This window comes from Vespula vulgaris, chromosome 2, assembly GCF_905475345.1.
Source record: "Vespula vulgaris chromosome 2, iyVesVulg1.1, whole genome shotgun sequence".
NCBI classification, from domain to species: Eukaryota; Metazoa; Arthropoda; class Insecta; order Hymenoptera; family Vespidae; genus Vespula; species Vespula vulgaris.
Genome location: NC_066587.1, coordinates 8,700,353 through 8,763,400, shown reverse-complemented (window position 1 = coordinate 8,763,400; position 63,048 = coordinate 8,700,353). Strand labels below are relative to the sequence as shown.

At 34.1% G+C, this 63,048-nt stretch overlaps 4 protein-coding genes and 1 long non-coding RNA gene across 5 annotated transcripts; 3 read left to right on the top strand and 2 right to left on the bottom strand.

Moving 5' to 3' along the window:
* Positions 1–9,166: 9,166 nt before the first annotated feature.
* LOC127073009 (inducible metalloproteinase inhibitor protein-like) lies at positions 9,167–10,066 on the bottom strand. The gene is made up of 3 exons (XM_051013982.1): positions 9,924–10,066; positions 9,478–9,602; positions 9,167–9,352 (listed from the first exon to the last, which is right to left on the bottom strand). Exons 1-3 carry the CDS (start codon positions 9,973–9,975, stop codon positions 9,254–9,256), a joined length of 276 nt encoding a protein of 91 aa, XP_050869939.1. The 5' UTR covers positions 9,976–10,066; the 3' UTR covers positions 9,167–9,253.
* Positions 10,067–13,099: 3,033 nt separating this feature from the next.
* Positions 13,100–14,158, top strand: LOC127073013 (chymotrypsin inhibitor-like). The gene is made up of 3 exons (XM_051013987.1): positions 13,100–13,259; positions 13,492–13,592; positions 13,888–14,158. Exons 1-3 carry the CDS (start codon positions 13,208–13,210, stop codon positions 13,966–13,968), a joined length of 234 nt encoding a protein of 77 aa, XP_050869944.1. The 5' UTR covers positions 13,100–13,207; the 3' UTR covers positions 13,969–14,158.
* A 14,536-nt stretch (positions 14,159–28,694) lies between these two features.
* Positions 28,695–30,005, top strand: LOC127073012 (venom peptide SjAPI-2-like). The gene is made up of 3 exons (XM_051013986.1): positions 28,695–28,835; positions 28,899–29,008; positions 29,107–30,005. The coding sequence occupies exons 1-3, from the start codon at positions 28,787–28,789 to the stop codon at positions 29,188–29,190; spliced, it is 243 nt and encodes an 80-aa protein (XP_050869943.1). The 5' UTR covers positions 28,695–28,786; the 3' UTR covers positions 29,191–30,005.
* Positions 30,006–33,691: 3,686 nt separating this feature from the next.
* Positions 33,692–34,745, bottom strand: LOC127073011 (chymotrypsin inhibitor-like). The gene is made up of 3 exons (XM_051013984.1): positions 34,609–34,745; positions 34,357–34,463; positions 33,692–33,927 (listed from the first exon to the last, which is right to left on the bottom strand). The coding sequence occupies exons 1-3, from the start codon at positions 34,661–34,663 to the stop codon at positions 33,844–33,846; spliced, it is 246 nt and encodes an 81-aa protein (XP_050869941.1). The 5' UTR covers positions 34,664–34,745; the 3' UTR covers positions 33,692–33,843.
* A 16,916-nt stretch (positions 34,746–51,661) lies between these two features.
* LOC127073014 (uncharacterized) lies at positions 51,662–52,981 on the top strand. The gene is made up of 2 exons (XR_007785642.1): positions 51,662–51,942; positions 52,067–52,981. It is a non-coding gene; the product is annotated as an uncharacterized LOC127073014 (long non-coding RNA).
* The last annotated feature ends 10,067 nt before the right edge of the window (positions 52,982–63,048 follow it).

Below are 63,048 nucleotides of genomic sequence, written 5' to 3'. Positions count from 1 at the left end.
AAGATGAAGGGTATGGGCTCGGATCGAATACCCGGATGCGTTTCGTACATCGAACGGGAGCCAGCTATATTGAAGCTGCTTTCTTTCTTTCGCTTTTCCGTTATACACTGGCAATCACTATGAAACTTCAATAGCTAATTGGCTGTCGACCATTCGTTAAATAATACCCTGAAAAGTAGACGATCATTGTCGGGACAATATGGATAAAGTTTCCTTTTCAAAAATACGTAAGAGAATTGAGTGACTTTGACTAAACTGTCTTTGGAGCGGAATTCATCATGAGTGTTTAATTAATTAAAATTCTATTCTAATGAATTTTCAATGTAGTCTTCATTTTCGAGAGAAGAAATTAAGAATCGTATGCTGCATACGATTGTACTGCGTAACTATAAATCCGGTCTGGATATTAATGGAACGTCGTTAGCGTGACAAATCACTTGTCAGAACGATGTGTCACTCGGTTCGAAACTTGTTACGAGATCTTCGATGGCATATCGATATGCGTAGTATCGATCCAAATGATCGATATGCTCTTCGCGAAGGGGAATTCGTTCGGATTTGCCTGGTAAATAACGTATCGATATCGATCCGTTGTATCTGACGATGTAGGTATTTTAATTCGGCATTCTTTCAGTAATCCTGCCTTGTCTCAATTGTAACGACTTAACGTCTATATTCAGAGATAAAAATACATATCGATAAGACATTTTTTTTAAATAATAAATATATCGATACTTTGCATATCAGTACAAGTCTCTTTCCTATAATTCCTCTATACTAGTCAACTTATATTGTCTTCGAAAAAAATAAAATGACCGCGTCGGATCCTTCCGGTTTATACCGTGCAATAACATGAGGAGAAGTTAATGGTTTCTTTTGTCTTCCTTTGTTCCAACTGAAGACGACTCTGAGGAAGTCATTTTTCATCGAACACCATCGGGAGACGCCGGAATCGCTCATTTCGTCAGGTTAATCATTTTTAAAGGACCGACCGCAGGTGACAGCGGTCTCGTCATATTCCTCACGGTCTTCTATTAATGCCGTCGGAGGCATGCGAGCGACGACTCACTTTGGAAATTAAATTTTCTACAGTTGGCCAGAAGAAGAGAAAGATAGAGAGTAAAAGAGAAAGAAACAGAGAGAGACAGACAGAGAGAGAGAGAGAGAGAGAGAGAGAGAGAGAGAGAGAGAGAGAGAGAGCTCGTGATGGCAGAGGGATAATGAAAAGGCTGTGCACAATTTGTTTTGCATATAACTCACATTTTTCACTGTGACCCTTCTTTCTTCGTCTCTTTGCTCTCTCTCTCTCTCTCTCTCTCTCTCTCTCTCTCTCTCTCTCTCTCCTTCTCTCTTTCTGTCTCTTTCTTATGTCAAATATATTTAGTACTTGATGTCGCATCGTTTCAAAATCAAAGAGTATAACGAACGTCGCATAAGCGTAGATCTGACAAGTAAATACGATGTGATAATTAACACTTCCATAGGAAGATATGAAACATACCTATATCTTGTCTTTTCTGAATAAGTAAATCTTTTCTGAATAATTTTCGAGTAACGCTGTAAAAGAAGTGTTTTCTTTCAAAGAAGTCATTTGATTTTTTCTTTGAGATAAAACTTGCCGAATATTTGTATGAATTGTAAAAAATAAATGGAATATAGATATTCCTGTAGAAACAAGCCAGGTATCTAACGTGTCCGAGTAACGGCACGTGTTCGCAATAATTCTCTATTCCTACCCTCTCTGAATTCTCTCGGCTAATGCTGTGCCAACAGCATGAGCTTCCTTTTTTGTCGGCTCATGCCGACAAATTCGACCCCACCTTCTGGCCGCTTTGTCTTCGACCACCCTCGTAGAACTAGAGAAAGAAAGACAGAAGAAAGCAACTCGCGCGTGTTGCCCTTAAATACCCTACCAGTGGATTTGGGACTCCAAAACTTTGATTCAACTTACACGTATCTTTTTTTCTCTCTCGAGAATATCAACCAAGTATATATACTAAGCGAACCGTGTTAATCTCTAAATGAATTTATTTTCGAAAATACAAAGGATAAATAAAATCGAAAATGAAAGTATTAGACATCATTTTCAATGTGTTCTAATCTTCACATTCAGTTCAATCCAATATATTTTTCAAAATACATTCATTTATGAATTAAAACGATTGTTTCTTTTTCACCGATAATAAAGGATGAAAGATAAAAGATGAAGAATTTTTGATTAAAATGAATTCAAGCGGTAGTAGTTACCGACTTGTCCTGTACATTTGCGTTCTTTCGCATGTGTCACCATCACAATCATTCGAGCGTGAACTCTGATATTCAAGGCAGTAATGAAGTTCGAAATCGCGACGGATGCGTAGGTTCTTCAAAGTAAGGCAGAGATGTTGAGAGAATTAATTAAACAGCCACAGCGCGGAAAGGGCGGAAGCGAAGTAGGAAGATAGGGTGACTCGGAAACTGGAAGAGAAAGAGAAAGAGAGAGAGAGAGAGAGAGAGAAACCTTTGAGCGGCAAGTCTGTAAACCAATCAGTGACGCCTCGCCTATAGTGGGACTAAGGTCGAGCTAGCTAAATCGCTCGACTGAACTGCTTACTTGATTACGATATAACTTGAACCGTTCTGTCGATTCTTCTCACGTAGTTCCGCAATTTTTGCTTGCTCCTGCAAGATATGTCAGAAAACTTGACGGCCTACGCAGCACTTTGATTTAGCGTAAAAAACTTCCTTCAATTCTTCTAAACGTCTCGTATAATCAATGATGTTGAACGATCATTAAAACGAACGATGGAAGATTTTCGAAAATTTAAGATATTCAAACTTTTCGAATTTTTTGACAACGTTATGAAACACATGCGACTTGTTAAGTTCACGCAGAATTTAAAACAGTATCCTTTTATAAATACTAGACGATTGTACGCGAATTTACATTTTGTAATTTTTAAAATTGAGACGTAGAAAGAAGCATATGTGTCAGCGATATTTACATTACCGTAACGCAGAGATAGAGAGAAAATAGCTTCTCGATACTTCTAGAAGTAATAAACGTATATAACTATACGTATAATTATATACAATACAAACAATTACACACATTCATATTTATTGCTAAATGTCTGCACACAAAATAATGAAAGCTATGATTCGTTCGATCATATACTCATTCTCCTTTTTCATCTGGCAGTGTTTAATCGTTATCGACTAATATCGCACAAAAGAATAACATAGCTTGTATAAAAAAGGGAAAGAAAATAGTCCTAGCAACAGGGTGAAAATATAAGAAGTATACGGGTGGTATTCAGCAGAATCCTTATACAACCATTCGTTGGGAAAATGCAAGAAAAAGTCGAGAAAGACAACGAGGCATCTGCCTGAACACACGGTATACGTGAGTCGACACCAGATATCCTACTCCCTTAGCGAGTATTCTCGCGGGACACGACAGAGAAGAGATATTCGATAGGCTCGAGCTTCGTCAAACAGCGCTCTGAGTCGATCGTATATTCTCTCTCTCTCTCTCTCTCTCTCTCTCTCTCTCTCTCTCTCACTTTTCCTTTCTGCGGACTCATCGTTCTATCTCTCTCTCTCTCTTTTTCTCTCCCACTAATTTAGCGAGTATCAACGGCCGAACTTCAGTTGTCCTAATTAGCGTGTTTCTCTCGATGATAAGAGGGACAACGTTTTTGCACCTCGTACTCGACGCTACGTATTGTTTGAACATCAGCCTCCGAATGCCGTGAATTCGACGCTATCGTTTGCTGTACTAGCCGAGTCACGACAATAAAGAGAATAACTTGCGTGTTTGTCGACACCTAATTATTTTACGTTTTCACGTCTGCGTTGCCAACGGATTTGCGGCTTCGTTCGTTTCACAAAGGTGCTTTTTGAAAGGGCTGTTACATGGGGATGATCCTACTTAAAATTTTCTATTCTTTAATTTAATTTATGTTTTAACAACAAAAAAATCGATTGCAAAAACAATACATTGAGATATATAGACCAACGTAATTGAATGAAATTGAATTGAATTAATCTGACGTTTCATGTTTTTCAAAGTATTCGAAATAGATTTGGAAGATCTAAAAAAGATGACGAGACGAAGAGAAATTCACTTTACGAAAGTCTCGTGCGTGTTTATCGTCTTAACAGATGCTGTTGAGGTTCTCTTATCGGCACTCCTTTCACTATGTACTTTCCAGCTCGAGGGTGAACTTGAGAATTTCCTCGCGGGAGAAAGAGAGAGAGAGAGAGTGAAAGAGATAGAGATAGAGAGAGAAAGAGAGAGAAAGAAAAAGAAAGAAGGTTCGGCGCGGACCTAACATTTAGAGAGAAAATATTCTAAGATAATATTTGTCCTAATATTTCTCGCTCTCTATCGTTCATTCCCTTCAGCAACTCTCATGCCACCGACTACCGTATTAATGCGATTAAATCGATACGTGATTCGAACCAAAAGATTTAACGAAATATTACGATAATATTTATTTTTATCTATGTTTCTCATATATAATTTATTTATTTTCATGATTTCTTTTGTGAATGAAAGAATAAATATCTAGTTTACGTTCAAAGTATCAAAAAAGAATCTTTTCGTTTGAGGAGAAAGTTTCCATTAAATACTATTTCTAATTGGATGAATACGGAGAGAAAGTCGAAGAATGAATCCAAAAGATACCCTCGTACTTGGTAAAACATTAAATCCGTTTCGTAGGACAACAATCAGGAGCAATTTGCAGACACAATGGCAACGGAACAACATGATTCTCTCGGCTGGCTGCTTCTCCACGTCCTCGAACAATTTTACATTATCTTGAAACGTACAACACATAAGAGTTACGGTCGCGATTTACACGCTTAGCAAGCCGACGATAATTGGAAAATTATTATCACTTAGTTTTCGACCTTCAAACATTGTCCTTTTAATTTGTAAACGCTTTTTAGACTTCTGTTGAATATTTAAATAAGAAGAAAAGAGAAACAAAGAAGATAAAGATTTTACAGACTGTAGTTACTTCTCATAGACTTTTTATAGGAATAATTGCACATGCATCGAGACGTCAAAATATTTTTTTTTATACCACGTGATGTTTACTCGCTTTCTCTCTTTCTCTTTTTCTTTTTTCTACACTTTTTAATCTTCGATGTTTCGAGCTTACACGCTTCAAATAGTACGGCTTTATCGCGAACGTCGAGACAAAGCTGACTCCGATTAAAAATTTCACCGATGGTCCATTGAAAAGCATCCCCGATCGGCAACCCTTCCTGCTACGAAAGCGTTATCGCGTTCCTGACAGAGAAAGCGTCACATCATGGAGTCCCATGGATTATACGCTCTCAGCTGTGGTACGCTCGTTCCCGTCGACGAGACCGAAAGCGAAACAATACGTGGATTACAGTTGGCACGATGTGCCTCGATTTCTCTTCTTTCTCATTCCTCTTCGATCTCGTCCATCTCTGCTTTTTCTTCTTTCTTCCGCGAAACACAACTACGTAATGTTGTCTTCTTTTTCTTTTTTTTACTTTCTCTTTTTGTTGGCCTTCTGATTTTCCATTTTCTCTTATCGTATGCAAAACGATCGGAGAGAACGAAGACTAGAAAGAAAGATTTCTTCCCAGAAAGAAAACATCTTAATTTTTTTCTTTTTGCTTCTTTCTCACAAGTTGGAATGTAGAATTCGTTTTTATATTTCAATTTATTTTCCGTAGCGATATTTTTTCAACAAACGCTATAAATCTCACAACTCAAAGAAACCCGTCGAGCGCAAAAAAATATTTGAACTTTAAACAACACTCGCAAGAACGCAATAATTCTTGAAAATAATTCTTATCTGGAAACGTGCATCCTATTGAAAATATTCACTCGGTACATATGAATGTATTATAAATTAATTTCATTTAAACAAACTGCGCTTATCGGTTATGCTAATGGACAAATGCGGATGTTAGATGAAAAAAAGTCTTCCTCGACGAATAAGATTAGCTGTTAATCGTCTTTTCGCAGAAGTGAGCGTTGAACGATACGTACAGTCATGTACTTTTTTCCATAATCTCTAAGAGATAAATGATTGCTTCGCCGGCATCGTAAATCTTTCTGCAATAAAAACATATTTTTCTTTCTTCGTTACTTTCCAAAATTATTTTAAATGTTAGTCATAAAAGTAAAAGTAAAATTGCTTTTTTATCTTTATCTTTCGTTCAAATGATATTATTATAGCTGTTATGCGTTGTTAATATCGATGATAGAGAACAGTGTAAACGGCAATCGTCTATATATCTCGATCATATGACGAGAAATTCAATTTAAATGATGCATCGAACACTGAGAGAGTGGGAGAGAGAGAAAGAGAAAGGAAAAGAGAGAGAGAAAGGAAAAGAGAGAGAGAAGAAGAGAAAGAGAGAGAGAGAAAGGATTGTTAACATCGTTTGCATGAAATCGCAGGTCTGTCGTTCTCCCCTCGTATACCTATTCTGCAATGTATACACACTCCTTGTTCCGATGTATCCTACCTGCAGGTCTCTGATGTATTTATGTCAAACGGACGTAGAACGTGCCTCCCTGCAATTGCCAGCTGACTGGCCGGCTGAGTCATTAAGGGTTGTACTGTACTGATCGCAAGAAGGTACGAGCTAACCGTTATATTCTACTGATCCTACAGGTAACAGGTACGCGATCGTAAACGTCTTTTCCTAGTGCAAATCCGCTCACGCAAATATTTGATCAGTATCTATATTAACGTCATTTAAAAATTTAATGATAATATTTTGTATCATACGTTACAATTTACTATAACTGTATTGGGTATTGTATATTATGTTTGTTTAGAAACCATTTTGGAGAAGGGAATCAAAAAAGTGAATCACAGGATTTTGATCTTGATTCTAATTGATCTAGGTTATTTGATACGATCATATTACAAAATCGCTTGCAGGATTTGTACATATCGAAATTCAATGTCAGCTGATGCTTTATCTAACGATCTCGTTGAAAATAAATTGAATGGTACGATAACAGTACCTTTGAACAGATCTGTTCATCTCGTATTCTATTTCTAAGAGACTCTCGAACGGTCAAGCTTTCTGTTTCCTCGGCAGAGAATACACGAGCTGTCCAGTCAGTTTTCCGATCGATTTGTCGAAAGGAGTTTATCTTTTTCCTCTCCTTCTTGTCTCAAGGTTGGTCTATAACGAGCCACTTGTGAGACGAAAGAAAATTCTCTTCTGCTCCTCGACTCCAGTCCGTACTCCAATTCTTGTTTCTCTCTTTGAGATATTTTATCGATCCGTAACGAAAACATTGCCAATTTGTCCTTGCCAATTGTTCAACGTAGCAGGTGAAATAACGAGAATACAGTGAGGCACTCGATAAAGCCGATTTCTCTTTCCGAGAAAGAAAGTCTTGTTTATTTAGATTGATCGTTGTACTTATCTCTCGAGTATGACGAAGAGTCCATGGAAGAGTCAAGCAAACAAGATAGAAGAGAAAATTCGGCGAAGTACAGCTTGCTGGTTTTTCCAAAAATGCGTATAAGCTTTAAAAATGAAATTACTCGTTTTTCATCGGCAATACGTCAATCTATTTATCTTACAAGAGAGAGAGAGAGAGAGGGGGAGGGAGAAAAAGAGAAAAGGAGAGAGAGAGAGAAAGAGGGAGAGAGAAGGAAGAAAGAAACAGAGGGAGAGAGAGAGGAAGAGAGGAGGAGAGAGAAAGAGACAAGAAAGAAGAAAAAAGCAAATTATCATTGAGGATAAGATCGGAGCGTGACGACCAAACGAAAGACGGTTCACTAGTTATGTATTACGCAACGCATACATTATCGTCTAAGTAACTGTCAAATGTGAAAATAAATGCTTGTCGATTGAATATTCAGTTTTTGGAATGTCGATACATATTTACATTTTAACAAATTATCATAAGTTCGTGTCTTAAAGTATTTTCTATAGTATCTTTTTTATTATTTTCTTAGACATGTCTAAGTACCTTTCATCGGTTTGATAGGTATATACAGTATGATAAAAATATAAATTAAGAATATAAAGAATAACATGTATGATAAACAAGGAAAAGAATAAAATGGAATCCACAGTTTTGAGAAACGATGAATGTAACGTTGACGATGATCATGCAGATGGAAGAGTCGATCTCGACAAGGGTGTTTCGCCGGCCATGTCGGTTCTCAATTAAACAAATGCCTGCTAGGGGCAGAACGACCCTCAGGCATCGTTTTCTACCCTCTCTCTCTCTTCGACCTTAGATCGCCCTATCTCTTTTTCGCTTGCAGGAAACGGGGGAAACGCACGTGTCGAGCAGCATGTGAAAGCCGAGCTAAACGCATTGTAGACCTTTTGCGTGTGTTTGCGCATATGTACGTAGCTCGTTTCATCTATGGTGTTCTCAAGGCCATTCTGCTATACCATGTTCGTGTTCGTAAACTTCACCAAATTATGTATGCATCTACGAACAAGAAGTCACGCATGTGCGCGTGTACGCGTTCATGGAATATATAATTAGTTCGTCGAGCCTCGTCCAATTGAACTACCGATCCGATGACAACTTCGAAATTCTCTTGACCATGTCTTCCTGTAATTTTTATTCTTTATTATCGTTATTAAAGTGACCCCTTTCTCTCTCTCTCTCTCTCTCTCTCTCTCTTTCTTTTTCTCTGTCTGTCTCTGTATAAGTATGTGTGTGTGTGTGTGTGTGTGTGTGTGTATATCTTGGTGAAAAGATCATCGAAGCGTTCACTTTCTCGTAGTTTTTGCATTCGTATGCTTGAAAATCTATAAATTACGAACAGGAGAATCGAAAATGAAGAGAAGTGGAAAAAGGAAACGGTCGGCAAGTTGGAGGATGTTCCACGAAGCACTTTCGACTTCTTGCTGGATTACATTACGGAGCCAAATATTGAAACACCCCTTGAAGGCTGTGGTCAAGCCTCTTTGACTTTCCGCCGGCAGACGACTTCGTCAGCAATCGGCTAGTTGGTGAAAGCTCTTATTAATCCTCGAAAATAGTTCAGAACGTATGAGAATACGCACATTTATCCTATTTTTCCCGTGAATTCTATTTCAAACGATCATAATCGTTGATCTGAATTCACATAAATTGTAAAATTATTAATTTGCTGTACACACGATTGTTATTTCTTTGAAAAAATGTAAGATATATAAATAACTATAATAGTTTGAATATATTTAACCATCTTTTATATTAGACATGATTTCAATTATTATACATAACACGTTATGTAATTATTCATTACTGATTATTCTTAGGAGGGCAATCACAAATAGGTATACAGTTTCCTTTGTCGTCTCTAGCGTAGTTTTCTTTACAATAACAAGCATCGTTACATTTCTGAAATGAAAAGAAAAACAACAAAGATAGTAAATATCGTTCTTCATCGATTATTATGTTTACTTCGAAATTCTCGAACAATAGTAGCTAATAGATTATTATATTATAGATATTAATATATTTACAATATTAACTATAGGACAAGCCTCTCCAAGAGTTTTGCACTCCGTCTGACAAGCTGAACCACATGCGTAGATTTCATTGGGTCGATTACAGACTAGATTCTTACTATATGTAATGTTTACTATACCTATAAACAATTAAATTTAATATTTAATATCTATTATTAATTCTATATATTTAAGTTGTAACATAGATAAATTCGGTTACAAATATAAACATATAAAATTCTAATGATAAATGAATATAACCAAACTCATTTATATTACGATCTAATAGTATACCAAACAACATTTACGTTATCATTTATCGAGAGATTATTCTTTTCCATTTCTAGTTTTTCTTTGAACGAATAAATACAAAAGAAAATGTTAATAAAATTCTGGTAATTACCAAACACTCGCAATCATGCATCCTTATATTAGTTTATATTATCATGAATTTTACTCACCAAACAGAGTCATCGTCAAAATGACGAATGAAATTGATAAAATGCGCGACATTTTCCACCAAGTAGTTGTTTCCTTCTAATATACTAGCAATCGATTCCGATCCAAAGGTGCAATGTATTTATATATTAACCGATAAGTTTCCTGCTTAGATAAGAAACCATATGTGATGATGCAAAATTTGTTAACATTAAGAACGAAGTATCGATAATTGACAATTATTGCTTATCTAGACAATGTTTTTAACAAATTTTTAACATAATTTTACATATGTACATTCTGTTTTTATTATATACATATTTTCTATTTCTTTTATATTTACGCAAACATATATAAATACAACAATTACATTGATGCTATTATTATTGCATATGTTGTTAGTTTGAAAGATATTTTTCCTCGGTAAAACATCCACAGGTATATGCTTTTTAATTCGGGATTTCCCTATGATCGTTTATTCTTACGTTCGACCTTCAGATTTTAACTCGAACTAACTGAACAGTCTCTATCTCTGTTTCTATCTTGCTAATTCCTAAGATAGCATGTTATGCTATATAAACATGTGACGTCAAAGAGTGACTCAGAGTGAACAAAAATTTTCTCACATAATTCCGATATCTGGTAATTGCCAATATGATTAAAATGGCAGAAGGAGAAGGTCAAGACTTTTAGAAAAAAATTTGGATTACTCGAAAGGGCTAACCAGAATTACTAAATCAAATTTTATATACTAGACACGCTAAAATATTTTTTGTATGCATCCCGTGTTAAATTTTATATTAATTTTGATTACTTTTGATAATGTATAAAAATAGAAATTTAAAAAATTACTTATAAAAATTGTATTTTTCATTTTAGGTAAATGTTTACTTTGGAATAATTAATTAAGTTAATTGTGAAAATGAAAAAGAAAGAGTTACTTGATTTACAATTAAATATTTCGTTTTATAAGAAAATGTAATTGCGTTCATTGTATTTACGATAACATTTCTTGAAGCTATTCATGACTTCGTAAAGAAAATAAAATTATTATCTATAAACGAAGGTAAATATTTTTTGTTGACGAATACTTTGTTTTCGTGTATTAATTCCAGGAAGTCTTACTAAAGTAATTTATGATGTAAACAAAATGTGAGAAATTTCAACGATATATTTACGCACATGTGGAATTATATTTTGAAATAAATTAATAAAACATTTAAAAATTTCGGGTGGTTCAAAAATTAAGGGGATAAGATATAACTCTCATCAGTTTCGTAATTTAGGATGTTGTTTTTATTGCCAAATGCGTATCAATGGCCTAATTTATACCTCCGTAATTTTTGCTTTCATTTCAATTTTTATTTTATTTTCAACTCTATTTAAAACTCTTAAGTTTGAAATATGTGTAAACTTTTTCTCTAATTTTAGACATCTTTTAATATTTTCAAAACATTTTTTTAATTATAAATGATTTTGTGAAAAATTAACAAAATGATCAAAGTGATTCAATCAAAATTGTGCGGATAATTTCTCTTGAGTATGAAGAATTATTATTTATAATTATCTGATTAGTTATATATGTATGACTGAGTAGTAATACGTGGTATCCATTTCAGTATAAACATTTTAATATCAAAATATAATGTAATAGTGGTAGTGTCAAATACGTAGAAGCGAAACGAGGAAAAAGGAATATTATTTATATAATTTCTATGTGTTGTGTACATAGATTAATGATATGCAGAAATATAAATGATATGCATATCATATCATTCGATAGTCATATGATCAATAAGGGAAATCTGAGACAGCTGAGTATAATAATTTCATAAAAATAATTTCACGTATCAATTCGCTGTAAATTAAATTAGACCTTAAATTAAACCTGTATCCAGAAAAAAGAAATTGTTGGTACAAGTGATTAAAGCAGACCTTTTACACTATATTATAAGCAAATTTATAACAAATTAATCCTTTCTTGCAAATAATGTACATGTAATAATAATCTATAAACATCAAGCTACAATTTCCAATATAAACTTATGTAAAAATTTATAGGAAATAAAAAATATAAAATGAAATTTCAAATGGTACAATTTTTAGCAATTCTTTTTCAATTGTCGCCGAATAATATATCCTCTTTTGATAGTGATAGTTAATATTATTAACCTCTTTGTTGTTGCAAGACTTATCTTTTCTTCTTGAAACAAAAAATCCGATATAATTAATCATGTTTTAATCCAGCTGATAAAAAAATCCAGCTGATATCATGAAGATATGTCGTTACTACTGTTTTTTTTTCTAATTTATTATATCATTATGTTATTATACTTATATCTTATTTGAACTTAACGCAATCCACGGACACAACCATTTCAAAATTCAACGACACTATTTATCTTATCCGACTTATATGATTTACTAAAACAGAGATTCAAATTTCGTTATCGTTTATCGTCTTACGAGAATTTAATGTTGAAATATTATTTATTCTTTGAAATCATTAATCCTTCTAAACATTCAGAAAATAATGAATCAATTAAATGCAATCAAGTTAATAATTATCATATTAATGAAGTTTAATTCGATCATAGAATTCACAGACAACGTATAAAATTTAATGGATGATATAAATGAAGACACGAAAAAGCACCACAATAAATGCTGATTAGTATTTAAAAGATAAAATTGCATATGTGTTTATATCAGTAATAACTTTTATATATATATTACTAACCAATTTATGTTGTATTTAAGAAAAGTATAGAATTAAGTATTATAAACGATATTGCACGATTATATAGAATTATATATTTTTTCATAGTTAATTTCCGATACGTTATAAAAAAGAACATGTAAAAAGAAAAAAAATTTCAACGGTTCTTTACCTATTATAAATGAAGAACTAGTCAGTGATTTATTTCTCAAATGAAACTGACAGGTAGACGTATATTTTGATGGAATCTATTAGGCTCAAGGACTGGTTATTATACGAGTATGTACGAGTATGCTTTTAGTCGTTGTACGATATGCTAAAGAATACGTGTAAACATGATACGTATATGTATGTATGAATGTGTATGTATGTAGGTACATGTATGTGCAAGAGCGAGCGAGCGAGCGAGCGACCAAAGAAGAGAGAAAAAAGAGGAAAAGAACAAATTTAAGAAAAAAAACAAACTTAGCGTGAGTCGAGATGTGGAGAGGAAACTACGAAAGATGAACGATGTCAAGAGTATATAAGCTGGCGGAGATCGAATACTGCATATCAGTCTTGTTTTGATAGAGCATAAAGAAAGCAATCATGTCTCGCGTCATTTTCGCTCTCCTTGTTCTTGTGGCTATTGCTTCTGCCAGTAAGTTGTCCTTCAATGTTCGTGGAAAATATATCTATTGTTTTTTATACTGTTTTCTTATTTATTTTATTTCATGTAATAGTTATGAATGATACAACAAATACTTCTACTTCAAAAATTTAAATTCTTATTCGTAGTTCGGTCGAAAAGTCGTTAAGAATGGAACGAGTGAAAGTGATATACTCAGAAATCTTTCTAATATTTAGTTAATAAAAACAATCTTTTTTCATAGACCCATTACAGCGAACCAATTGTGGGGAAAATGAGGAATTTGTGACCTGTGGTTCAGCTTGTGAACCTTCTTGTGGTGTTACAAAAGATATTTGTACTTTGGTAAATATTTCTTGAAACACTTTATTAAGTTTTTTAGTTTTTACTTTTTCTCAGTTTTAACGAGTAACGTATAACATCGCGGATAAAGTTTTCTAAACTTAACTGCGATTATAGTATGATCTAATCTCTCGTTTGCTATGAACTCATCTTTGGAAATAAAATCCTTAGTTGAAATCTTTCATTATATGACTAATAACAACAGATCTAATCTAGTCAAGTACACACCAAATTTCTAAATAAAAATTTCAACGATTTTGGAACAATCTTTCTAATCATGTACTTCGTCGAATTTCAGCAATGCATAATAGGCTGTCAATGTAAAGAAGGATACCTTAGATCTGGTAACGGCGCATGCGTTTCTCCCAATACCTGTTAAAAAATATTAAACGATTTTATTAAATTAAAAGAAGTACTATTTACGCTAATAACTACAAAAAATTAGTTAATATTATACTCAAACGTTTGCCGCTTTTATGACATTTTATATACTTAAAATTTTACTTGTTTCTTCGATTTTATATGATTATTACATTATTATAAATAAAATATGTTGTTTTATTATGTAATTATTTCTTTTTCTACAATGATGCATTTTTAATGCTTCATACAAATATTGCGAAATAAGAATGATTTGGAAAAGACGCGTAATCGAAGCATCTTTTAACTCCAATGAATTTTCAATCTTTTCCATGTTTATTTTAATAAACCTCTATGAAATACAATAAATCTGTGAAAAATAATAATACTTCATTTATGAATAGAAATATAGTATTATCGATCGAAGGTGTATAGTTTTTTTTGGTAAAACTCAAATACATTTGTTATTATATATTAAAAGAATAAACGAATATAAGTACTGATGATGTAAGTACTGATGATGATAAGTATTGATTAATGACTATACAGTACGGATTTCCCAACTATAAAAAGTGACAACAATAATTGATTACCGCGGAGTTTTTATCAAAAATTGTTTCAATCGTTGAAGAGATCGTTTAATTCTCTGAGTAATTTTCTTATCTAATTTCAAAACGTCCCATAAGATACTAACTTTTCTCTTGATCTTTGTTTTGAATAGGTATTATCAATGTGTAATATAATTTCGGATTCCTTTATTCATTTATAAAATTTGCTACAAATTCTTTTATCGTCAATTCTTTTAATTCCAAAGGATGAAATAAAATTTAGAAGTATGTAAACTAGAAGTAAAATATATGAAAAAAATAAAACGAAAATAAAAAAAAATGAGATAAAATAAATTATACATATAAACAGCCGTTATAGATGTACTGCTGAAACCGAGTTTCAATTGCAGCGATTATAATTTCAACGAACGTTCATTACAATTTGTATAGTTTATTTAGCTGTAGATAATGTCATTTGTCTAAGCAATAAAGTATTTTAAATATACACATAACATAGGTTTCTGCTTCCAATGATTTTTTCAAATTTATTATACTTACTAAATCATTTTATATTTATTAAAGAAGCTAAACTTTTTTGATTTTCTAATCTTTTAATTTGTTCATCATATAATGAATATCTGCATAGGAAATATAGAAAAACAAGCATGATAAGCGATATACATAGATAAAAACTGTTTGCAAACATAAAAGTAGAATACAAGTGACATTATTACCAATTTCACTTTTAAATTTTGAATTGTTTTAAATTTGTCATATTTCGCGTTACTACGATTCTTTTAGTTCTGCTTCTACATCACAAGGAAGTTCTAAAACATATGGATTAACAAGAAATATTAATAATTATGCAATAATTCTTGCAGACCAAATGCAATTTTTTCTAAGTGTACATGCGGACATTCGATAACTTGTAAAAACTACTATAATATACTTACATTCTGTCCTCATTCAATTAGATTTTTTCCAATTGGAAGTCGAATTTCTTGAGATAAATTAAATTATTTACTTTGACTAATTTATTTATTTAGTTATTTTTATAATGTCTATTTACAACGGTGTAAATGCATAAACAGATATATATTACATAGCAAAAGAGAATATGTTTTACTTAATGAATGTTAATGTTCCACAATTGTGAAAAATGGACACGAAAAGTTTCGTAGAAATATCAAATCCAACCGTGTTGAAAAACACATATATATAATTAAAAAAATATATAATTATAATATATTTCTTGAATCGTTTCTTTTTTTTAAATAAACTTTTTTTTTAAATAAATTTAAAGTTTATTTTTATTGATGTTTATCTATATATCAATTGCACATTACAACAATATCCTATCTCCAATGAACCTGGATTCACATTTCTTTTACATAATTTCTTATTTTACATTATATTTATTAAAGTGAGTTATACATATTTTAATTGTATAATCTCTTAACCTCTTCGTTATACAAAATGAATAATTTGTAAAGGTCGTAGAAAAGAAACTATAAGCAACCTTTTTATGACTCATTCCAGAGATATGTCGCATTATAAAAATCATGTTATACGAGACTCATATATTAATAAATAGTGGGATACATTTTGAAAACGATTTTTTTAAAGATAATAATGTATTTATTTAGTCAACAAAAGATATATATTTTTATTTATTTCTATCATTTGCATGTACCAAAATATGTTTTATAAAATAACAGTATTAATAAAATTAAAAATTATACATAATGCTGCATGCTCATTGTCAACCAGTCGCAGACAATCAGATCAATGAACGATTAAAAAATTTAGTAACCAAACGAGTCGTTCATGTATCTCTGTTGTGTTCTCGTGGTCGTCGACGACTTGCTGATCGCGACAATACATCGAATCAAGAGCACTTGTACGACAAGCAACTTTTTTATAAACCAGACATAATGAAGTTCTATACATTCAAAGTTTAACTGTTTGATGGTCTCTACATACTGACAACTTTCGTTTCGTTGAGTTTGGTTGCTTGGTTTTTGATATTTCGTCGACCAGTCGCTGACGACTAGACATAAAATTTTAATATCTAGTCTTAGTAGCGATTTAACACACAGGTAATAAAGGCGGTCGTCTCATGCCCTTTGAAGGTTACATTTAAAGACATACAAAGTTGTTCGTAGTACGAAATTTACATAATATTCAAAGCTTTATTTTTATATATGAAATAACAAAGAAACAACATATTTTTACAAGATTCATTATAAAAATAATAAAACATTTTCAAAAATTCGTAAAAATCATTTCCTTGTTTAAAACTTCATCTTTAAAATGAGATCTTGTTCATAAAAATTGGCTAAGAATTTTGTTTGAATTCATTATAAATCATTATAAAAACAGAGATGATGAACGACCTTAACAGAAATATTTCAAGTAAGACTAACGTGTACAGACATTGTTACCTAAAAGTAAAATAATTTGAATAATCTCAGAGTAGTTCTAAAATTTTTTAACCTATCATTAATATTATTAAGGATTATTATACCATCTTTCTATTAATATCAATAAAGCAACTACATTACTAACATTTTTTACAATAAAAAAGTCGTAATTAATTATATATGATAATTATCAAGAAATAAGATTGCTCAAGGTAAATACACACTTATGATTTAAATGACTCATATTTTTTTATAATAAAAAAAGACTTATGTATAATACTTACCAGGAAATAAAGTTTTGATCAAGATAAATACACACTTATGATTTAATTGATTCGTCTGTTCCATACAGATTATCTGTTTAAATGTAATTCTCCAGAACGTAATTATTATAAATAGTTGAAGCAAACAAAAAAATCCTAAAGGAGAAATCCTAATATAAAAATTCGCTAATATAATAGCATATATATGCACAGAAAAGAAATGTTTGTAATCAATGCAGTAGAGGAAGGAACATGACTAAAAATTAATAATAATTCTATCTTGCACGCAACGTAAGGATGGGATGGAATGATTTAATAATAAAATAAAAAGATATAACAGGTTAAAAGTATTCTAAAAAGTATGAATAGAACATATTTCTATTCTTTGAGACAGTTAGACAAGACACTGACAGTTCATATTTATGTGAATATGTATGAATATTCCGAGTTATATAAAACTGTAAAGTACGTTATATAAGTGCTTGGTACAATTTATGAAACCTGTTATATCGAAACCGTATTTATAAGTATCGCGTTATACGAGAGTTATATATAAAATAAACGTCATAAATCATTCGTAGAAATAAAGATAGTTCGCGAGTATAAATTATATTGCACGAGCGATATCGAGTCTTATTGTCAATTTTAAATTTAAAGTACTTAGTTCCAAATCGTCATGTCTCGCGTTTCGATGATTATTTTTGTACTAGCTCTTTGCCTCGCATGTAAGTTTTATAATACATAAATGTAACGATAAAAAATAAACAAATAGGCGTGAACAATAAAAGATATACAATAATTCATATGATATAGCCATCGTCTACACATCCGCTTGTGGATCCAATGCGATTTATACTGATTGTGCGAGTCCCTGTGCGCTAACTTGTGAAAACTACCAGAATCCACCTAAACTCTGTCCTCTTGTAAGTAAATTTGTTTGAATTTATCCAACGATGTTTTCGAAACGAATTAAGTTATATTTCGTAACTAACTTATTTATTTAATTATTTTCATTATAGATTTGTATAAAAGGATGTAAATGCATAAATGAATACATATTTAACAACAACAGTGATTGTGTTTTACCTAGTGAATGTTAATATTTCATAGAAATGTTTAATTTAATCGAATTGAAAGACAGGCATATGTGCTTCACATACACACAATAATAAAATATGATTACAGCATATTTCTTGAATTGTTTCTTTCTCTCACATAGCCAATAAGAATTTATTATTTTACAGTATGTATAAAATTAATATCTTTATAAATAATACAAATCTAGTCATTATCAAAAGAATCGTATTTACATCATAAGTTTAACGGGAACGTAACATTTACATCTGATGTAAGATTAACTAAAAATACAAATATTTAATATGTGAGTCAGTAATTATTTTTACGAATACCATGTCCTCAAACATAACAATGATTAAAGTTAAAAATAAAAACAAATTGAAACGCATGATAACTAGAGTTTTAAAACCTTAAAAATCGATTGTTAGTTAGTATGCTATATTTACTGAAGACATATTTATCTCCTTATATTTGTCACTTCTAAATGTGCTATCATTTTCACACGAATTTGAAAAATAATAAATTTTAGCGAAAAACAATAAATTTTAGCTTTATTCCTATTCCTTTTAACTTTCTTTATATCAAATTGAGCATAATTATACCTATTTTATTTTGATTAAAATTAGACAAACTTCGGATTAATTTATATTGAAAAAACCAATAATTTAAATGAATTCTTGATTAGAAGTTATATATTTGTGATCATTCTAAGTCGCTGTATACCATGCTAGACTGATCCTTTCTATCCTAACTCTATGTATCGCACATAAGTTTTAAAAGATAACAATTGAACGATGTACAATAATAATTACACAATAATTCATATGATATAGTCATTATTTGTATATCCTTATGTAAATCGATTATAGACCTTTGTAGAATGCAATTTTTCCCATGCGTTGTGAGTGCTCATTCACTATGTTGTGAAAACTGTAATGATTCAGTTAAAAGTTGTTAGATAAAGTAAAATTTCTTTAATGTATTCATAAATATATGCACTTTTAAAACGAATTGAATTAGTTTTCGTAACTAATTAATGTATTTTATTGTTTATATCGAAAGTCTGTTCAGGAAGTTGGAAATATATAAAATAATAAAGGAGTATGTGTTTTATAAAATAATCGTTGATGTCTTATGATAAGAAAAAATATATACAAAAATACGAATTGAAGGATCCACATATATACAATAATTATAAAATATGTTTATAGTATATCTCTTCGTCATTTTCTCATATCTACTATATTGTAATAAAGGAAACTAGTGCTAGAGAAATTCTGATTTTAATAAAACAAGAAATGATGGAAAAATAATGTAATTATTCCTTTCCTTATACATTAAATTATTATTAAATTTATTATAATTTATTAAATCTCTTATATTTAATATTTTGTGATAAGTTTTTCATAGAAAGTCGTTTATTTATGGCTGGTAGAACTTTTTACCCCTTTTTGAAGCAAGTTGTTATGGCGTTGAGGCAAGTTTTTATTAAAATATAAGAAATGCCTTTTAATAAAATAAAGTACAATTTTATAAATAATATTTGTTCTATAAAATTCAGATTAGCAAAAATATATTATCTTTAAAAGAAAACCAAAACAATATAATAATCATAAATATTATTTTTGGTATAAAAACAGTAATTTACTAATCAACTGTTCGACTATTATCAAATTTATATTTTTTACATTTTGAATGAAACCAGTTCTTACAAAATATACACTCGATTTCTTCTTCTCTAGATCGTTATTTCAAATATGCATCGCAATAAATAATACAATAATATTCCAAGTTGTCTTTCTCATCATCATTTTCATATTTATCTTGGAGAATCTTCCATTTAGCTTAATTTTTACCTTTCGTTTTACCATTTTCTTTTCTTTCGTTTGTAGTCTTTGAATTAAATCCTTCTTTTTTCCTTTGTTTATTCGACTACATTTTTTTCTGAAATATTAGTCAAGATAATTTTCTAACGCAGTGATGTATAAATTTCTCTTGTCCCAATATCGTTTTTAGTAGAAACCAAACTATTTCAGATTAAATTTTCATTCCTGGAGAGATCAGGAATAGAATTTTCAACGACGTTAGTAAGAATCGATTATCCTGTTATAAAAATTGAAGAATCCTGATTGAGGTTCATTTTCCTTTTCTACGTTCTGATGCATTATGGAATGAATAGAATACGTGTTTATGTTTCGCTACGAAGCAGAGGGACAAGTTGTTATGGTAACAACTTACCCCAAGTCGCGATAACAACTACCCCTCATCGACACATATGCCTATCTGTGAACATATTCTACTTATATATTGAAATAGTTTAATAAACACTTACAATATGGTATCAAATATCATTTAATCCATAAGAACGAAACGGCGTTAAATAATTTAGATAAACCAAAAAGTATTTACTTGCCTGGCATGTTCTTGCTTCGATCTTGTGGACCATAGATTCAACGTTGTGAATCCTATTAAAACGGATAAGAAAGTAACTCAATTGATTCACGCAAAAAACGATAAAAAGAATAACGCTATCTCTTTTCATTTTCAAGTACCGGAAAAATTTAACCCTGAAAATTACAGGAATATATACATAAGGTGATTATATAATTATCTAACAAAATTCTGCATAAATTAAAAACTATATCGAAAGTAATATATCTTGATACATACTTTTATCGCAACCAACGATCTTTATTCTGACATACATTCATTTATACTTGCTTCTATAAATTAGATATACCTAACTTAAAAAAGAAACCAATAATTTGCATAATATGACGAAGTATCAGATATTACTACATCATTATCTTATCTTTTCTTATCGACAGTTCGATCTCAATATTAATAGATAAAAATACAACTTATAATACTATTATGCATGTTACAATTTTAGCAAACAGTTTTATTATATTTTAAAGTATGATTCTTAAAAAAAAGAAATTTATCAGGTTCTATTATGTAAAGCATTGAATTAGAATTAGTTTTCAATTTATTGAATAGAAAAAAATTAGTTTACGGAACATTTCGCATATTTTATTTACTTTATTTGTCGTTTTAATGATAGGTTTGAAGAGTAAACTTATATAATACTAGAACGCATGATAACGAGTATTTTCAAAAATATTAGAATTTTATCAATATTTTTTCTGTTTATTCGTTACAAAAAGAATAAAAAATATAGAAGGCGTACATAGATAGTCATGCTAATAAATACGTATGAATATAGCGGGTTGCGTCTGGATTGTGGCAATAACTGTTAAAGAGAATCAAAAAATCCTGTTAAATTAGGAGAAATATCATCTACGCTGGTAATTACAAAAATCTTAATAATATACTTAAATGTATTAATAATATACTCAAATATTGTACTTAAATGCTTGCTTAGAATATTTTGTATTCTTAAAATTTTACTCGTTTCTTTGATTTTATATAACTCTTGCATAATTATAAATAAAATATATTTTACTGTAATTACTTTTTTTTCTATAACGATTCATTTTTAAAATATCATATAAAAATACTAAAATGATCTGAAATAATGGCGTCTTTTGATTCTACCGAATCTTCAATCTTTTCGATATTTATTTGAATTAAATGGTATGAAAGATGCAGACGAACAATAATAATTATCCATTTATGAATAAAAATACAAACTTTTATCGATTGAAGATGAACAGTTTATTTTAGTACTAATGCATATGTACAATTCATATGACTATCTTTCAAAAACTGTATATCACTATACAACATATTTGCCCTTGAGAATTCATTGAACACTCACTAAGGACAGACAGTAACATAAAAAAACATATTGTCAACGCTATCCAAGTCTTAAGTATTTTTAGTTCAGTTCGTAGTTTTCATGAATCCACTAAACCGAACAAAAAAAACAACAGGTAGGTTCGTAGACCAAATGCGCCATGTGTTTGTCAGAAGCGTACCCTTAAAAACAACTATTTTTCAATCATAAAACAGCACGGTCACTTCGCACAAGGGACCGCAGGTGCAATAGTTCAAACATTTCAGACGAACTATTCAGACACGGCTACAACCAATAAACGATCACCCTTTCCCTTTCCATGTACTTTACACGGAAATTCCTCCCTTCCCCTTCCTTTCCCTAATTCCAACAATCGTCGTTCTTCGTCAACAGCACTCAAATATTTGATCAAAAACATTCAGACACAACGAAACACATAGCATGAATATCTCTCTAAGATTCAATCCTACAGCACATAACGCGATACATTTCTGAATCGCATATCATAACATATAATGTGATTACATTTAAAATTTCGCTTCCAACGCGATTACATTTATAATTTTAAGCGTAAATAATACATTTATTATTGCTAAAGAACAGAGTTTAATAGCGATCAATTAAACATGCAACACGAAATAAGATGAGACGCGTGTAACATGTTCTCATCGACATATTTTATTAATCCTTCGAATCGGATACTGGTACCACCATGGCCCTGAAAAGGTATCCAATCACAAAAAAAGTTGAAGCAGCCATCAAATGACACAGCTGATCCTGTATATCACGATGACTAGACATTCTACGAGCTATAGAAAACCGCAGCTACGAAAACCTGCACTCATCGAACGCGAAGCGGATATATCAATCGAAGACAATCTTAATACCAACCAAGTAAGTCGCTTGTTATTTTGGGCTCTCCTTTTTTTTTACAATAAAAGTTTCTATCAAGCAAATTGTGACTAACTTAATACTGAAATGCAAATTTTCAAAATGTAAAGAATCGAATAACGCGATTTCACTTATTGAAATGAAAGGATATTGAAAAAATTAAAAATAAAAACTGACTTTATAAAAAAAACGTTCACGAAATTCAATGATATATAATTGACATCGTATAATTATCAAGTTCCTTCTCAAATACGGACTCGTACATGACCGAAAAACTTGATATTGAGGATGAATATTTGTAAATATTAATAAATGTATTATCATATTGAATATATTAAATGTACTGAAGTTTCAATTTGTAATCCGCGTACAATTAGAGATGGAATTAATAACGCAACGATCTTCGTTGAATCAAATTGAAGATTCGACAACGTATTTGTCGCAAATCATATTGCTAAATTTCAATGATCAATACCAAAATTATTTTGATTTCGTGAAATCGCAATATAAATTGTCAATTTACAATATTTACTTTTTAGATAACTGTAAACGTTTGAACTTGTTAAAATTCTGCTTATAAAGGACAAGGTTGTGTTAAACACAGCATCCTTGGCAAACTGCGTGTTTAATTATGCAGTCGCTTGAACGATTCTAGAAAGCCGTTATAATTACTCTGATAGAGGAGTACTATTTGAATACAATATTTAATATTCAATAGATGTAAATGGCATGTTATATACAGAGATCAATTCTTTAAACTTGTCGAATCTCACTCTCTCATTCGAAATTGCTCGACGCAGTAAATTAATCGTTGTGTGATACATTCTTCATTTACATATCAACCTCGCGCCTATATAGTGATACTCAAATTAAATGAAAAGAGGATCCTTTATCATGAAGATACCATCCTATAAAAAATTTTTCAAATTTCTCTACTTATTAGTCGAATTTATCAATATTTAAAGTCCAAAAACACGATAATGCAATCACGAAAAATAATCACGCACACAATTCGCGAGCAACTCATTCCTACGAAATATTCAAATAAGCCATCAAAACCTCCTAAGTCAGCGTATCCGAGTGCATTTCCTATAATCACACACGTACATTGCAATCGAGCAACGTTACTAGATTGTTAAAAAGATGAAACTTTGTCTAAATTGCCTTCGTGCTAACCACAGCCCAGACGCATACTAAACTGGAAGCTCTAAATGATGTAAAGTGAAACAGCATACTTTATTTATCGAAAAAACGCTTTTTACGACTCCCGTATAATTGAACATCACGACATTCATTTCAATGTTATTAAATTATGACTTTCTACCTATGATTATAATTCAATTATGAAACGGTGAATACACGTATCAATGCCAGTACCAATGAACGGTGATACAGCTAGTTCACAATTTGTAATAGATAAAATCGCACGAACTAAAATTCGATCATCATTCATTGCTATCCATCAATGCAATCAATGAATTATTAATTAAGCAAAATGATAAGATAATAAAATAAATTAATTAAATTAATTAAACATTTATGATAAAATAATAAAGTATTCCGTGCAGGTCTGTCCCGAGTCCTTAAGACCATTAACCATCCACTAATTGTTTAATTTGTCAGAATTGCAGCAAGCATTATCTTTTCGGTTTGTAAATAACGAGAAGTTCAAGATTTCTCTGAAAATTCAACTGGCAAATCCGCAGTCTTATAAACAAGCTTTAATAGACGTTATCACTGACACCTTTCTACAATACATCACAAACTGATGTGTTCGAACAAAATATCTTCTCATACTTGGGGATTCTGTTGCTGTTTTAAAAATCAAGCTCAGGTCAAGAGAAAACACGACTCACGAAACGAGCAGGTAGATCGTCCAATTATCGTTCAAGGACGATAAAACGTACATGGGAACATTCAATCGTTTTCGTTTCTTAGAACGAACCCTCCGTGGAAATTCGAACTTAAAGACGTAGTATTTAATATTTATGCGAGAATACGGATATCCACGTCCCGTAAATATAAGGGCAAGGATCATACTGCAATGTTTGTACTTGAGTAAAATTAGTTGGGACCAATCGATGCCCTTTAGAAAACTTATCACGTTTTGGAAAACTTAACGAAATCATCTACGTCTTAAACGGATTGTGTACACTACAATGGTGCTTACTAATTACATCTTCCTATAATTTTTTGGATTCTGTGACACAAGTGAGCGCAATTACGAGTGCGTATCTTTATTACGAATAGCACTGATCAAATAATACAAAAATAAAACATTATCGATGAGAATATTATCGAAATATTATCGAAATATTATCAAAAATTGGAATTGTGCGACGCAGTACTGTTCACAGAACTATATAAAGCAAAAGCTTATCAGACATAACGATGGTTAAGCCAGACTTAACGATTTATTTAGGTTGGATTGATACTTCACCATACCTACTTAAAACTTTCATAGTTTCATAGTTATAATGGATTTACGGCAATCCAGGCATAATAGTGACTCACCAATAGCAGCACGTTGAATCACACGATAATCCGGCTGTGTTAATTTTCTGCGGATTGTTACCGATTGATATCATTAATAACACGTTATGATATAATGTACCGATATGAATAAACAATCTACGATATGGACCAAACTTGAGAACATATTTGAAAATCTTTTAGCTACATTCCTCGTGACGATTACCAAAAAATTAACCATCATAAATAGATTCTAATCAATCATAAAATTGAAACAACTAATCTCGTATTGTTTACAGTTTGTACGAAATATCAAAAATAAACACAACGACAAACCTTAATTAAGCTTAATAAAAATTTTCTACAAATTAGAAAACGCGATATATGTATATATTCAAAAGACTATATGTATTTTATCAGAAGTCCCATGTGAGACATTTGCTTACCTAATAACTTGTAAAAATTATTGTAATCCGAATTAGTTTACTGTAAGTTAATTTTCGTGAATGTATCGTCATCAATGATTTTTTAATTTATTTTAATTAATTATTTTTCGTAATTGATTTGTTAATTTGATTATTTTCATTTGTTGGCAAAACAAAACTATTAACCAAAGACGCGGCGATCAGAATTAAAGGTCCACTATCCAACCTGCCTTCGTTTGTCAACTTGAACGGTTTGATACACGTCAACGGTAAAATACTGCGATCCAATCTGATTTAAATCAAGAATATTCGATAGTCTTATCTCACAGCCATTTTATAACATTATTATTTGGTACGCACACCTTAACGTTTATCATATGGTTTATCATATGACTACTCCGACACATGTAAAATGAAACTATTGATCGATGAATGAAAGACGTAATAGAAAAACATAATGAAAGACGTAATGGAAGTGTAAAGATAGTAATACACATTGCGTGTCGTCGTACGAAACAGTCTATACCGAATATAATGATAAGATCTTTCGCTACATCGAATTACTAGAATATCGAATATCATATCTTAACAAGTCTCCAACAAATATTTTTTCTTCTTTTTTCTTGTTTTGCACGAGTCCGTTCAAAGAAGGCAATATGTTGACGTACACGCGCGCTCTCTTGGTAGTTCATAGAATTTCTTCTCAAAGGCCATGTATCAATATACGAAATATTTAGCCTTGAGAACTCGTTAAACGCTCGTTAAGGACAAGCGGTAACATAAAAAACATATTACCACTGTTGTCCGAGTCTTAAGCATTTTCAGTTAAGCTCGAAATCTTCGGGAATGTGCTAAGCAATAAAAACAAAAGAAGCAATAAAAACACGGCATATATTTATTTAAATTGTTTCAAAATTTAAATTGTTTCTCACTTATAAAATAGTACGATCACTTCGCTTAAGAGGCTGCACGTACAATTGTTTAAACATTCCAAATGAACTATCCAAACACACTTACGAGTAATAAACAATTACTTCTTTCTTTTCGATGTAGTTTACACGGAAACTTTGTCTTTTTCCTCTTATTTCCCACATTTCACAATCGTCTTCCCGAATAATTCGTCGAAAGCACTTCAAATATTCGATCAAAGATATTCGGTTAAATAAGTTCGGTCAAAAACATTCAGTCACGAAAGATACAGTAGTAAATATATCTTTAGGATTCAGCCATGCAACACATAACGCGGAACACTTCTAAATCACGCGATGTCATAATACACAACGGGCGATACATCATCGTTAACACTTGATAAAACTTCAATACATTTATTAATATGTATAAAACTAATAAAGAAATGAAGAAAAAAAACGAATTTCTCGAATCGATAAGAAGCGATTAGAAAAAGTGCAGATATACAAATAATTACAAAAATCATTTGATATTACACTCAAATAATTGTCATTCTTATAACACTTTGTCTTAAAATTTTATTTGTTTCTTGATTAGATCTTGATAGATTTAATATGACTGTTACACTATTATAATTAAATAAAATATGTTATTTTACTATATAATTATTCTTTTTTCTACAATGATTCATTTTTAAGACATCATATAAGTATTGTACAATCAAGAAGATTTGAAAAAGATACGAAATCGAAGCATTCTTGCCAACAATTAATAATAACTCATTTATGAATAGAAATATAGTTTTATCGATTAAAAGTGTATAATTTATTTTCTTAATACAAAATACATTTGCTAGTGTATAATAAATACAACTCGATAACAACGCGAAGTTTTTATCTAACGCGAAGATTATTCGAATCGTTTTGAAGAAATCATTTAATTCTCTAACAAACTTACATAATTTCAAAATATCATGCAAATGTGCTGGCTCTTCTCTTAATCCTTGATATTTTTATTATGAGTAGACATCAGTTTACAATATAATTCCATAGTTTCGTATTTCTTTATTCAATTTTCAAAATTTATCATAAATTCTTTTAATACCAAATGATGAAATAAAATTAAAAAATATACATATTATTAAAAAAATAAAGCAAATATAAAAAGAAGCGAAAAAAATTCTATTTATACACACCCGAAATGGCTGTTGATTCTAACTCCGATGATGACTACTACTCCAAAGTCGAACAAATTCAATAAAAATAAGGATTGCACGGCACTTTCTCCTCCAAACCGTTAATTATCTACTCAAGCGTGTCCGCTTAATGAATAATGGAACAATTTCTCATCAAATTGCAAATAAACACGCAAAAAAACAAATCCACGTCCTTGTATTTAGATAAGTGTATAACATTCTTAAAAGTAGTCAATTAACACAGTGACTGGTATGATAATATCTATTTTATTTCAATTAATCTATTTTATTTCAAACGTAATCACGAATATAAGAAGTGACTCCTTAGGAATAAATTATACAAATATGTCGAACCTTGCTATTGTTGAAACAGTTTTTCAAATACCTTCGAACATTCACTACAATTTATATAGTTTATGTACCTTTGGATAATGTCATTTGTCTAAGTATTATTTTATATCTGGTATACATTTGTTTAAAATTGTTTTAAACATACATCGTAACAATGCTCTGCCTCTAATAGTATTTTTTCAAATTTATTATGCTTATTAAATTATATTATCTTTACGAAAAAAATCCCCTCTCTTGATTTTCTAATCTCTTAATCTTTTTATTATATAAAATAAAAAATTTACAAAGATTATAAAGAATGTAGAAAAACAAACATGATAAGTTTGTATATATATATAAACTTATCATATATAATATGTGTGTGTGTGTGTATGTACATATAAATATATATATAGATAGATAGATAGATAGGTAGATAGATAGATAAATAGATAGATAAAAACTGTTTGCGGATATAAAAGCTAGTATAAGAGTGACGTTCTAATCAATTTCACTTTTAAATTTCGAGTCGTTTTAAATTGCCATGCCTCGTGTTACGACAATCCTTATCGTTCTGGCTCTTTGCGTCGCAAGTAAGTTATAAAATGTATAGATTAATAATAAGCATCAATAATTACATAATAATCATAATATAGCTGTCGTCTGCACGCCCACTTGCGGACCAAATGCGATTTTTTCTAACTGTGCGAGCGCCTGCCCCATAACTTGCAAAAATTATCTTAATCCACCAAAATATTGTATTCAAGTAAGTCAATATTCCTGGATATATCTTTCTTGACATTTTTGAAATTGACTCAATTACTTTTTGTAACTAATTTATTAATTTGATTATTTTCATTTCAGGTCTGTGTAAAACGGTGTAAATGTTTAAACGAACGTATATTAAACAATAAAGGAGAATGTGTCTTACCCAATGAATGCTACTAATTATTCATGATGGCGAGAAATGTTCACGTAAAGTTCCGTAAAAATGTCTAATTTAACCAAATCGAAAGACCCGAATACACGCTTCTATAATAAAATATGATAATATTATATTTTATGAATCGTATCTTTCTTTTACCTGACGTTAACTCGAATGTTTGTTACAATGTTTATCGACTACTCTAATTTGTTTATACACATAATCAATAATTGTTATTGCACATTATAACAATGCATTATTTCCTATGACCTTTAATTCACACTTCTCTTATACAATTTACTATCTTATATTATAATGTATTTACTAAAGTAGATATAATAGATATTTTAATTTTCTAGTCTCTTAATCTTTTTATATAGCGCAAAATATAAAGGAATATGAACTTGAGCCTACTATTCGTAACATTAACCGTACTAAGCCTAGTCAAATGATCGGTTCAAAATTTAATTATGAATTTATACATTTATATTATTTTTTTCCATTGATCATTAACTATCTGTAAATTCTTAGATTCTCTAATTAATCAATTTCTCACCTTTGCATTTTCTTTCTTTCGTTTCTATTGAAGAAATGTATTGCCTAGCTTATTTACCGTGACCAATCATTTGATCGGTGTACAAATTTTATATCATTTTCAAAATTTTTCTACCTGACACCTTATTTCTGGACTTAAATATCATAATTATAGATAATTGCATACATCTTAACACAATTTGCTTCTAATTTCACATGTACGGAACAGATTTATTGAGAATAGTCAAAATAGTTACAAGTCCGATATGAATCTGACTATTCATAAAGGAAAATATAGAAAGAACATCAAGTGGCCGATGTAATATATCACATTCGCGAAAAACATTCGCCAGGCACGATTTTTCAAGAAAAAGAAAACAACTAAATCTTGTATAATCTGTAAAAAATATGTTTGAGATAAATCTATGAAGGAGAATTCTATCATTTGCAAAAAATGCAATTAAAAAATTAAAACTATCCTTCATTTGTTTCTAAGTAAGATAAACACTTTCCCTATGATCTCCTGTTTATATTATTTATGATATATATAAAAATGAAAATATATGAGTGGTTATTTTATTATTATTTAAAAGTTACGTTGTAAGCATTACTTCTTACAATAAGTTAACAATTCCAGCCGAAAAAAAACAACATTTATTCAGTAAAACTTGTACACCGGTCAAATGACCGATTACGATAAGAATAGATATATATGAAACGCTGATACGGTTAGTGCTAATCTTCGAATCAAATAATCGGATTTCATTCTTTTTTTTGAAATTTTTCTTTCTTTTTGACCATTACTATCAGGACTACCTGGTTTAAAGGAAAAAAAGCATTTAAAGCTTTTGCCAAAAAAATCTACGGTAAGAAATGGGACTCGTCCTTGTAATCCGATGAGAGAAGAAAATGTATTCTCATAGAACAATTGATTCTGAATTAGACCTCGTGACCGAGCCGGCCTTCGCTGATTATTTCATAGTGAGCGAAATAGGATATCGTTAAGACAGAATTCAATTAATGGTCATGAGATGAAAGAAATTGGATAAATTTTAAACGAAAAATATAATAATTCAAATACGGAAAATGAAGAGCTTGTTTCTGCCGAATACTCACTGAGTATTTTAAAACAATAAAATCAGGTATCTATCGAAAAGAGGTCAGAGACACCAATGTGAAAAATTAAGAATAAATGAAGCAAAGTAGATTTCCGAAAATCAAAATTCCGGGGTCAAACTGCTTCCCCAAAGAATGATGCTTCTTTTCGATATCGCTGATTTCTGTAGATTTTTAAGTCATAATTTTTCCCAGAGCTGTGTACGAGCCACTCTAAGTAAATATGGAGCCGATAGTTAATTAGAAAATAGTGCATAACTGATCTACTCAAAAGTATTCACCAAAACCAAATTTGAAGGATAAAATCCGATGAAAAAAATAAGAAAAGCATTACGAGAAAAGTAGAAACTTCTAAAGGAAGGAGTATGAAATTTAGCATCATTTCAATTTCACATTAACAAAAGAAACAAATAGAGCGTCTAATAATAGTATCTATGTATTAGAAAAAAGTCTCTAGCAAATATCAGACGACCTTAGACATGCGACCATTAACCTTAAAATAAATCGTTATTTTTATTAGTCTTTAAGTTCTGATTATGCGATGAAATATCTACTTTCACGCGCGCGTGGCTCGCAACAATATATTAAGTAATAGAAAAGAATGTGTTTTACCAAATAAGTGTTAATGTCTTATTATTATTAGTATTAGTTTCATAGAAATTTTTGTATACGTTTATAGAACCCAGATTGAAGGATTCACAAATTTGCTTCAATAACATTGTTTAATTTTTATTGTCAAATTGTTTATTGTATATTTCTTGACTCGTTTCTATCTTATATCTAATATTATAAATAAATTGTAAAGATGTAAAGTATAAATTATGAACTATAAAAAACTATAAACATATTATTCTCAAGTATTTAAATAGTCTATATCAAATACTGACTATTCTAATACAAATACTTCATTATTATAATTACATCTACATCTAAATCTATTTTTACTTTGTATTTCTCAATAAAGTGTGTTCTATAATATTTCGCTATATAAAGGTACCTGTTTTGAACGATATCATTTACTGTCGTATTATAAGTCAAAAATATTCTACATATATGATATTATAAATGTAAATTATTACTTTTTTCCTTTGCAATATTAAAACATTATATTATTATACGATGATATTAATAAATTCAAACTGTTGATAATATCGAATATAATTTAAACAATTTCATTAAATTCTTTTGTGAATTTTATTGACGTAAAATATACTTCGTCGAATTATTTAAAATATCTCGTAGTGGGAAGAATATAAGATGAAAATTTGTATGTATTCGTCATTCGAAGAATTTTATTTACATTTAATAATTCAACGAAAATATAAAAATCACGTTTGATACACAAAAAAAAACTTTTTGGCACGTCCTAACAGACCGTTCACACATTTTGGTTTTTTAACTGTATCATTAATTTTGCCGAATCGGCGTCAACACTGAATTTGCCGATAAAAAACTGATTCGGCGAAATTACCGAACAGTCAAAACACCCACAACATATAAACGATCCATAAAGTCAGTAATAATAATGCTTATTGCGATTGTCACGTATTTAAACAAAAAATAAATAAAACCAAAGATAAAAAAGAAATCGAAAACGTGATGTTTTTATGTACAAAAGTAAATCTCGCGTTATAATGTAAACATTTTCGGACGAAGAATCACAATGATTTGTATAATCATATTTTTGATTTTTAACTCAATATACGATAAAAAAATTTGTAATAAGTGGAAATGTTTTCTACGTTGTTTGTCCAACTGATTTTATTTTCCTACGTAACGTCATTTTACGAAGAAACTCGCTCGTCTCATTAACGGATTCTAATCAATCCGATGTTAAAGTGCATGGCCTAAACATCGTATCGTTAACTAGTGGGTGAACCCACTGTTTAAAGTAGAGCGTAGCGACACGAGATAACAAAATTATCTCGTGATGACTTTGAGGAACTTTGTATTAATAAAAACGTTCCTTCTTTGATACTTACTTCTTCGTAGATGAAAAAGATAAAATCGATAGATAAAGCGGATTAATCTTTCACAATATCAAATAACGGTTCGATTTATAATTTCTTTCTTGCGGAAATATACGAAAAATTATCGGATATCGTTTAAAATTATCGATAATGAAAAAGACAGACAACATATTTGGAAAGATCATATTTTTTGTTTGAACATTTACATGAAGAAAACTGTAAGCAATTATAATAGATAATTTTAAATATTAGATAAGTAATTTAAAATATTAAAATAGTAAATCATATAATTTTTATTTGTTTTTCAGATACAAATTTTAAACGTTATTAATTAATATTTTTCCACTTGCATGTCTTAATAACTTAATAAAGACTTAGTAACTGTGTAAGTATAGTAAAAATATATGCTTATATATGCTTCTTTTCAAAACTTCTGTAATTTTCTTGAGATTTCAAATCAAGTACATCTCATAATGTACGCAGCGAGCGAGCAAATACTATTCGGTAAATCACATATCTTTTAGTCTAAACGTTCTTCTGCAAACAAGAATAACGAAGGTAAACGTGGTGGATTCTGCGAAATTCGCTGCATCATCTATTCGCTTCGTTATTACCGCCATAAATCCATTACTTAATCGTCTAATCATAAGATCGCAAAATTTGTGTTATGAGAAGGTAAAATAACATATATCAATTATGCATACCTGATCATGCCTGATGACACATTTGCGACGCATTTTTAGATAAGAGACGATTCATTTTCTATATATAGAACAAGAATTAATTCAACTGTATGATTCACTAATGTAAATCAAGCATGTATATATAATAAAAGAGATAATCTTTTGTATCTAAAAAATTTTTTTTTATTTAATAAAAATGACCCAATCTAGACTTCCATAAATAATGTAATATATAATAAATCTTGTAATTTATTTAGTACATATCACTAAAAAATAAATACATTGAAATTATCTTTGAGAAAATATCTTCATCTATCTTTTCCAAAGTTGCAATAAAATTTCTCCATTTCAATAAAAAATTTCCATTTCAGTTCTAACTGCAATCTTGGGTCAAAACGCAATTTCCGTCAGTATTTTTGATGAATCCTTCTTCGCATCGACATCCGATAATACATTTCTATAGAAATAACAAATTAGCTTTAAAAAATCAGAAGCAAATTAGAATCTTATTCGAAATGAATTGATAGCAATGGAACATAAAGTTTCATCCTTATGTTTTTCCTTTAAATTTAAAAATAGAAAAAAAAAATTGATTTAACAATAATTACTTAGTATTAAAAGAAAAATATGAGAAGAATAAGCAAGATTCCAAAACTTTGTGATACACGGATGAACTCGTTTCATTCTCGCCTGCATAAATATGCTACAAAGGAACATTGATCTTAATAATTTCAAAAATAATAATTTAAAAAAAAAGAGATATTTTAAAAATATCTACGTTGTTGAATCTTCAAGTTTAAAAAGATGAAAGGATACATTCTGTTTCTCGTATCTCGTTCTTTACACAACGTGTTTAAAGTGAACGAGGAAGAAAAGCAACACTCACCAAAACGCAGACATCTGGAGAAGGATTTTTGCAGCTTGGCTGGCAGGCCGATCCGCAGGTGTCAAATATTTGGTTAGGACCGCACGCGGATCCCTGGGGAAAAGCGGCTAAACAGAACAACAGAAATGACAGGTCGTTTCGCGAGTCCTCTCGTTAAAATATACATACACCGATATATCATTGGATATGCTTCGTCTCTAGTTTTCACTCAATTGTATCAAAAACACTGACTAAACCAATAGAAAAACTTACAGGTGTAGTAAATTATGACGACAAAGAGAGCTAAGATGATCAGTTTCTTCGACATTTTGAAAATCGATCGGAGCGTCTTCTTTTTTCACTTGTTGTCACTCAACTGTTAACGATATTTTCTGATACTGATAACGCTTCAATTGGCTGCTTATATAGTAATAATTTATCGGCATATCGCGATTCACTTTTTCGATTCTTTTCTATGATTTATTCTATCATTAAAATCATATCATTATCTATATCAAATGTTACTATAAAACATATTTATTTTTCTTTTTTTCGTTCGGAAACATTTTTGCCAAAATCTCTCTTTTACGTCGATTGTCTCAAATAACATACGTAAAAAAATTACTACATATACATATATACATAGCAATCGTAGCTCGTCAGCTTCTTTTTTTTTAATTATTACCGAATATAAATAATATCTAATAATAAATATATAAAATAACTGACAAGAGCACGATAGATAAATGAAACATATATAAATTTTATTTTATTTCGTATACGTTATAAATATTTTAAGAAAGCAAATCAAGTCCATGTAATGTTGATGTTGAATCATATTCTCAAAATAATACATATACGAAAATTAATAATAGAACTGGAGAAAGTAATTGTCTCTAATATATGGAAAAGCCTGTGGATAACCGCGTCACGTTCGAACCCTTTTGAAATCTTGTTCGATTAAGGCATCGAAGCCAAAACCGGATTAAACGCATGGCCAAACATCTTTATTAATTAAGGATACGGTTAATAACTCGGCGGAATCATACCCTCGTTACGATGGGGATCCCCATTCGCAAAAGAGGGACTTCAAAAAACGGAACCCTATCGTAAAGCGATTTGTCACCGACAGAATTTAACAAGACATTAAAAGGCTCGCCGCGTATGAACCCATCGAAAATAAATTTAATACGATTAGCGATGTTAATTAGTAGTCTGAGAAAAATGACGAGATCGAGTAAATGATCAAAGCAAAGACTTTGTCAATGACAATGAATTTTTCGAAAATTATAAACAGACGATCATTACAACGTAAAATATTTTACGAGATAAATTAATAAAAAAATATCGAATGAATAACAATGAATTATCTTGTGAACGTTATTAGATAGATATTAAATTTCTATTTTTTCTTATACCAAATAAATCGTTCTTTCAAAGGAAGCAACCTATCACTCCTACCCTCTTTCCAAGTTGGAATAATTTTCACATAAATAAGGTGCTTTCGAATGATTCGCTCTTGTTTCCGAGATTGCAGAAACGTTGAACGTGCACGAGAGTTCTCAGACTGAATATCGCATAAAAGAATGAGAAAAAGAGAAAAAAAAAAAGGCTGGAGCTTTTATATTCGACTCGAAGGAAAGAACTTGGGGGAAGGTAGAATATCGTCCAAATAAACAGAAATAGCCGTAATACGAGGGAATATATCGTCGAAATGTCGACCCTATCGACAAGCTGTTGCGCCGCTATTTTCCCGAATTCGCAAGTATTATAATTTGCAATAAGACGGAAAAAGAAAGAGATACGGATAATATATAGCGAGCAAATAGAAATTAAAACGCAAAAAAGATAGTTAACGCGTTCCTTTTAACGCTAAAAAATACATGAAAAAGGCATATTAGATTCTGACGGGTCATTTGTTCGTGCGAGAATTTAATTTAACGAGAGACATCGTTTCCAGAACGTAAAATGCAACTCATGAAAAAAAAAGTACTTCTCCTTAATGGAATTCATAAATCTTTGCAGATCGATTAAACATTTAGTTATCCTAGAAAAAACTTATCGACCGATATCGGTGATTAAGCACTGATATTAAAGCAAAAATTGCGCGATTATCGCCAATCTCAATAAAAAAAAAAAAAACAAGATAGTGTTAATAGTCTCTCAAAAGACTAAGATCGATCGATATCATTAAAAAATATGCTATTTAATCGATTAAAAACAAAATAAGCTGGACGAAATTCTTTCCGTAGAAATCTACCGATTTTGAGAAGAAGCTGATTTAAAGTATGCGAAACGAGCGAAAGAAATGAGAGTAATTAAACGTTTCTAGCAACCATGTTAGATTATTTGGATGATAAGAACTTCAGGAGAGTGGAGTTATGCACGCGGAGTGAGAAGAACGTTATATCCTCCTGGTTTAATTACTCGATGCTTCCGTTTTAATCGTCCGTCGTTTGGACGCGTAAAGCGTAGGAAGAAATATTATAATTATAACAGCCCCTTCCAAGACGCAACCCGTCGAGCGTACTCGCGGAACATTCGAGCGGTTTGCAGGTGCAGATCTGAAAGCGCCTCAAGGACGCGACACAATGTCGACTCCTCTCTTCGTTCTCTCGTAAATTTTCCTAAATTATCGCCTTCTTCTTCAACGGAGGTAGAGAAAGTACTTACCAAATCTACGATATTCGCATTTCCTTTGCTAATGACAAATTCTCTCAATTTAATTTCTAATTAATGTAGGTGTAATACGACAATATGATTCATTCCAGATCTTTCGACGAGAGATTCTTAACGAAGATTGATTCCAATCGTTCTTTAATTCACAGCTAATGAAATTATCTCAAGGAACTATCATTTTAAAATACGATCTTATCGAATAAATTATTCATATATGACAAATTTTCACTATATATCGACGAAACTAATGAAATAAACACAATTTCTACAACATTTTTCGTTTCCTTAAAACATAATCATTCTAGAATCGTATCGCGTTGAACTCTAAGAAGATTTCGATGGTCGAACGATACTCCGTCATCCGATTTATCGTCCAAAACGTTTTCAGTAACTTACGACACTTACGAGAGTTTCCTGCTTCCATTAGGTAGATTGAAAAGCTCTGGGCAAAAGCTTCCGAGGTGTCGAACACCGACGATAAAACGTTTTAGTACTATTTCGTGGAAAATCATGAAGTACATAAAAAGTAGAGGATTAAAATAAACTCGTCCGTTCGATGAGAGATTTAAAAAGAAGAAAAAGAAAAAGAAAAATCGAAAAGGCAGAGAGTTATTCCGAGCATTATCTGTAGTTTCGCCGGAGAGAGAAAAAAAGGGTTGAACAAGATCCCGAGTCGCGTACATCCTCGTGGATCGTAAAAAGGGCTGTGCCGCTCGACAAGGTCCACCTGCGATACGAGGAACACGGTGATAAAATTTCAGGGAGCGCCTGTTTACGGTTACCAAGGAAACCTACCAACCGGTAGCCATATGCGCGCGTGCGACGCGTTACGAGGGTGTTCGACCGACTACAACGATTCTTCTCTTTTTCCTCGCAACCCTTTACGATAGGGGATGATCAACGTACCGACTTACGTAAACAGCTAGGTGTATTCTAACACAATATATTTTAACGAGATAAAACGAAACTTAAAAAATTCAGATATATCAACGTGCGATTTCAAAGTTACATAACGTTACGAAGAGTTAAACGAGCAAAATAACCTGAATATGTGAATAAGTTTTTAAAAAATCGATGAAATGAATAATGTTTTTGTTTAACAAACAATTTCTATAATAATACGATGTTTTTTCAAGTTACTATAGTCTTCGCAGCAATCTCGAACGATCCATTCGTTATGTACACTCGCATACGAACGTACCGGCACGTACGTATCCTTGAACTGGTTCGAGGTTCGCGAACCTGCCGTTTTCTCACGACTACGTGCACGCAAATCGAGCCTAAGCAAGATTAACCGACGACACTTTCCACGGTGAATCGACTTAAACAAAGCTGTTTCTATCGCGATCTATCCACTTTGAATATAAAAATACGAATTATCTTGATCTTCAATTTCGTTTTTTCGTATTCTGTTTTAAACATAGTTACCTAGCTTGTTACACAGCTTTAATTTCACAAAGTTATAACTTTTAAAAACCATATTATTCGTAATTCATACGACGTACATACATAGACAATAAGCACGACGAGAATTAACTCGTTAACCGGTAAAAATAAATGAACTCGTCGCAATAATTTAATTCAACTTGTTATTAAAAAAAAAAGAAATAAATTATTATTTTCTCATCGCTATTAAAAAAATGCTACCTATGCTTGCTAATTCTTCTTTTTCCGATTGACTGATTTATCCGAAGTTTCTGTCTTCAACGAAGTATCACTTTATTTTTAATAAAATAAAATAAATTTCATACATACACGCTTACCTATCAAAAATCTTCTTGGCCAAAAGGTTAGGAAGCACTGCCTATAGTGGACTTTATTATCGGAAAAGAGTTTCACGCTAAAGAAGGAAGTCACAGATGGATCTTGGTGGACTCGATTCGCTTCGCAGCGCCATTATCGCAGCCTTTCACTGAGATCGTTCAAAGGAGTAAGAGGATCGTCGAAAGAACACGACGACCGTCTCTCCGTCATCCAGAATGGAGTCCAAGGACTCTGCTTCGATGTCCGATTGTGCAACAGCTATCTTTTTACCGTGTCGGTCAACGATCCGTCGAACGCACTTTGTCCCATTGCCTCTCGAACTCGCATCAGAAATAGAAGAACGAACTCGATCTTCTCGAATTCGCGTTGTACGCCTTTCTACCGTTGCATGGCTCGCAGCTGCTGTGGTTTCCGGGCACGAAGCGACCAGTTGGCCCAAGCGTTGCCAAATTGTTTCTTTCCTTTGTTCTTTCTTCGACTATGCGTATCACGAATGTTTCATTTTTCTTTTTTAGAACGAACTATCGGATCGTTGAATAACGACGAACAAGAGAAAACAACACAAGAGTATCATTATTACGATAGAACTCATTCGAATTTGTAAACGATCGACATACCTTTGCTCGTCCCGTTGGAAAATCCGCTTTCTCTGTCTTCTTTTTTTTTTGTCCGCATAGACCGAACTCCCCTCCAGCGAAGAACTGGCGAAAATGCCCGGTGAGTCTCTGTCACTCGATAAAGCGACGAATCCGCGAAGGATAGAGGCAAAATCATCCCTCGTTAATGCCGGAGTAATGACTGGGGTGGTAACGTTTTTGAGAACCCTCGATGAGCCACGTTTTATGCTACCCCTCCCATTTTCCTTTCCTCCCGCCTTTTTGCATGTTTCGCGACCCTCGATCACGGCCAGCGGGGGTGCTCCGATTCATCGTTCCGGTTCTCTCCCTAACGGAGAAGGGCCGGAAAATAAAATCACCCGCCAAAATTCGGCGCAATTTGCATGCGTACTTTTTGGTGAAAACTTTTTTTTTCAATCTCATCCGGAACACTCGGTATCGGTTGGTTCGCACGATCTCCATAAAATGGGGTCTCCAGCTTACGAACTAGAATACGTTCGCTTTGATACAGAATTTCATCTAAAACTTGTAAAATCGAGTCAAAGGACATTTCAGTTTATTTTAAAATGTTTTAAGGGGACAGGAAGCTAATCGCAAATAAGAATATTACCAGACGCTATTGAGCCGAATACGAGGGAAAGAAGAAGAAAGGATCCTGTTTACATTAGATGCGCCTAAATCCCTCGTAGGCTCGAGTATTTCGCCCGAAAGGATAAGGGCACGCGAAGCAGGTGCCACGAAATGAGTTCCGTCGGCGTATCGCGTTTGATCGACGTGCTCCGGACGGAGGTATTAATCGTGAAAAAAACCGGCTAATAGATTGTGCCCAACGACGAGGGAGGACCTGTCCTTCGCAGGGAAAGAGCTTCGCGAAAGAGACTTTGAGGAAGGGTAGATGCTAGTCGACGATAAGACGATACGGGTAGTCGTTTACGAGTTCTAGAAAAATGACGCTGTCGAGAAGCTAAATGGAAAAAGTTTCTATTCATTTACGAATATAGCTATGTATATATACTTTTATTAATAATAATAAGTCGGAACGTTTTTAAAAGTCGCTCGAATAGAACTTTGTAGTTGTATAAGCATCGTGTTTTTCATTTCTCTTCAACGATAACTGATATTCGATATTTGGCTTTCTTGTAATTGTCCGTAAGTGTAATGGGTGGTTTCGAGGAATCGCTTGTCACGAAAATGTACGAATCGAACGAGTCGAGAAGAAAAAAGGAAATGAGACTCATGTCGAGCGGCAGTCAGGGGGCGTAATAAAAATTCGTCGGCACGCAAAAAGCCTGTAATTACGGCGAGTCAGGCGTCCCGATAATGACGCCTCGCAGAACCAACGAAATCCCGTCGTCGCAAAGTGGTAATACGAAAATAAGAAGGGTGCCTTCACGAAGGGTTCCACTTTGAATCCTCGTCCAAAGAAACGAGACTAGGGCAGCTGGGGAATAGGTCGCTAAAACAAAGCCTAGATATTATTGTCATTGTTATAAATACCGAGAAGCTGATATCGTAATAATCTTTTTCGATTTTTACGAGATAATATACGAAAAAAACACGTCTCATCTTGATGACACCAAGCGTCATAGAGCTATCGCGAAAGTAGTCTCGATTTTTCTCCTTGACAATTTTAAATCCACCCACCTGACATCAATCTCGAGGGCGCAGAGAAGCCAAAGTCAAGAACTTTACGTCGACATCGTCGTCGGCTTTTTAACGTCTTCTCCTAGAATCTTCCGCGCAAGAAACGTTTCCACCTTACGACTTTCCATCTGGGAATTTAAAGAAAAACTCATAACTCACCTGTACGTATGCATACTATTTCGACGTGTGTGTACACACTTGTTTACATTACTTATCCCATGCTTCAAGTCGTAACACCGAAATATCGTTATAGGGAGACACCTACTTCAAGAGATAACTTCAAGAAGAAAGAGAGAGAGAGAGAGAAAAAGAGATTTTTCAGTACGCTGCAGTAGATTATCGGATTTTGTGAATATTATCTTTTAATTCTGTGGTAAGAAACGTAATCGCCGTATATACGATGTCTATAAGAATACGTAAAGCCGTAACAATTTGAGGTCAAAATAAAAGCAAGCCAATGGACCACGTGTATTTTTCTTCGACAAATATAAAATCATGTGTGAATTAAAGGGCACGAATCTTTAATCGAGAGTGGGTGTGGCTTTATCGCGTGCTGACCGACAGGAGGACTCCTTGTACGATGTAAAAAGAGAAGAATAAAGGTATCTTGCCACGGTAGCATGAAAGTGCAGGAACGTTACGGGGAAATCAACGTGACCGGTACGCCGAACGTATAATTTCGACCAATAATTCCTATCCACGGACGATTTGAGGTGAATCGACGCGTGCTTCCGATTGGCCGAAACCCTCGATTCCATTATAGTACGGTAGATAGCACGTACGATTTGATGCTCTCTCTCTCTCTTTCTTTCTTTTCCTTTCTTTCTTATAACACACACATGTTTAGAATCTTTATGTGAAAACGCTGTTAGAAAGAGAATATCCATAAAGTCGAATAGATAAAATAAATCATCAGAAGAAATGGACTCGAATAAGCTTCGCTGTTTCGATTTGTCGAAATGTGATTCAACGTGAAAGAGTGCTCGTAAAAGTAAGTTTGTTATTTTTAAAATGATCGATCCGTTAAAGTCAAGTTTATCTTTCGAGTTAAATTGAATCACATAGTACGTACGAATATATAGATTTTTAATTTTACAAAGATAAGAGAAAGAGAACGGAAAATAATCGTTACAAAAAGAAATGTCAATAAGATCGTGCACACTTTTTTTAGAAAACTATCGCGATTGGCGATCTGAAAATAAAGAGAAACCGAGGTCGTAAGGGTTACTTTAATATTTACATAATTACTTTTCCTCGAAGACACACGTAAGCGCAACTCGTTTCACTTCATAGAGAAAAAAGGATCGGCTCGCCGAAGCTCGCTTCGCATTCCCAGACGGCGGAATAGCTTTTCAATCTCGACGGAGGAGCTTTTTTACGTGGCGCGCAGCGCGATGAAAAATCGTGGGCGCAACGATGATCGATGCGTTCTTGGATAAAGCGAGAATCGGTAGGGGTGAACGTGTGTTCTCGATACGCTATCGAATCGACAGACGGACGAATCTACATCAGGGTAATCACGGCGATACGTCATATGGAAAAAGGTTATACATCCATCGACAAGTCTCTCTCTCTTTATCTCTCTCTCTTTTCCTTCTTTCTCACGTGGAGCTCACGCGTTTCACCCTCCGGCGAAGCGTTAGGGCGCGAGCAAAAATCACGGCTGGTAAATTAGGCATCCTCCTACGCGTGACGGACCCTAACATTTGTCAGAAGGAAAACGAAGAATATGCGAGAGAAGGATAAAGAGATACATACGTACCTACTATGTATTCCATCTCTCTCTCTCTCTCTCTCTCTCTCTCTCTGTTTCTTGTTCTCTTTTTCTCTCTCTCTCTCTCTCCCTTTCGTTCTCTCATGGAGAGCGAGTATAGACTATGCACAACGTGGATTTTTACGAATTGGATACCGGTGAGAAAAAGGCGTCCCATCGAATGCTACCCTGGAGACCCACGGCAGGCTTTCGCTATGAAATTTTCGATCGTCCCGCCGGAAAATCAAGAAAAATGATCTCGTTTTAATAACGGAGTACCCGGGAAATGAAATCGGTCCGGACGAGGAGAGATGGGAAAACGTACTTGCAATTTTTCACAAGCTTCCGAGATATACTATTCTACCTGACGTGCTACTAAACGTAAAAGAGAAAGAGAACAAAATTTTTCCTGCCGAAATCAAGAATCGACTACCGCCGTATTCATTCTTTTCTTTCTTTCTTTTCTTTTTTTTTTTTTTTTTTTTTGAAAGAAACATTAAGTCTCAATTACGTTAAGAGAAAAGAAAAAGAGGAAAAGAAAGTAAAAAAAATATTTAATCCTGAAACAAAGGTAAAGTAAAGCTTCTATCGACTACCAAAAACAAATTGAATATGGGCCCAACGTGCTCGTAAAGATTCACCGACAAAGAAAGAAGAACCGAGGAAGAAAAAAGAAACAAAAAGAGAGAGGAGAGAGAAAGAGAGATCAAGGTTACGACTGTGGGAAGGAAGAAGAAACGTCATCGTTCAAGCACGATACTTAACTTCTTTATGGTCTTTGCAAAAATAAAAAGAGGTCGAACACGTGCTGGTGCCGTTGCTGCTACGTCGTCGAATTCCCTGGCGCTACCTATCGCGTTTCTTCTATTCCGAGGGTACCAAAAATAGAGAAGAAGGCGAAGAAAAAAAAAAGAAAGGAAAGGACGTACTACTCGCTTCGTCTTCTTCGTCCTCCACGCGCTCGAAAGAGCTGCGTAGTTTGACCCATATACTATACGCTCTATCACACACGCGTGTTTTCGCGCACGTGTTGTTCGAATTTGCGTGAAGGTCGAACCGGGGACCGTCCTCCCTTCTTCATCCAACAGGATCTCTTATATAAATGCTACTATTGATGTGTGTGTGTGTTCACTCGTGTATTCGCATGGTCACGTAATAGGGGCCCTTGGGAGAAAGACCTTGGGCCCCGCATGCCTGCTCGACCGCTTTTGCCTGCCTTCCAGCTGCCTCTTGCGCACACACAACAGTCTCCCGTGTTTTCTCCTCCTATATATATCCCCTCTTTTGCGAATTATCGCGACCTTGAATTCCGTCCATGCTCGCACGGACGCAGGAAGAAGCAACGGCGAAACATGCGATGCACTTCTCGCGTTCCCTCGATTTTCTCTCTCTCTCTCTCTCTCTCTCTTTCTCTTTCTTGTTTTTTATCGTTTCGATTCTATTGCATGTAAAAGAAAAAGAGAGAAAGAAATGGTCGAATAATGACAAAGAGTAAAACTTTCGTTATACAGTTTTCGATTAGAGCTACAGTCTGTCAAAAAAAGAGTATAAAAAGCAATCCTATCGAAAGTTTCATCGTTATTCAAAGAGTCGTCGAGTACTCAATGGGAAGCTTCGAGAGATAGACAGGCTTCTTTCCTACGTATACACGTAAGAGGGATTAGTCGAACGAGAGCTCCATCGAACGAAAGAATGCGTTTCCCCGGCTTATCATTAACGAGGCCGACGACAAAGTCCACGGAGAAAACTCTCATTGTTCGTTCGCGAAAATCGATGCTCTGAACGAAACGATCGAAGAAGTGTTCTCGATACGTTTCCAGTCGGTACCCTTCCTGTATAAGGAAACAACAACGACGAAGATATCGAGGGTAGTGCAATTATGGCAGGACGTGGTGGTCTTCGAAAAAGAAAGCCGAAGGGCGTCGTGTCGTTCGCGTCATTATTTTCACGGCACCCGACTGCTCAATGGCCCGCGATCCCTCGTGCAGCCACACGAACAACGATATTACGAATCGGCCCTTAATCGGAGAACCTATGCCGTTTACCTTTTCGATCGAGGAAGAAGAGACCGATTTGGAATGCCCTAAGACCTTACTCCTAGCTTTTTCCCCGAATCGATATTTAATAGTCTCGGAGAGCGAGTATACGATAGAAGTAAAATCGTTGGCTTATTTCAGGCTCAGATATCCCCTAAGAGGTCCTTCGGCGAATTAATTCTCACGCGATTCTCCAACTCGACCATTCTGTGTCACCGACATAAAAGGGAGGACCACACGAGAAAGAAGAGAAATTTATTGTATCGGGAAAAGCTCTATCGATACAACGGATATCTTCTATTACAATGAGATAAAAATTAGGGTCAAATTCGGAATAAGTAGAATGATAAAGAAACATGTAAATGGATTAAAAAAATGTTTCCATTTTATAGAAAATTTTGCATTCCGTAAATATCACGAGTAGCTATTATTAAACAGAATGACGATATTTCAGGATCAGGAGTCGAGAGATCATCGAAGAGAGAAAGAAACGAATGTAGACGTAGGCATATTTGAAATTCAGATAGCCGGATTGTTTCGCGCAAATCAAGAGAAATGTGACCCTGGTGAGTTTCCGTAGGAAATATCGCGCCCTACCATTCGACTCGTCCTTCCATTCAGAGCCCTCGTCTCTACGACTCACGAGTCTCTCTGTTTACAGTTAAATCACTTTTGTTCTCGACGCTTGTCACTCCTCATGGACCACTCCCATCACCTTCTACTTTCTTTTTTCCTATGTTTCCTTCATCTCGAAAGACGCGCGATGTAGGGCGTTGATTTAATCGTATATATGTATAAATAATATACATCGAGGGCAAGTTCAAAACTATAGTTTATTTCTCGTCTTTCAAATAGTTCACCTACTCTACTAACATTTGCATTTATGTATTTACATTTGAATCGTACTTTCCAATTCATTCACGCTCTAATTTGATTACAAAGCTCTTTTAAGCTTTTACCCGAAATTTGTACGCACGATGAACACATTTTCTCTCTTTTCCCATCCCCATTCAGTATCTCCATTTTGCCCCTCTTAGAAAATCATCGTTTTCCTTTGTTGACCTACCACGGAAATGCAAGCGTTGATTTACGACGAGCAAAATTTACTCGACGAGCCGAACTCGGTGACAAAGAAAATCGTCGAAAAAAAATGAGATTGGAAAGTGGACGCTTACCGAGTGGAATCCGTAGATTTTAATGATCCTTTGTTATCCTCTCTAGCCGCGTCATGCGAGAAAAGGAAAATCAATAGCAGCTGCCTTTTGTCTCGAGAGAGAGAGTTCCATTTAATCCCCCGTTAAGTCGTCCCTATATACCTTATTTTTCTTTCTTCCTAACTCTACTCTCTTCCTCGAGTTCTCTCATCCGAGAAAGTTTCGTAGGAAACTCCTTCGACTCGAAAGATCGAGGCGTTGAAAGATTTCGGAAAAGTTCATTCGTGCGAGCTCGATCGCGAAAAACTGAATTAACCTTATCCGCTACGTATAAAAGAAAGATAGATATAAAAAAAAAACGTAAACGATACCCCTTTACATTATACATAGTATCTTGACTCAATCGAATCACGGATTACTTAAAATTCTTAAGGAGAATACCATTGTGACGATATCTAATTTAAAGATTATTTTTATCAGTTTTTGTTGACTAGCGAATCTTTATAAAAAAAAATTCTTCTTTATCATTTAAGTTCACATGTTTAAAATACTAAAAATACAATACAATAAAATATTGTTTTTATAATTTGCAATACATTTCTTTGGCAATCTCTGCTCAGGCCAATTTCCGATCGAACGAAATCAAGTATTCCCATGCTATTTTAAAATGTATGTGTAGTTTATTTTGTAATAAAAAAAATTTTACATGCAACCTAATATAATAGTTGCAAAAATTCTCTTAAAACTTTAAATCAATAGAATAAAAATTAATCGAGATGTTCGTGCTTAATTAGAAACATATAGTATCGAAAAAAAACAAGCAAACAAGCATACGCTATATTATAACAGCTTCGTTAATAGTTTAAATTTCGATCTGGTAGTTTGGGAATATATTTTGTAGGCCTGAAACATTAAAACGATTTAATAAAAAAATTAGATTTTATTAAACCGTCACGATGACATTGATGATTACAAAAAATCTTTATAAATCTGCGTGACATCAAATGTTATGCAGGCATCACGATGATTAATTTTTTAATATTACGACTACAGATATAACGATTCCATTCAAAGTAGCTCGATTAAAACGGGACATCCTGTAGGTCCTAGAGGTGCAATAATTCAAAGCCCTTTAAAAGGGCGATCGAGAATGATTTAACGTGCATTGTGGCACTGTTCGCACGTTAAATTTATGAGGTTCATCCTCTGTCCTCTGTTGGCGTAACCGGTATACCGATAACGAGTCTCTTTTCCTTGTTATACCTATTATATCTGTAACTATTTTTATGGGAAGCATCTTGTTACGATCGGCAAGAGAAAGAGAGAGAGAGAGATTGAGAGAAGAGAAAGAAAAAGGGAATGCGTTCACGGTTCTTTTCCTTGTCCCGTCGGCCGACTACCTACCTGAAGAGCATGTGTCCAAATGTGGAACAGTCCTCGATCTTCTGTATTTTATTCCTACCAGTCGAATAAAGTACCGCAAAAGATAACTGTATCTATGGAAGCTTTGTGAATTTCCCCATAACGGTACATTCGTCTCACCTGCCGAAAAGTTCCTAATTTTTTTTACGAAGAAGAAAGAATTTCTAAAAGAGAATTTATTACGTCTTTTGTAGAATTTATGATCTTTATCTCTTACATCCATGTGACGTTTAATGTGTCTGATTGACTATTATAAGGCAATTTATGACGGTATTATTACTTCGTTCGACTCATTATTGACCGCAATGATTACCGTTTTCGTTATATCAGAAAGTCAGAGGCACCGGGTCAACATCGATAATTCTAGTTGGACCATCGTAGATCTCCCAGCGGACTCATTGTTTCAGTCTTTCTTTCGTTCAATCTCCCTCTCTCAAAGGAAATCGAAAGCCCCATTCGAGAGGACCCTCCCTTCGGACGTTGGTCAAATTCATTGTGTCGAGAAGCAAAAGTCCGTTTATCGCTCTTTTCCGCGCGCGTTCCTACTTTTGCTGTCCCTCTTTTTCCTTCTCGGATACTTCTCGGCTCCGTAGTGGCTGCAGAAAACGGGGCAAGTCATTTTTAGCGGTAAGTGTACAGCAGCTTTTCACCATAAATATGCTGGGCGCATTTCTAAGGGTGGAAGAAGAGTTCTCTTTGTTTGCTTCGCCTGCCAGCGAGAGAGGAGGAAGAGGGAGAAAAGTCGAACGCGAGGGAGAGAAAGAAAGTAAAGGAAAGAGAGAAAGAAGCTTCCTTTTTTAAATTTAAAGCGTAAATATTCCGTTACACAAACAATGGCATAAATCAGATCAATTATATTCAAATTAACTGCTTTTCATCGACGTCCTATCTCGATTATCCCACAGTTTCATTCGGATTACTTTTATTCTGTAATTAATTTCATTAAATGCTACAGATTCCAGATATGTATGTGAATAGAAATAGAAGGACAAAGAAAGGAAACGAAAGAAAGAAGTAGGTCGTAAAGAGGAAAGGGAAAAGAGCGGGGAGAACTTAGGAAAGGCAGAGGTTCTTCGAACGTAACTTTCGGCCGAAATAGGCGGTCCTTGGAATCTAATTATCAGTACTCGTTCTCTCTCTCTAGCTGGAAACTCAGATTATTTATGCCCCTTCTTCCTTTGTTCGAGCCGGGACGCGGCTTGCGAGCCGTACACGCCAGCCGGAAGGCGGCGTCGGTGATAGCTGGGACCTAAGAGGGGTAAAGAGGGGGCTAAGGGTAAAGGAAAGGAGACGATGGAAGTAGTGGGATAAAAAAGACGCCGCCCTGAAGAACGGTCGTAAGTAACGATGCGGATGAAGTTTTCGATCGATGAACGACGACTGCGACGCGACGAGCTTCTGCTTCCTTTGTTCGTTTTCCTCTTCCTTCTAAGCATTTCTATCTCTTGGTTCATGGCTTAGAACTAGGTATGTGCTTTGCTCATTCCCGAGGCGGCCTTTCTCACGAGCTCAAATTCTTCAGCCGCCTCGTTTTATATCGAAACGTTGAATTATTGAATAACAGATTCTTCTTCTACCTGATCAAAATAAAACCTAATTAAAATATACAAGCAATTAAAAATAGTTCCGTCCAATAGCCAGTGGCTCTCTTTTCGATGTTCTAATCGGAAATTAACGATCATCGATAAAAATACGTACGGCACACCCGTTAAAACACAAACTCGTTTATTAAGCGTTGGCAAATGAAAATTCAGCTAGCTTCATGAATTTTATCGCAGCGTCTTTCTCTCTGTCCACATGTTAGGCAGCATGCCAGGATGTACTCGTAATTCAATGCAGAGCTGCGCGACGTGGTAGCGATAGTAGCGATGAAGAGAAAGAGAGAGAAAGAAAAGAAAGAAATAAAGAGAAGACGTGAACGCTCTCCCTCCCTCTCTCTCTCTCTCTCTCTCTCTCTCTATCCATCTATCCATCTATCTATCTATCTATCTCTCTTGCTACATAATATTCCCACAAGAGTATTATGCAGGCACGAATTTTACACCGTGTAAATATGTACATATGTATGTACAACGAAGAACTATGTACTACATGTACTTGCGTACGTCGATCGAACAAAGAGAATGCTCCCCCCCTCCCCCCTCTCTCTTATTCTTTTTCTTTTCCTGTCGAAAAGCATGAGCGAGAGAGAAGGTACATTTGTATGAGAGGCAAGTTAATAAAATACGGCCTTTAAACGAATTTAAATGCAACGGGGTTCGAGCGAGCGCATCTGCATCGAGTTTATGTGGGTCAATCTTATTCTCCTCGCTTCCACTACGTCGACCTTCAAAAAGAATAAATTTTTATATCCACGTGAATTGTATTAAAAACGATCATAGCAAAGTTATTTGTAATCGATTAGTAATATCAAATTTTTATTGATTTCCTTTGTTATTCAGATTTTCCTGTAATTTTGTCTTTCTACTCGAGACGTGCCTAATCTTATCATAATAAAAGATACGACCAGAATCTAAAAAAAAGCTCTGTCCTAAAATGTCGAACGAGGAGAACGTCAAGTGGAACCCTCGCTATTTCTACGATTCCAGTCGTTTCAAAATATATACGACTCGCATAATCTTCGCATACGACAAGAGTAAAGACGTAAAAGACGAGAAACCGGATGTGCCAGAGTATACCATATACTACAAACACACAAACACACACGCACACATATTTATATTGTATATATGGAAGGCCGTTATATATAGGCAAGCTACCCCCTCCCCACCACATTCTTTCACCCCATATTCCTTATAATCCGCGCTCGCGAGATCGAGCGTTTCGAACGCACAGATGTATGTTCGCTTGGTCGCCCCGAACTTGACTCATAGGGTACGCGAAATTGCTCCGCCCCTTTATGGCTCGCACGTGGAAGAAAACAAGCTAAACGACGATGAGACCTCTCACTCTGTTTCTATCTCTGTCTCTGTTTCTGTTTGTCTCTCTTCTTCTCTCTCCGTCTCTGTCTGTCTCTGTCTTCATCCGTATTTCTCTCTCTCTCTCTCTCTCTCTCTCTCTCGTTCGAAAGAGCTTAACCGTGTACGCAACTATAAAATATAGTTAATGAATAACGATATGCTTCGTCGCCTTTTATGATGCATATGAACGAACCTTGGTCCGACCTCCATTTTCTTCCTTTCCTTTCTCGCTCGACAACTCAACGTTCCCTAACTTTGAAATTGATTTACTCGAACGATTGAAAATATAAAAAAACTAAAAACAATTTATTTATTAAAATGTTATGTTTATATATGTACATAACGATCAACGTTTTCCTTTGAGATCAACTCTTTCTATTTGATTCCAATCCGTACTATCGTTCTTGATTCATCCTATTTAGAAAAATTCGACATACGGTATTGTTTCGAAACTTCGCTGAGCATTTTCTGCATTCGTTTCTCTTTCACAGCAACCGACTATGCGTTTTTCGCGAGGAAAAAACCGAGCTTCGCTGGATCGTGCACAAGTCTGTTCACAACTTACTTTTTCTCCAGAGGAACCAGTGATTCGTACCAATTTTCCCTCATTTTGACAAGGCCGATGATGTTACGCTTAGGCGCGAGTATGAGCACCGATGATTCGCTATAAAAGGCATACATTGAGAAAGAATGAAACAGAAAGATGAAAGAGAAAGATAGAGAAGAGAAAAAGAGAGAAAGAGAGCTGGTTGGTTGCGCTCATAAAAGCCCGCTGAATCTCAATGCGCGATGCCTTTTATACTTTGCCCATTCTTTTCGGCCATAAAAAGCGCACATTCCGTGCGCTCCCGTATGCAACCAGCTTAAAACACACACGTACCGTCGTAAATCACTTCCCTTGCTATGCCACTCACCTCCTCTCTCTCTCTCTTTCTCTCTTTCTCTCTCTTTTCTTTGTCTCGTCTTTGTCACATCACAGATTTTTAACATACATTTGCGTAACTTTGCTTTAAAGCGTTCCGAATTAGTTTTTTAAATTTAGATCGTGAATTATTACTTTTTATTACGTTTAGTTCTACTTTGATGTACCAAATTACCAAATATCGAATATAGATAAGACTATACATAAAAGCATCGAATTAGATAATTTTGAAAGCACCCTTAGAACAGTGTGAACGTATGTACGGATCGTATAACTCTTTCCACTTCGTTCGTGCTTATACGAGCTTGACGCATTACGTCATGACAAGCGCAGTTCGACATCCCTTTTCCCTCACTTTTCCTACTCCCCCACTCTTCTTCCATTCCCGTGACCTCGCGGAAAGTTCCTGACGTCCGGTGACTCGTTAAGGGCTTTGAAAATTAGAAAATTGTACGTTTTCGCTCGATTTTACGTGACAGGAGTGTGAGAATGGGCCGAGTGCGTTTAATTATGAATATATGTATAAAGATTTTCAAAGAACTTGCGATTCCTAGTTGACTATACTCGGGTGTGCCAAAATGGCGAACACGTACATCGTGCAGGAGCCAGGGAAAATGAAACCAGGGAATATTCACTTGCTCTTCTTGTTTAAAAAGGTTTGAAATTCTTGAAAACATAAAATATCATATATTTTAAAAAGTTCACTCAAACAGTTAGTTTAAAAACAAATTACTTGTTCTAAGAATTACTAAAGCTAACTTCCAATCGATTTACCGCCAGCTGCTGCCATCGCGCCACGAAAGAGCGAAGCTTCAGCTACACTTTATCAGTCAGGCTTAATCGTTCGATGCTCTATTGAAGAGCTTTTTTATTCGAAGACAACTTCCAAAGTGATAATAACTATTATCAGCATGAAGATATCATAAAATTAATGATTAGAAAAGAAAAGACAATATTTTTCCACATGATGAAATTAGAAAGATGGACATCTAATAAGGAATACTTTTATAAAAAAAGAATGAAATAAACACGGAGATAAATAGGGAGCAAAAATAATGAAAGCTTAAAAGTCATCGTTCTCTAAAATGTCGAGAAGGTTAGAGCTCTCAAAAAGCCACTATGAAACTGAAAGAAGCCACTATGAATTGAATGAAGACAGAAGTAGGAGGTCGAAAAAGGGAAAGAAAAAGAGACACGTTATAGGGATAACCTCAAGGGTGGTTGGCAGAAGTGCATTCTCTCTTTCGGTGACTCGAGGAAGGAAACGCAGTGAGAAAGAAGGAAAGCGAGGGGGAGAGAGAGAGAGAGAGAGAGAGAGAGAGAGAGTTAGATAGGTAGAGAGAAAGGAGAACGAAGGTGGGGAGTGCAAGCACTGCGGTAGGGGTTGCCTCTACTGGCGTGGGCGGTGGCCGATGACGTCACTGAAGATGCAGCAGGGTGCAGCAATGCAAGGGGGATGAAGCGAATCCAGGCGGAACTGGGCCAGTGGGTCTCCGGCAGCCATCTGTGATTCGCTCAACTCCTCCGTTGCGATCTTCATCTTTTACCTTGCGAACATTTCAACGACGGTCGAAACTCACTTTGTTCCACCGTTCTCGCAATGTGATATTCATCGAAGAACTGTGCGTGGAATTGTGATCAACCAACAAGTGCGGATACCGATTGATTTTCTTCAATAAAAAATCATTTTCCCCATACGATCGTTCCTTTCGTTCTTATTTTATTTTCATCGTTACCATCACATTATTTTACAAAATTATCTATCTTTTGCAACGACCATTTTATTAATCTCGCTTTATGTTTTTTTTTTTTTGTATAACTAATTCATTGCTTTCTTTTTGAAAGTTTGAACGAGTTATCGTCGATGGAGAATTTTGGTCACGATGATCGTCGATGCATCGCTGATATCCCAAAGATAAGTTTAAAATAAGACGATAAAGATTATCTAACTCCTGGCTCGAGTTATGATACGCTGAAAGATCGATTCAAACATCTCAATTTGGTTTCTTCTCCGTCTTCGTAATTCATATTAGAGTTGTATATGACGGATCCCCGACTAAATTGAGACTGAAAGAAAATATACACATTCGCACATTTAAAATTATATACAATAATGTTAAAATCACTACGGCCGGAAAATTGGAACGGAAAAATGTGTGAATCGACCTTAAAGTTAGTTGCTGGAGAAGTTACTTGTTAGAGATTCGATACATCCAACACAAAAAAAACTTTTTATTTTTTCCTCTTAAATATCATGTTCACATATTGTATGTTCACAGATATGTATATTCACCTTCTTTTCTTATCTTTGTTCCTCCGTTTCGAAGCGATTATAAATAACACGAAATTGCCAATAATATATAAAATCTGTGTTTGCGCGAAGTGTGAAAGTGAATTACGAAAAAAAATATTTTTGCAAAGGAGATAGAAAAAAAGACTGAAAAAAAGAAGACTCATCCAAATTCTTTTCTCTCTCTCTCTCTCTCTCTCTCTCTCCCACTTTTTCCTTCCTCTCTCTTCGCTTAAAAAGACACGAACTTCGAAAAGAACTCATGATTAATCTACAGCTGTTCAATCTACAACCCACTAATCGTGTTAAATTAAATCGATTAAATAATAGAATAAATTAATGGCTAAATTCGCGTGACACATAAAAAAAATATTCAACGTGCGCATCTCCTTCTGTTTTCACCTCCGTGTTGTCGTAATTATTATCCGTGGACATAGACATTATCTAATCGACCGTTTTTTCCGATCGACCAATCGTGGCATTGATCAACGTGAGAAAAATAAAACAAAAAGCTGAGTTGATCAGTCATCGTCGTTGATAAATACGTGCGAGCTCAATTTATTTTTCAACCTCCTTACGAATCGTTTGCCTCATTTGCCAAGTGTTGCTGCATTCGATTAGCGCGACGTCCTTGCATTTCTCTACGCAATTTAACGAGCAGAGCTTCGTTAATTCATATGGAACGAATATGTTATAGGCGAATAATTATAGGCCATCGGTAAAAAGTGTATAATCGATCAAAATAGATTGATAGCATGGTACGATACCATTATACAATTATTTTTATTTCATATTACGATTATTTCTCGCACATCATATTAAAACTCGATTAACAATCCATCGAGCAAATCCACTCTGAACGAAAGAGAAGGTACCATCGAAGCAGTAAGCGTTTACATGATGGTGACCTTAAGGAGAATTGTGAGTCATATATTTAACCATACGTTTTAACAGCCTCTATTTCCACCTCCTTTTTTCCACCGGCTTACAATTCAAGCCGCTCTTCGATCGAAAATATGAGAGAACAAAGACAATGAGAGAAATTCCAATTAAGTCTCAAATATATTTTAGAAGATAAATTTAATTGAAACGGAAGATGAAAATGAAATTATATTGAAAGAGTGAGAGAGATAGAGAAAGGGTGAAAGGAAGACACATCAGAACGCATAGAAGAGTCGATATCAAAGGGCGTATTTGCGCATCGAAAGCAGTGAGCTTCACTGTATTTGATATAATCGGTGCTCATGGGTGGGTGCGGACACGACAGGAAGGACATGGCGAAGGTCAAAACCGTACTGCGTCTCGTCGATGCAACCGATTACACAAAGAGAGAAGGGAAAAGGAGTGTATGTGTATGTGAAAGTGAATGAGAGTGAGTGAGTGAGTGAGAGAGAGAGAAACAGAGAGAGAGAGAGAGAGAGAGAGAGAGAGAGAGAGAAAAAGGGAAGGAAGGAAGAAAGCGATCGAACGGCCTGCAACTAAACTGCAGCGGTTTGAAATGGGAGAAACTCGAAAGAAGAGAATGAGAGGAGAACCCTCCTCTTTCCTCCCGTCCGATCTGTCCAAACGATCAGAGGGGAAGATGTTAAAATGTGAGCTGGTTCGTCCGATTCTTTCCAATGGCGTGTGACAACGATATATATATATATATATATATATATATCTTTTTCTCTCTCATTCTCTTTCTCTCACTACATCGTACGACTGACATCTTTTTAATCCTTTCTAATCAGTTTAATTTTCTGATGATAACGTAAATTCTGCAATTCAGCTTACTCATAAAAATGTGATTCGGTAAAGTTCTTGTTACATCTCGATATTAGAAAATTAAAAAACACTTATTTATTTCTCATCTACTTTTAATACAGAAACCATGATAGTTTCGCCGTTAACTATTTTCAGGGTAACTATCTATTCTCGTGTATGGTTCTAATCTCGTAAAGCACAGGGGAAAGAGATCTATCGTTTCTAGGAAAAAGATTAGAGAAGAGAATTTACCGAAAAAGTAAACGCCTTCTGTTTCAACAAGATACGGTGGCATGAGAAGAAGATACAGGAGACACATGTCGCCAGGATTTCCTAATATTTGACGAATTGTGCGTGGATCCGCACAATGTTTGAGCGTGCCAAATGGGTACACCATGGGCACGATGGGTCGAACGTATGAGAAAAAAGATATAAGGCCGTTTCTTCGTCCCTCCGAGTTCTAATAAAGATTCCCTTTAATGACGGCCGACGGGATCTCGAATGCCTCGCTCGAATGTTGAAGTCGGTGTGACGTCACGTCCGGGACTACGACACCCGTGAGATAAGAACGTTACTCTTAACGAAATTATAGTGTTTGTACGACATATCGACGGTGAAGGGTCTTCTTCTCAGAAACAAGTCAAACAGAGATATTAGATATTCTTATTTATCGATGTTCTCCTTATAACGTGGGATGAAGTAGAAACATTGAACTTCAAACGATCAAGAGAATTAAGATAAAATTTAATATTTAAACAACAAAATTGTCCAAAAGGTTAAACAATTTTCTTCGTGATTCGATATCATTTCAAGTGTTCAAGACTGTTGTATACGAAAAAAAAAAAAAAAAAAAACGCGAATCATGTTTAAAGTATCAATTATTTGAAACTCTTTTATTTTTCGTAATTCGTTTCGTTACGTAAAACTTCGCCATAGAAGGAAAACATCGTTGCTGGATCGATACCGCTTCGAGTACAACCTCTTTCTCTTTTTCTCTTAGTCTTTTTCTTTCTCGCTCGCACACGGAACGGACGAATTTGGAATGTTCGCGAATTACGTTTACGCTTTAAGGCAGGGTTGCTGTGGAACGGGTAATACGGTCCACCGGAAGTTTTCTGCGATAAGTTATCGGTGATCGTAGAGTACAGCAACCGAAATGTAATCGCTTTTGGATAAAAAAACATCAATAACAGAAGTCAATCGAATGAGAATGACGCCGCATGATGATACGGTTGAAGCCACGTATAGAGCGGCGGCACTTTATACATGAAAGCATGCCAAATGTATTGTCGTGAAGATAAAGTGTGACTAAAAACTAAAAAAAAAAAAAAGAAAAAAAAAATTTACAATATTGTGTGTTTTATTTTTTGTACGAGGTCCAAAAAAATTTCTCTTCACTCATTGTCAGTGTAGTCCAGGTAATCAAAAAGATTGGACATCATTGCTTTAAGATCTTACTCGTCACTGGCGTCACAACGACATTAATCTGGAGACACCTTCTTATTGTTAATACGGGATCACGGTTGCTAGGAGAATTTCCTCATGAGAGAATACATGACGTCACATTACCCCCCACTGCCACTCTAGATCTACGTCACTTATGTCATGTGACATGAGTTATGCCTTATGATACGTCGTCGCGTCTCTAATCCAACCTAACCTTAACAACTATTGCCACTACTTTCTTCCGCTACCATCCGATTTTTTCCCTTTTTTTTCCCTCGATATGACAACAGAGTAGAAGATATAGTAAAGCAAAATATAGACGAGAAGCGAAGAGAATAGCGAGAAGACTTATGAGGCTAGCATAGCGGTGCGGTAGATATTTATAGTTTAGCGAAAAACAACGGGGAAATACTTTAATTAAATATCATGTAGCAGCTTCAAATCATTTAAGAAACAAATCAGTCCATCCTATTAATAGAGATGGGCAAGAAAATGAGAGTTTAACTGTTTATATATTAATAAATATTAGGAATTTAAGAAATACCTTGCAACATTTGACTGAATTTTAGTTTTTGATGCGTCCGAAAATAATATTTCAATGGAACAATTTTATTCCAGGCAGTATTGAAAAACGCTTAATTGTTACCAAAAGTAATTTTAAATTAAAGATTTAATCACTATTATAAAGAAAAAAAAACAATTTAACAGTTAATTTTACTTTATACATTAAGATTTTAATGAATTTACCACTTTTTAAAATATTTTAAATATTGAAAATATTTTTTAATTTTTATCTGACAATGGATCAGTTTTCTATCACGTCCAATATATTGGACATGTTGGGTATATCACTTGAATGAGACATTGACGGTGACCATAAAGAAATGGTGGCCATTGTATTTGGATCTGGCTCTTACTGTTGTACAGAATATTGAAAAGTATCAAACCGACAATTGTCGAGGTCAGCCGAATGCCCTCGACCGCATTTGTCTCTGCAAACAGAATCAAACATTTTTTATTCTAGGTGCACCGCTATTATATGTAGTCTTCCTTTGCGGCTCTTCTCGCCTCTTCAATATAAAAATTCGCATTGGAGAATATCGGTTTGATTTTACCTCACCTCGCCGATATTCTCGCTCCCCATCGATTCACTATATTTCTTGCCTTTTCATGTCGAAAACACGAAGCAGTCCCATCAATTATTGTCTCCTTTCCTCGTCTTAACGGTGCTTCTTTCTCGTCACGAAAATGGAACATATTTTAAATAATATGATATCGTTACAACGTTAAGACAGAAAAAGTGAGTAATATATGTAATTCGAGATGAATAAAATGAATGCATGAACGAACATCTGTTAATATTCATCTTATATAAATCAAAAGAATTCTAGCATAAAAAAAAGATTAAAAGGAAAACAAAAAAAACTAAATAAAATGACTCGCACGTGAAACTTCATCGGTTTGCAGGAGCAGACGCGAGATCGAAGAGAAGAAACGTTTAAAAGCCAATCAGAAAACAAGTATTTACGACGGCTGGTAATAAAAACGATGCCTCGTACGAGAATATGTCGGTACGATACAACCGAAATTTATCTTCGATAATGGCAAGCGTTCGTTAAATGAACTTTAAGTCAATAGAGATGGATAGAGATAGAATTTCTTTGAGCAATTTATATATATATATATATATATATATATATATATATATTGATCTTTTGTAAGTTTAATGATATGTAAACGAGTTTGAATGATTTTATGTGACTTTCAATGGCAGAGGGTTAGTAAAATTTCAACGAAACATATTATTGTAATTATTCTTCGTCGGTTTGCTTCTCATCGACGATATGATATAATAAAAAAAAACTGCAAAATTCGAATCGAGTTCGAGCGATGAAACTAGACCTTGGCTTCGATTCAATGCCAATGACTGGTTTTCATGGAGCTTGAACTGGATTCCATAATCTTCTGTACAACAAGCTGGCTCTTGAAGAAAGAAGAGAATGTTAATAATGAAATAACGAAATATTCGAATGGATCGGAAGTTCGAATCAATTCGGACGATAACAAGTTGACTACTATATTTCTCTCTGTCTCTTTTCTTTTCGTTGACAAGGCCAACGATCAAACTCGAAAACTCGGTGGCCACGTGTGCATCTCTTATTCAGAGACCGTATTAAGACAGCGAATGATATAAGAAGAGGAGTCGCCTGGTAGGTGGGCCTAACCGTTATTTACATTCTCGCTTTGATGACGTCATTGTCAAAAAAGGGAGCACAAAGAGAAAGAAAGAAGAGGAATCGAGGATGGCTTGGCATGTTTCACACCGGTTTACTCGACGAGATAGTAGAGAATCGAGGTCCCTTTTCACGCTAATTGTAAGGCGACCCTCGAAAACATTTTCGAAGGACGTACCAACTCGGTTCGCTGCACTCCGCTCAGTCGTTAATACGATTAGCAAGTTTCTATCGACTGGTTCCTCTAAGCCGAAGGCTATACGATAAACAAAATAAAGGAACGCGTGCGATCTGCTTGAAAGGATAAAAACTCTCTCATTGATTTAATATTATATAACGTGTTCGCTTTCTCTTTGCTTCTCTCTCTCTCTTTCTCTCTCTCTGTCTCTCTCTCTCTCTCTCTCTCTCTCTTTCTCTCTCTATCTATCTCTATCTCTATCTCTATCTTATATAAGAATTATCAAAATATTACATCATTTTTATCTATGGCGTAAAGCAATAACTGTATTATTTAGTGCATAAATAAAGTAATAGAATCTGAAGCATTTCGGCATACTTTGAATTCCATTTGTTTTAGTGACAAATTCGAATCATTTCAAACTTGATTCGAAACATAAGAAATCTTGAGAGTTGATAAGTTCTCGAGTCTTGTCACTTTTGTCGTTCTCTCGACAATGGACTCATACTGAGACACTACGAATCGCTTCGAATCTGTATCGTAATTACGAACACGATTCGAAGCTTAATATTCTTCAAAGTCTTGATCGTCATAGATTTGAAAGTCTTCAGAGTTTCGATAAGTTTTAGAACCTTGATGAATATTTAATATCTCACAACCTTTTTGATTACTTTTGTTCAAAGAATATCATTGACATAAAATATTAAAGGCAGTCCGTAAAGTTCGAATTATTATAAATACACTTATTTACGTTATTCGTTTTTATAGCTTGCAATTCATGTCGAATGTCAATATGACAAAATGTAAAAAAATAAATAAATAAAGTAGAAAATAAAGAGGTTTCACTTTAAGGATGAAATTTATATCGGATTTTTATTACAATATAATGATATATATAAATGATCACTAAAAGTTAAGTACGCTTACTTCGCTGTTTAATTAATCCTAACGAATATATTAATTATACGTGACGTTACACGCAGTCTTTTGTAATGGTCTGCAAAATTTGATTGTTACATTTATATACAAAAAAAATATTTATCCTGTCCTACCACATCGGTGCCTTACGAAATAATTTTTTCCAAGACGAAAACATAATCAGTACCAAAGGAGGAATATTAAAACATACCATTTCGAATAAAATCTCGTTAATAAACAAGCAATAAAAATTTAACGGTATAAGATTCGATATATCGCAAATGAAACCTTTGTCGCTCTTACAACGAAAGTGACAAAAGACTCGAGTTGTCAAGACTTTCGAATAATCGTAAACTTGAAATTATGTTAAAAATTACGATACAGATTCGAAGCGACTCAAAGTGTCTCAGATTCCATTACGCGAGTCCAATGTCGCTCGAACGACGAAAGACTAGAGATTTATTAAGCATCGAAGCATATGTCAACAATATCAAGTTTCGAATAATCTTTGAAAGCACTCGAAATTGTTCCGATCCCATCGTTATGCACGATATCCGAATACGTTTTTTAACGTCTCGTATTTACGTGTGTTATTTTCGAATTAGAAAATTTCATTGACACTTTCAATTGACGATCAGTTCGTATAAAATAAATAAGAAAAATCTTCTGAAAATAATTGCATTGTTTTATTCGACAAATCGAATCGATCTAGGGTAAAATAAAAGTTGTCGAGAAAAGAATGTCGAGCAGGCTTTCGAAATAACGGCAAGAGATCGCTATCGTCTCAAAGAAGTGTCGGCGTCCCTGTTTCAGCCAAAAGGCGAACATGAGGATAGGCACGGGCACGTGGAGATTGTGTGCGTGACGCACCGTAAACGATCGGCTTCTAGTATAGCCCACTCGGCATATAGGTTCGCAGTAACTCCGACCTGCAGAGTCGAATTGGTGGGGAGATACGGTTCGTCCGAGGCCAACGACCCATCGGCCCAGTTTTAAAAACCAAAACAAACTTCGAAGCCTATGATTAAGTGGCAGCGATCGTAGCTTTCTCGGAATCTATCACGTATCGCAGAAAAACGAGTCATTCGTTTAAGAAACTTTTTTAATTAATTACCTCTCGTAATCACATGTTCTCACGAGACGAACAAAATAGAATGTGCGGTTGATCTTCGACGCTAGAAAAGACATATTCGTAGAAACGATAAAAATCGTATCGTGTCTTTCTTCGACGAAACAAAAGTAGAGATCGAAACTTCGTAGGATCGATACCACGAGGGGACTCGATAAGTAGCCAAATTGTTGGCTTCCTAGCGACAAACATTCCCGATTATTCTCAGGAATTTTCTTCGCTCGATGTCCCAAGCATAACACGAATCGTTGCACGAATTCTCGCTCTCCCTTCCACGATTCTATGGAATTCCCTTTTTCATTAATTCATAGTGAGACGAACGATAAGTACTCGTCACGACTCCCTGTTTTTACCTCTTTCGTGACTCATGGATTTCGTTACTGCTATTCTTGGAAAGGAATATCAGACATTGGTACGTCTATATTTGTAAAAATACGACGTATTCCTCGCAAATCATACTTTCGCAACAAAACGAAAATCGATTGTAATATTTTCAAGCGATATTTTCGAACTCGGGTGATTATCGAGATTTTCGTTTCGACAACGAAGTTAAAGGTAAAGAAAGAAAAAAAAGGAGAGAAAAAAGGCACTCGCGGTTCGCGTGGAACTCAAATTTCAGGGTGCACGAATGGATATAAGGTTTCTTTCGAACGACGGTGCGTGTTCGTGACGCGAGATTATACTTAGCCGCAACCGCCGTCGTTACATATCGTCTCGCACACACATGTACACGTACGTACTCACACAAAGCCATATAATTCCCGTTACCGTTCGAAAGCTCGGTTACCTACTCTCTCGCTTCGACCGGTCATTAACGTAACGACTGTTACGTACATATGTATGTACATATTACATACGTACGTAAGTACACGTATCCAAGAACGTACATATATGTACGTGCTTACCTACCAACCTACCTACCTAGCACTCTTGTCTACTTCGTTCCTCGATTTATTACCAACGTACCTCTACCGGGAGAGTATCGAGAGCTCTCTCTCTCTCCTCGATATCGGATATTACGTCTGTCTTTCCACCTGAAAACGTATTTCCTACTGTACCCGTCGACAATGTCGACGACGACGGAAAGACGATGAAAATGTTCGACGTCAACGTTGGCTTGAATTCTTTCGAGAATAACGCGTTAACTTCCTAACTCGGAAACTTCGTCGGTGGTAATTAGATAACGACATCTAATTGCACGGCACGAACGTCAGGCTCGTGAAATGCAACCCAAACGAACGTTCTCAGCGAATTACAAAAACAATCGAAACGATTATTAAACGTTATTACTATTGATATCTAAGAAAGAGAAAATTACTGAGAAAATTTGCGATCGAAGTAAAAAAAAATTATTAATTTCCGTAACTATCCTCGTTCCGAGGACTCTACAAACGTAAAGAAACGTTATTCGCCCGTTCATTTGCAACCGTTCGAAACCATTCTATTCTCTAGACACTCGATACCATCTCCAATCGCGTGCTCTATTAATTAATAGCCACCTGCTAGACTGGCTTGCGATGAGTAGCAACAATAGAGATGCCGATTCGCATACAGTATGCATTTTGTAACAACGAACCTCTCGAAGCGATGCAATCCGGCGGTGCTAACGGCCGACGAGCGGTCATTGTTCCGCAATTACTGTCCTATCTAATCGGCGCTAGTGACTAGGAACAGTCGCCGAGCGATTCACGATATCTAATCGCGAAAGAAAACGATACGTGGGAGAGCCGATTACGATTCTCGTTCCATGTGAAAGGATCGGCGACTATTTTCGCATTTTTCCTCTCTTTTTCTTTCCAAGAACATTATCCTTATTCCACT

Bases quoted from the DNA above. Each gene is read 5' to 3' on its own strand.
- LOC127073013 (XM_051013987.1), top strand. From the start codon at position 13,208: ATGTCTCGCGTCATTTTCGCTCTCCTTGTTCTTGTGGCTATTGCTTCT. The intron at 13,260-13,491 runs GTAAGTTGTCCT...CTTTTTTCATAG, and splicing joins TGTGGCTATTGCTTCTGCCA to ACCCATTACAGCGAACCAAT. The intron at 13,593-13,887 runs GTAAATATTTCT...GTCGAATTTCAG, and splicing joins CAAAAGATATTTGTACTTTG to CAATGCATAATAGGCTGTCA.
- LOC127073012 (XM_051013986.1), top strand. From the start codon at position 28,787: ATGCCTCGTGTTACGACAATCCTTATCGTTCTGGCTCTTTGCGTCGCA. The intron at 28,836-28,898 runs GTAAGTTATAAA...ATCATAATATAG, and splicing joins TCTGGCTCTTTGCGTCGCAA to CTGTCGTCTGCACGCCCACT. The intron at 29,009-29,106 runs GTAAGTCAATAT...TTTTCATTTCAG, and splicing joins CACCAAAATATTGTATTCAA to GTCTGTGTAAAACGGTGTAA.
- LOC127073009 (XM_051013982.1), bottom strand. From the start codon at position 9,975: ATGTCGCGCATTTTATCAATTTCATTCGTCATTTTGACGATGACTCTG. The intron at 9,603-9,923 runs GTGAGTAAAATT...AATTGTTTATAG, and splicing joins TTTGACGATGACTCTGTTTG to GTATAGTAAACATTACATAT. The intron at 9,353-9,477 runs GTAAATATATTA...TTTTCATTTCAG, and splicing joins CTTGTCCTATAGTTAATATT to AAATGTAACGATGCTTGTTA.
- LOC127073011 (XM_051013984.1), bottom strand. From the start codon at position 34,663: ATGTCGAAGAAACTGATCATCTTAGCTCTCTTTGTCGTCATAATTTAC. The intron at 34,464-34,608 runs GTAAGTTTTTCT...TGTTCTGTTTAG, and splicing joins CGTCATAATTTACTACACCT to CCGCTTTTCCCCAGGGATCC. The intron at 33,928-34,356 runs GTGAGTGTTGCT...TTATTTCTATAG, and splicing joins CTCCAGATGTCTGCGTTTTG to AAATGTATTATCGGATGTCG.